This window comes from Notamacropus eugenii, chromosome 5 (assembly GCF_028372415.1).
Source record: "Notamacropus eugenii isolate mMacEug1 chromosome 5, mMacEug1.pri_v2, whole genome shotgun sequence".
NCBI classification, from domain to species: domain Eukaryota; kingdom Metazoa; phylum Chordata; class Mammalia; order Diprotodontia; family Macropodidae; genus Notamacropus; species Notamacropus eugenii.
This window is the reverse complement of record NC_092876.1, coordinates 143,354,894-143,426,982: the sequence shown is the minus strand read 5'-3', so window position 1 is coordinate 143,426,982 and position 72,089 is coordinate 143,354,894. Positions and strand designations below refer to the sequence as shown.

General features: G+C 39.0%; 1 long non-coding RNA gene across 1 annotated transcript; it reads left to right on the top strand.

Annotated features, from left to right (window-relative positions):
* Positions 1-32,713: 32,713 nt before the first annotated feature.
* Positions 32,714-49,610, top strand: LOC140508923 (uncharacterized). Its single transcript, XR_011968532.1, has 3 exons — positions 32,714-32,802; positions 42,085-42,167; positions 48,704-49,610. It is a non-coding gene; the product is annotated as an uncharacterized lncRNA (long non-coding RNA).
* Positions 49,611-72,089: the final 22,479 nt, after the last annotated feature.

Below are 72,089 nucleotides of genomic sequence, written 5' to 3'. Positions count from 1 at the left end.
GCCACTGGACTCCAATTACTCTGGTGGAGAGAGTAAGACTGATGACTCTGCACAGCCCTGCCTCACATTAATCCAGTTCACTTGTAAGTCGAGACATCAGCCTTCCTAATATCACTGGTCCTCTTCAAGGACAAAGAATGAAGAGCAACTCTTGGCTAAGTCAAACCAACAGATACATTCAAAGACCAGTAGAAACTCAACTTTTTTCCATAATCCTCCCCTAGGGATTCAGTCTCTTCACCACTGAAGTGTCACTACCTCTGACCCTGTGTAGGGACCCTCCTTTGGGGAATGAATCTCAAAAAGAATGATATGCTATTGCCAAAATTACAAACAGGAATTTGTGAGCAAGTTAGAGTAGCAATATATAATCATCAGCTCTCCAGTAAATGAGCAGGACCATTTCATCATGGTCCCTGGCCTAGCCCCAGACTCCCTTGCCCTTTTATCTGTGCATGTAGCCAATGGCCATCTCTCCTGGTATCCTACGGCCATGTTGGGTGCATGTTGCTTGAAGGATCCATGCTATCCATTCCCCATGTCTATGTGCTGCTAGAGGCAATATAACTACTGCTTAGATACGAAATGCCAGTACACAGTGTCGTTATTTGCTTTTGGGGTTTTCCATCGCTTCCATCTACTGCCAGAGTTCACAATTCTCAAATTTTAATGTGCTTATTAGTGTCCCTGACTCTTGTTCATTTGAAAACAAAGTTATTCCTCTTCTGACACTATTAGCACATCACTCTGTTTCCCCCACACTCCTTCGTTTTTAATGGGCTGCTAGTCAGAGCAGAAGGTAGGACTCAAATTCTCTCCCCAGCATTTATTGATGTTGGCTTGTTGTGGGTTCCTGTCAGCCAAATGGAAAGGCTGAAGCTAACATGCTTTTTTAATGGGACAGTTTACTGCCTACCCTAATCCTTCCAGCTCTTCTGAAAATCAGAGAAAGAAGTAACCTAGAAAGAACCACAAAAGTCCCTACTTCCCTTCAGGACATAACTCAGGTACCTTCTGTGGTGTGAAACCTTTCCTGAACTTCCAGTTTGTGCTTTCCTCCTCTTAAAATGACTTTGTATACACCTAATATTTAAGGGGCAGCTAGGTGGCACGGTGGCTAGAGTGCCAGGTCTGAAGACAGGAAGACTTATCTTCCTAAGTTCAAATCTAACTTAGTAATTATAAATACTAATTGTGTGACCCTAGCCAAGTGCTGTTTGCCTCAGTTTCCTCATCTATAAAATGAGCTGCAAAAGGAAATGGTAAGTCACTCTAGTATTTTTGTAAGGAAAACCTCAGACAGAGTCACAGAGAGTTAAACACAACTGAACAACAACAACAAATATTTGTCTATCTGTATGCAGGTTGGAACTCCGCAGAAAAATGTAGGCTTCTTGAGGGCAAGGATTATTTCAATTTTTCATTTATGTCGCCAGTGTTTAGAACAGTTCCCTGTCCATTGTAAACACTGGATAAATGTCTGTTCAGTTGAATTGGCTTGAAAAAATTCATGTATTATGTTTCTAAGAATTTTTCACTTTATAATTTCCTGATTTCTAAATTTTTCTAATATGATTTCTAATTTTTAAATTCTAACCAATTTTTAAATTTCTAATATGTTTCAAAGTCTAGTTTTTACAGTAAAAAATATTTTGACACATTACATAATTTGTGTATTGCAGTACCCTTGTGGGTTACCTGACTTATATAGTAATAAATTCTCTCTACCAGCAGCAAGGGGGTTGAAGGTGGGGGGTGGGAGAAGTGGAGAGAGTGCTGGGCCTGGACAAAGGAACATCTGAGTTCAAATCCTGCTGCAGAGACTTACTAAATGTGTGGCATTGGGTAAATAGCTTGACCTTTTTCTGCTTCAGTTCTTCAGTTGTGTAATGAGATAATAACATTTATATCAACAAGGATTTTGTAAGGATCAAATAATTTTGTAATAGATAATTTTAAAAGCCACTTAGCACAGTGCCTGGTACATAGTAGGTATTTAACAAATGTGTGTTTCCTTCCTGTCTTTGGAGTTATTCAAGAAAAGACTGGTCGCATACCCCTTTGTTGGGCATATTGTAGAGGAAATTCTTTTTGAGGTGTGGATTGGATTAGCTGATCAGCAAGGTTCATTCTAATGGTTTGAATCTATGACTGCCCAAATATTTGTCACCAGTTGCCAGAGTCTCCAGCTATGCACTTACATGGATGGATTTAGTGTAATCTTGAAGATGTCAGACAAAATCAGTCTTATTATCCTCTTGTAAAGTTGTCCCTGGGAAATTTCAGAATGTAGAGTAAATGTGCTTCATATCTAGGTCTCCACTTAAGTAGGTCAGGTCCCCAGCTACCATACAAGCAGTCAAGGCAACAATGCACAAATTTGCTACAGAACAATCTTGATTCCATCCCACAGAAAATGCATAAACAACATAAAATATTCATGGTAGCCTACAAATGGTCAATATTTCTCTTTCTTTTTTCAGTGAGTTCTATCTTCTTCCCAAAGTCTGTGTACTTTTCCAGGCTCACCCTGTCATCTGGATTTTCCTCAGAAGGAAAACAAACTTGGAATTGCTAACCCTCAATATTCAGGTCAGTACCACTTTTGCCTCAGAGATCTCCATCTAGGAACCTCGACTTATGGCACTGCCAGGAGCACTGGGACACATGACCCCCTTCCCATTAGCCTTTCATTGTCTGAATAATTCAGAATAATAGAGGAGGGAAGCATCCATGTATTCTGCTCTCTTGTTGTGGCTTTGATTTCTTGGCTATCCCTACAGCTTTGGGATGCACATGAGTAATTCTCTCTCCAAGCAAATAACACTGAGTGAGAGCTCTTCTCTATCTAGAAGAATGACTCCTGGGGTCTTCTTCTCTATTCTATGGTTTAGTAGTGCCCCCAAACTCTTGAATTTAGATTTTCTAGCAGGGCAACTCCAGGAATTCTCCTTTTCTGTCCACAAACCTGAATGTCATGTCTCATGCTACCCTTAAACCACTCCTGACCTCCTCACTGCCATTTCTCCCACAATCCAGGCTTCTCATGAGAACCTGTAGCTCTGAGCCTGACTCTCCAGGCCTGGCCTAGATGCTCAGAGAGTGGGCGCTCAAGATCCTCCATCACTGCTCTGACTGCAGACATTACTGAGGCTGAGTAGGTTGGGGTGGGAAATGGCCAACCAGTCCCTGAGGACCGTGCCAAAGTGCCTCCTTTGCAGTCCTGACTGTGGTTTAAACTAGTCTGCTCTGGTATTTGACTTGTGCTTAGAAAAAAAAGGATGCAGCCTGTAAATGATCCTCTTAAAAACAGACCAGCAGAAAGATGGCAGAGTAGAAAGATACATATACACTAGCTCTTCCCACACAGCCCATAAAATACCTGTAAAGAAAGACTCTAAACAAATTCTAGAGTGGCAGAAGCCACAGAACAATGGCGTAGAGATTTCTAGCCCAGGGTGACCTGAAAGGCCGACGGGAAAGGTCTGTCCCACCAGATGCAGAGCGGAGCCCAACCTAGCCTTGGCCGTGCACACTGCACCAGGAGGAGGACCCGAGCAGGCCTCGGGAGAAGAATCCCCAGTTGCAGTATTCATGGTTTGAAGATCCCTCAACGCATAGGCGCCAAAGGTCAGTGAGAGGGTTTTTTCAGCTGGCCAAGAAGGGAGCAGGGTCTTCCATAGCTCTGGACTCAGGTGGTGGCAGAGGCTGCATGTGGGCACAGAAGCTCCCACAGCAGCCCACGTCGATTGTTGGATCGTAAAACCTCTGGGGGAACTGAGCAGTTGATTCTTACCTCAGCCCTGTGTAGCAGCCCTGCCCCCACCTAATGCTCCTGGGAGATTTGAACAGCTGATCTTTATCTCACACTGAATGTTGGCCCTTTCCCCACCTAAAGACCCTGGGGGAATTGAGCAGCTTATCTGAATCTCAGCCCCCAGTGCTGGCTTGGTAGAACTAAAGGCCAAGTGGCTGTGGAGAGGAAACTCTACTACTCACAGATTCTGGGCACAAAAGTTTCTTGTTGCTTCCAGACCAGTGTACACACTTGACTGTGCCACCTCAGAGGAACTGAGATCTTACAGATCCCCAGAGTATACCCTACTCTTGACAAAGGACCTAAAATTCAAGTAATTGGTTGGGGAAATGTCCAAAAAAGGGGGAAAAAATAAGACTTTTTTACTTTCTTGGTGAATAGATATCTTCTCCCATCCTTTCCAATGAGGAAAAACAATGGTTACCATCAGGGAAAGACATAAAAGTCAAGGCTTCTGTATTCCAAACATCCAAAATAAATATTCAATGGTCTCAGGCCATGGTAGAGCTCAAAAAGGATTTTGAAAATCAAGTAAGAGAGGTAGAGGAAAAATTGGGAAGAGAAATGAGAGAGATGCCAGAAAATCACGAAAAGCAAGTCAACAGCTTGCTAAAGGACACCCAAAAAAATGCTGAAGAAAATAACACCTCTAAAATAGGTTAACTCAATTGGTAAAAGAGGTTCAAAAAGCAATGAGGAGAAGAATGCTTTAAAAAGCAGAATTAACCAAATGGAAAAAGAGGTTCAAAAGCTCACTGAAGAAAATAGTTCTTTAAAAATTAGAAAGGAACAGATGGAGGCTAATAACTTTATAAGAAGACAAGAAATCACAAAACAAAACCAAAAAAATGAAAGATAATGTGAAATATCTCATTGGAAAAACAACTGACCTGGAAAATACATCCAAGAGAGACAGTTTAAAAATTATGGCACTACCTGAAGGCCATGATCAAAAATTGAGCCTAGACATCATCTTGCATGAAATTATTAAGGAAAACTGCCCTGATATTCTAGAACCAGAGGGCAAAATAAATATTGAAAGAATCCACGGATCATCTCCTGAAAGACATCCAAAAAGAGAAACTCCTAGGAATATTGTAGTCAAATTCCAGAATTACTAGGTCAAGGAGAAAATATTGCAGGGAGCTAGAAAGAAACAATTTGAGTACTGTGGAAATACAATCAGAATAACACAAGATCTTGCAGCTTCTACATTAAAGGATCGAAGGGCATGGAATATGATATTCTAGAAGTCAAAGGAACTAGGACTAAAACCAAGAATCACCTACCTAGCAAAACTGAGTATAATACTTCAAGGGAAAAAATGATATTTCAATGAAATAGAGGACTTTCAACTATTCTTGATGAAAAGACCAGAGCTGAAAAGAAAATGACTTTCAAATACAAGAATCAAGAGAAGCATGAAAAGATAAACAGGAAAGAGAAATCACAAGGTACTTACTAAAGTTGAACTGTTTACATTCCTACATGGAAAGATAATATTTGTGACTCTTGAAACTTTTTTCAGTATCTGGGAGTTGGTGTAATTACACACACACACACACACACACACACACACAGAGCACAGGGTTAATTGAATAGGAAGGGATCATATCTTAAAAAATGAAATTAAGGGGTGAGAGAGGAATATATTGGGAGGAGAAAGGTAGAAATGGAATGGGGCAAATTATCTCTCATAAAGGAGACAAGAAAAAGACTTTTCAATGGAGGGAAAAAGGGAAGAGGTGAGAGGGAAAATGTGAAGCTTATTCTCATCACATTTGACTCAAGGAAGGAATAAAATGAACACTCATTTTGGTATGAAAACCTCTCTTACAGTACAGGAAAGTGGGAGAGAAGGGGATAAGCAGAGTGGGGGGGATGATGGAAGGGAGGGCAATGGGAGGAGGGAGCTAGAAGTCAACACTCTTGGAGAAGGACAAGGCCAAAAGAGAGAACAGAAGAAATGGAGGGGCAGGATAGATGGACGGAAATATGGTTAGTCTTATACAGCATGACTGTTATGGAAGTCATTTGCAAAACTACACATATGTAGCCTATATTGATTTGCTTGCCTTCTCAGTGGGGATGGGTGGGGAGGGAGGAAGGAAGAGAAGTTGGAACTCAAAGTTTTAGGAACAAATGTTGAGTATTGTTCTTGCATACAACTGGGAAACATGAAATATAGGTAATGGGGTATAGAAATTTATCTTACCGACAGGACAAAAGAGAAGATGGGCATAAGGGAAGGGAGGGGTGTTAGAAGGGAGGGCAGATTGGTGATAGGGGTAATTAGAATGCTTGGCATTTTGGGGGGGGAGGGGATAGATGGGGAGAAAATTTGAAACTCAAAATTTTGTGGAAATGAATGTTGAAAACTTAAAATAAATAAATTTTTAAAAATAATAAATAGTTGACATTTACATAGTAAACAACAACAAAAAAAATAGACCAGCAGTTTTGTTCCACAGTAGTGCAATCTAGACAATCTATCCCCAATCAATGAGACCCATCTTTGTGAGGAGTCAAGAAACATGCTTTCATACCCTTCATAGCCAATAGATATAAGCAAAGTCACAAAGGCTGAACTTCCTGTGAACTGATGCCACTGACATAAGAATTCCCCTGATCAGTCACCTATGTAATATTATCCTCATTTACAGATGAGGAAACCAAGGCTTAGAGACAGCTTGCCTGAGGTTACATAGCCAGTAAATAGAAAAAGTTGCATTTGAGGGAAGCTAGGTGGCATAGTGGATAGAGTTCCAGGCCTGAAGTCAGGAAGAGTTATCTCCATGCATGAGCTCAAATCTGAACTCAGACACTTACTAGTTGTGTGACCCTGGGCAAGTCACTTAACATTATCTGCCTTAGTTCCGCACTTGTAAAATGAGCAGGAAAAAGATATGTAAACCACTCCAATCTCTCTGCCACAAAACCCCAAATGAAGTCCTGAAGAGTTCAACACAACTGAAAAACAACTTTACAACAACAAAAGGCCTTGAATCCAGGTCTACCAAGCTCTAAGTGTCGGATCCCTTCCACCACATCATACTGCCTCCCTAAGCTCTCTCCCTTCTTTCATTTGCCCAGTTTGTTTTATACTGAGAGCACATATGCTTCAAATAACTCAATGTCTCGAGAGCAGTGCAGAGAGGCCTAAGCAAAGGGAACAGATCCTGCCAAATGCCTTTGACATCACAATGCCCTTGGAAAGTCTATTGTCTAAACCCATACATATCGTATCAACAGCTCTGTTTCATTAAGCCCTGAACATTTCCACCCAATTTAAACTGACTGCCACAGCCCACGTTGTGACAGGTTTGGGTTCTGGGTTCGTTTCCAGTTGGCTCTAAGCATGTTGCTCTGAGCCCAAACTGTGTTCAGATGCCAAATCCATAGTTAGATTCCTCCTTCCACTGGGGGCTCTTGTGTTTTCTTTATAGATCTGCAATACAGGATACAACCTCCCTTGGGAGGGGGTGGTATTTATGTGTGTACTGGTGGAGAGGCAAGAAGACAACCAAGAAGTCACCCCTTATTAAAAGGAGGGAAGATGTTACAAAGAGAGGAGGTGTGCAAAAATGAGAATCGAATCCCTTCTAAATCAGGAAGTGGTTGCTTTTTTTAACCCTAGCTACGTATTTACAGTGGATGGTTATGTGCTTACATTCAGAGCTCAGTAGAGCCTCAATTAGGCAAACGCTGGGTTTACCAAGGGTGAAAAACATTGTGACAAGGTGACAAAAATACACCAGGCATCCAGTAGTGTAGGGTAATGCTGTCTCATTAATAGGGTAATTACTGATAACCTCCCCTTGCAGGAATGAGACAGAGATAGGCAGAGAAGTGTCTTAAAGTAAGACTTAGCCTTTCCACTCAGCTGCCTTATTGTTCCCACCTCCCATGAGTGGTCTTACGTCCTTTGAGACCACCAAAGTCTCCTAGAATCTTCCCTTACCTCCTGATCCTTGCTAACTTCAGTGTGAGAAACTCCAAAGAGCTACCAATGGAGAAAAGAAGCAATGTAAATGTGGGTGTACTAATTGAGTGATGATTTCTGAACCTGAGGAAAGAACTGACAAGTAAGGGATCATATTGTAAAGAGCTTTCCAGCTCTGGCCTCCTTACTTCTGTCCTAGGATTCCTAGTTTCAAGGTATGGGCTAGATGGCCTGCCCAAGGTACTGCCTCATATTTGGAACTAAGGCAGTTCTTGACAAAATGGTGAATTAGGTCATCCTTACCCATGGCATATCCTTCTTCTACAAGTTCTTTTCTTTTCCATGGTGCTCTTTCTACTCAGGTGACTACATGCAGGTTTGAGGAAACTGTACTCCATGAGTTTCTCAAATATCATAGTAGTATTGAAAAGGTAAAAGAGGGAGTAGCCCCTCTTTCTAATCTTATTACATCTACCACCACCAGATTCAAAATATGAGAATAATATTATATCTATAATTGACTCACTGCCTCTCTTTTTAACCAAGAGACAGAACTCTCTCGAGTTTGTATTCTTGATCATATTCCCACCCCTAACCACCTCATTTCACCACCCCCATTTAATTCAACAAATAATTGGAATCACAAGAACTGAGTTCAAAACTAGACAAAACTGTCTAGCCTGGCTACTGATGTCATCAGTCAATTGAAAGTGCTCTCTCCAAAGATAATAATGATCTTTTAGGGTATATAGGGTGTTCAGGGATGGCTAGTACCTCTAGTGTGAGGGCTACCAAGTTGTTTTCAAGGCTGCTCATCCACCTTTGGTATTGGCCTTTCACCCAACTCTCTAGTCTGGCTCTAAGAAACTGTAGTATGAGTAGCAGTCACACCCTTATGAAACTGTCTTGGCAGACAGGCCAAACCAGATTGAGAGAAGTCACAGGGCTTCAAACTTGGCAATGAGTTAAGGCGGGGTGTCTGTTCCAAGCATATAAAGACTTTCCCAGCAGAACAGTGTGACTTTCACACCAGAGTAGGCACAGACTATCAGTCATGGCAGGGAATCCTTGGGAAGAATGGAGTGGAAACAGCAATCCCAACAGTCACTTACTATCTCATGACCTCATCACCAACACTGTCCTCTAGTTACCTCAACACAACAAAACTTTATGGATACACTCTCACAGCAAACATTGGCATTTAATAGATTATAGCATTGTAAAGAGGAGAGACAGGATGTGAGAGTGGTAAAGGTGATATGTGGTATAGAATACTGGACCAATAATAGACTTATCCTCTCCAAGCTAAACATTCACATTCAACAAAAGCAGCAGCCACAAGGCAAGATGATTGTCAGATGACTCAACCTCAACAGATTAGAGTATTTCTCCATGTGTAAACAGTTTATTGCTGACTTGGAGGGAAAGGCTGAGTTAACACATGGTTGGTAATAGTGAAGCAGAAAAGAAGTTGGTAATTTTCAGAAATTTGGTGTACAGCACTGTGTTTATTCATCTAAGCCGGAACACTTGCAAATATCAGGATAGGTTTGATTAAAATGATGAAGAAATTCAGAAGCTACTAAATTAAAAATGAGAACTGCATAGGGTTTACCAGCAGGATAGTTCATCTGTCTCTAAAAAGAGTTTAACTCTATCAAAAGTAAAGTTCAAGTGAAGCTTAAAGAGGTGAAGGATTCTTGGCTCAGTAAGAATGCAGATAAAATTCAGCTTTATGTTAATAGTAACAATTCAAAACACTTTTACGATGCCCTGAAAGCTATTTATGTGCCAAAGTCCTGTGGTGCATTTCAGCTACTCAGTGCTTATGGAGCCACATTGATTAGTGACAAGGATGTGACCCCAGGGAGATGGACTGAACACTTCCATAATGTTCTCAACAGACTGTCATGAACCAATGCTGAAGTCACTGACCATTTACCTCAGGTTGAAGTCAAGTACTCTCTAGCTGAACTTCCATTTGAGGAAGAGGTTCTGAATGCCATTATGCTCCTCTCATGTGACAGAGTGCCTGGTACTAATTCTATTCTAGCAGACATCTACAAGGCAAGGGGTTCACTAGTCTTACAAAAGCTGCAGAAATCTTCTGGGTTAGATGGCAAAAGGAGGCTGTTCCCCAGGAGATCAAGGATGCCTCCATTGCCTATCACTATTAAAGAAAAGGACAACCAGAGGGAGGGAGAATGGTTCTCTTTCTCAGTCATTGCTGGCAAGCTTATTATCAGAGTCCTCCTTAATAAGCTTCATTCTTAGGATGAATGATCCTTCATGAATGATCCTTCATCTGGAAGATGGTCATCTATCTGAGAGCCAGTGTGGCTTCAGAAAGGACTGAGGAATGGTCAATATGGTGTTTGCAACCTAACAACTCAAAGAGAAAGGCCAGGATCATAATAAAGGTCTATACACAGCATTCATCAATCTATCCAAAGCCTTTGACACCGTCAGTCATGAGGGCCTATGGAAGATCATGGCAAAATTTGGTTGCCTGGAGAAGTTTGTCAGTATTGTGTGCCAGTTTCATGATGACATGCTTGTCCAGGTTCTGGTTAATGGACTCTTGCACTTTCCTGGTCACCAAAGGAGGGAAGCAGGGCTGTGCATAATTGATAAGCATAAGCTTGCTCTTATGCATTTTAAAATGATGCTTTTGGCAATATTATTGGACTCCTCCAATGAGGATGAAAATGGCATCAAGATCAACTGCTGCACTGATGGTAAATTATTTAGCTTGAAAAGTCTACAAGCCAAAACAAAAGTGGAGGGAGAGTTGGTACATGACATTTTGTTTGCAGATGATTGCGCACTCAGTGCAGCCTCTGAGACTGAGATGCAACAACGAATGGATTGATTTTCTACTGCTTATGCTAATTTTGGCCTAATAATTGACACTAAGAAAACAGAGATTCTCCACCAGCCAGGACCACACCATTCATACATGGAGTCATTGATTAGAGCAAAGGGAGAAATTTTGAATGCTGTGGATAAGTTCACTTACCTTGACAGTATACTTTCCAGGGATGTACACATAGATGTTGAAGTTGACATATGCACTGCCAGACCTCGTTCAGTGTTTGGGAGGCTCCAAAAGAGGAGGAAAGAGGTGTTAGGCTGCATATCACACTGAAGGTCTACAGAGCTGTTGTGCTAACCTCATTGTTAAATGTCTGTGAAACCTGAACAGTACACCAGTGCCATGCCAGAAAATTGAACCACTTCCATTTGAATTGTCTTAGGAAGATTCTGAAAATAATTTGATAAGATAAGGTACTAGGCACTGAGGTCCTTTCTGGAGCCAAATTGCTAAGCATTCAAAGTCTACCACAGAGAGTGCAACTCAGATGGGCTGATCATGTTGTTCAAATGCCAAATATATGTTTGCCTACAAGATGATCTTATGGAAAATTCACACAAAGCAGGCTCTTACCTGGAGGTCAGAAGAAGCAATGCAAGGACACTCTCAAGGTCTCCCTGAAGAACTTGGGTATTGATTGTGAGACAAGGGAGATACCAGATCATCCAACATGACATGCCCTTATCAAAGAAGGTGCTGTGCTATACGAGCAAAGCAGAATTACAGTAGCTCAAAAGAAATGCAAGATGAACAAATGTAGAGACATTTCTATCCCAATGTTCATGCAGACTATTTTTGCCCAACCTATGGTAGAGTCTTCCAAACTCATGTTGGTATGATTGATCACAGCCAGACACACTCACTGTACATTGATCCCAACATTGTGGTGTCATTTTGGTCCTCTTTGAGCATGAAGGACAAACAAAAACAATGATTTCTTACTGCAAAATAGAATGATCTTTTTTCAATCCACATACTGATTGAAGTCTTTGCAGCCTGTGACACTATCGATTATGCCTCTTTGCTCCAGATTTTCTTAACATTGCTCTCTCTTGGTTTTTCTTCTACCTCTTTGTTCCCTCATTCTCCTTTGTTGGAGCTTCATTCAGGTAATGCCCACTAATTATGGGTGTTCCACAGGGCTTTGTCCTAAGTCGTTTTCTCTTGTCCTCTCTGTTTCACTTAGTGATCTCATTAGTTCCCATAGATTCAATTATCATCTCTACGTTAATGATTCTCGTATCCAATTACTCGGCCCTAACCTCTCTGCAGACCTCCAGCTCCCAATTAGACTTCTTGAATCGAATGTCCTGTAGACATCTTAACTTCAACATGTCTAAAATGGAACTCATTAACTTTACCCCAAAACCTTCCCTTCTTCCTAACCTCCCTATTACTGTTGGTACTACCATCCTCCCAGTTACTCAGGCTGCCATTTTGACCTCCTCACTGTCTTCCTATATAAAATCTTTTCCCAGGGTCCATCTATTTTACCTTTGTAACATCTCTTCTTATGCCCCCTGCTCTCCTCTGACACTGCCTCTACCCTGATGCAGGGTCTCATTATCTCATGCTTTGGAGTATTGCAATAGCCTGGTGGTTGGTCTGCCTATCACCATTCTAGTTCATCCTCTATCACAGTGATTTTCTCAAAGTGCAGGTCTGACCATGTCACTGCCCTACTCCATAAATTTCAATATCTCTCTATCATGTCCAGGATCAGATGTAAAATCTTCTGTTAGGTGTTCAAAACCCTTCACAATCTATACCATTCCCCCCACCATTCCAATCTTCTTACATCTTGAACCTCACTCCTTCACATATTCTGAAACACAGTTGCACAGGCCTCCTTAATGTTCCTAAAACAAGACATTCCATATTCTGATTCCAGGAATTTGCACTGGCCAGGAATTCTATGCTTAGAATGTTTTTTCTCCTCATCTTCATATCTTGTCTCCTTGTCTTCTTTGAAATCAGCTAAAATTTCACCTTCTATAAGAATCCCAATCCCCTTTAATTCTATTGTCTTCCCTGATTTTTATTCATTGTTTTATCTTTCACTTTTAAAAAATTTATTCTTCATTTTTTTTATTTTTTTTTTAACTTTTAACATTTATTTTCACAACATTTTGGGTTACAAATTTTCTCCCCTTTTATCCCCTCCCCCCCCAGACCCAAGCATTCTAATTGCCCCTGTGACCAATCTGCTCTCTCTTCTATCATCCCTCTCTGCCCTTGTCTCCGTCTTCTCTTTTGTCCTGTAGGGCCAGATAGCTTTCTTTACCCCTTAACCTGTATTTCTTATTTCCTAGTGGTAAGAACATTACAGTTGATCCTAACCCTTTGAATTCCAACTTCTTTAGCTCCCTCCCTCTCCACCCCTTCCCTTTGGAAAGCAAGCAATTCAATATAGGTCAAATCTGTGTAGTTTTGCAAATGATTTCCATAATAGTAGTGTTGTATAGGACGAACTATATTTCCCTCCATCCTATCCTGTCCCCCATTACTTCTATTCTCTTATGATACTTTCCCTCCCCATGAGTGTCGACCTCGGATTGCATTCTCCTCCCCATGCCCTCCCCTCTATCCTCCCCCCCACCCTGCTTGTGCCCTTGTCCCCCACTCTCTTGTATTGTGAGATAGGTTTTCCTATCAAAATGAGTGTGCATTTTATTCTTTCCTTTAATGGAATGTGATGAGAGTAGACCTCATGTTTTTCTCTCGCCTCCCCTCTTTATCCCTCCACTAATGAGTCTTTTGCTTGCCTCTTTTATGAGAGATAATTTGCCCCATTCAATTTCTCCCTTTCTCCTCCCAATATTTCTCTCTCACTGCTTGATTTCATTTTTTTTTAAGATATGACCCCATCCTCTTCAATTCACTCTGTGCACTCTGTCTCTATGTATGTGTGTGCGTGTACTCCCACCCAGAACCCAGATACTGAAATGTTTCAAGAGTTACAAATATTGTCTTTCCATGTAGGAATGTAAACAGTTCAACTTTAGTGAGTCCCTTATGACTTTTCTTTGCTATTCACCTTTTCATGGTTCTCTTCATTCTTGTGTTTGAAAGTCAAATTTTCTTTTCAGCTCTGGTCTTTTCATCAAGAAAATTTGAAAATCCTCTATTTCGTTGAAAGACCATTTTTTCTCCTGAAGTATTATACTCAGTTTTGCTGGGTAAGTGATTCTTGGTTTTAGTCCTAGTTCCTTTGACTTCTGGAATATCCTATTCCATTCCCTTCGATCCCTTAATGTAGAGGCTGCTAGATCTTGTGTTATCCTGATTGTATTTCCACAATACTTGAATTGTTTCTTTCTAGCTGCTTGCAATATTTTCTCCTTCACCTGGGAATTCTGAAATTTGGCCACAATGTTCCTAGGAGTTTCTCTTTTTGGATCTCTTTCATGCAGTGTTCTGCAGATTCCTTGAATATTTATTTTGCCCTCTGGTTCTAGAATCTCAGGGCAGTTTTCCTTGATAATTTCATGGAAGATGATGTCTAGGCTCTTCTTTTGATCATGGTTTTCAGGTAGTCCCAGAATTTTTACATTGTCTCTCCTGATTCTGTTTTCCAGGTCAGTTGTTTTTCCAATAAGATATTTCACATTATCTTCCGTTTTTCGAATCTGCGCGGTATGTTTTGAGATATCTGTCTTTCTCATAAAGTCCTTAGCATCCATCTGTACCATTCCAGTTTTGAAAGATCTATTTTCTTCAGTGAGCTTTTGAATCTCCTTTTCCATTTGGTTAATTCTGCTTTTGAAAGCATTCTTCTCCTCATTGGCCCCTTGCACCTCCCTTGCCAACTGAGTTAGGCTAGTTCTCAAGGTGCCAATTTCTTCAAGATTTTTTTGGTTCTCCTTTAGCAGGGAGCTGGTCTGCTTTTCATGCTTCTCCCTCATCCCTCTCATTTCCCTTCCCAGTCTTTCCTCCACCTCTCTAACTTGATTTTCAAAATTCCTCTTGAGCTCTTCCATGGCCTGAGCCCATTGGGTGGGCTGGGACACAGAAGCTTTGATTTCTGTGTCTTTGCCTGATGGTAAGCATTGTTCTTCCTCATCAGAAAGGAAGGGAGGAAATGTCTGTTCTCCAAGGAAGTAGCCTTCAATAGTCTTATTTCTTTTCCCTTTTCTGGGCATTTTCCCCAGCCAGTGACTTGACCTCTGAATATTCTCCTCACACCCACCTCGCCTCCTGGTCCTCCCAGCCAGCGTTTGGGGACTGAGATTCAAATGCTGCTTCCTGCCTTAGGGCTTTTGGCAGGGGCAGGGCTGCTATTCAGTGTGAGAATTAAGTTCAGGTGGTCAGGTCGGGGCAGGGCCACCTCTCAGGCTCCGTTCCCTCAGGGGGTTTATGTACAGACCTTCCACAATGGATCCAGGCTCCCGCCTGCTTGGGGAGCCCCTGTCTGCAGCCGCCTCTCAGCTTCTACCTCCCAGGGGGGCCCGAATCATGGGGGCACCCCACTCCCCTCTCGACCCGCCAAAGAGACTCTCTCACCGACCCCTGTCACCTGTGGGCGGAGGAGCTTGTGCGGCCGCTGGAGATCCCGTCCCTGAAGCCTGCTCGGGTCTGTTTCTCTTGGTGCCGAGGCCGCAGCAGGTCTGGGCTGGGCTGGGCTCCGCGTCTGCAGCGCAACGGACCTTTTGCGAGAGGTCTGCAGGTCCCTCTGTGGGTGGAGGGACCCGCGTGGCCGCTGGAGATCCCGTCCCCGAAGCCTGCTCAGATCTTTTCCTCTTGGTGCCCCGGCTGCTGCAGGGCTGCCCTCTGCTCCCAGACCCGGCGCCCAGTATGCAGCGCGAAGGACCCCCCGCGAGAGGTTTGCAGGTCTCTCCAGAACAGAAATCTCCCTCGCTCCAATATTCCGTGGCCTCTGGGTGCAGAATTCACCGTGAGTTGGTCCCCTCTAGCCGTTGTGTGGGTTCGGAGCTATGTGTATGTGTGTCTTTCTACTCCGCCATCTTGGCTCCGCCCCCAACATATATCTATTCTTCATTTTTTAACAATAAATTTGAGTTCCAAATGCTTTCCCTTTCTGCAGCCCTTCAATTCACTGAGAAGGGAAGTAATATGATATCAATAATACATATGAAATCATATAAAACATATTTTCATATTAGCCATATCACAAAAAAAGCAAAAAAAAAAAATAAAGTGAGAAAATGATACTTCAGTTAGCACTCAGAGTTTATTAGTTTTTTTTCTGTGTAGATGGATAGCATTTTTTATCACGAGTTCTTTGGAATTGTCTTGCATCATTGCACTGATGTCTTTCACAGTTGATCATTACTCTTTTTATTATGTTTATTACTATTTGGGGATAGCTAGGGGACACAGTGGATAGAACTCCAGGCCTGGAGTCAGGAAGACTCATCTTCATTAGTTCAAATCTGAGCAAAAATGCTTACTAGCTGTATAACCCTGGGCAAGTCACTTAACCCTGTTTGCCTCCATTTCCTCATCTATAAAATGAGCTGTAAAAGGAAATGCAAACCATTCCAGTATGTTTGCCAAGAAAACCCCAAATGGGGTCATGAACAGTGAGACACCACTGAAAAATGACTAAACAGCAACAAACTGTGTACAATGATCTCCTTATTCTGCTCATTTGATTTTTTATCAGTTCATATAGGTCTTCCCAGGTTGTTTTCTGAAACCATCCTTCTCATCATTTCTTATAGGACAATAGTATGCCATTGTAATTATATACCACAATTTGTTCAGTCAATCTCCAAATGATGGGCATCCATTCAATTTCCAATTCCTTGCTACCACAAAAGAACTACTATAAATACTTTTGTAATATAGGTCCTTTTCATTTTTCTTTGATCTCTTTGGGATACAGATCTAGTAGTGGTATTGCTGGTGTAAAGGGTACACAGACAGAGATCCTCATAAGGATGCCATTTATTATGCCACCATCATCAATGAGGGTAGAGAGACTCCCCAGATTCCTTCGATCAGATATGAGCCATGTTAACAATTTAGAGAGGCAACCTAAATAAGGGACCATAACTGACAACTTTGGTCAAAGGGTATGCAGAGTTTTACAGCCAGCTCTTTGAACCAAATTCCAAGTTGTTCTCCAGAATAGTTGGACCATTTCATAATTCTACCCACAGTTCATTAGTGTACCTCTTTTCCCACATCTCCTCCAGCATTTGTCATTTCTGATAGGTGTGAGGTGGTATGTCAGAGTTGTTTTAATTTGCATTTATCTAATCAATAGTGATTAAGATCATTTTTTCATATGACTGTAGATAACTTCGATTTCTTCTAAAAATTGCCTATTCATATCCTTTGACCATTTATCAGTCTGAGAATGATTCATATTTATATTAATTTGATTTCAATCTCTACATATTTGAAAAACAAGGTCTTTATCAGATAAATTTGTTGTAAAATTATTTTACATTGATTTATTGTCTGTGGCATCTTTTAGCAAAATGTAGTTTCCCTGGTTATCTCTTTGAATTAGGTCTATTTACATTGTTACTTTGTCTGAGATCATGATCACTATCCCTGGCTTTTTTACATCAGCTGAAGCATAAAAAATTTTTACTGTAGCCCCTTATTTTAACTCTGTGTATCTTTCTGGTTCCAGTGTGTCTCTTGTTAACAATGTATAATGAGATTCTAGTTTTGAATCCATTCTGCCGTCTACTTCTATTTTATGGGTGCACTCAGGCCATTCATATTCATAGTTATGATTACTAACTGGGTATTTCTTTCCATCTCATTTTCTTCTGTTTATCCTTCTCTCTCCCTTTTACTTTTGACTACTGCTTCCCTTAACCCACCCTACCTTTTATTACTACCACTTCCCCCCTCCATTTCTCTTATTCTTTTCCCCTCCCACTTTTTATTGAATAAGAAAAATTTCTATACTCAGCTGAGGGTGTATATATGTATATGTGTGTGTATTCTTCCTTCTTTAAATGAATTATGATGACAGTTTCCAGCATTATTCACCCTTCCATCTTCCCTTCCACTATAAAAGGTTTTCCTTGCTCATTTCTTTTACATAAGAAAATTTCCCCAATTCTTCCTCTCCTTTCCCTCTTCTCCCAGTACATTCTTCTTTCTCATCACTTTGGGCTTGGGGAGGGTGTTGGAGAACATTCCTATATAATTGACTCACATTTATACCCTTTGTCCATGTAGAACCTTTTTAACAATAATAAAATTCCTAGGAATTATGTGTATCATCTTCCCACACAGGAATGCAAACAGTTTAACCTTATTAAGCCCTTTATGAGTACTCTTTTATGTTTACTTTTTTAAGCTTCTCTTAAATCTTGTTTTTGAAGGTCAAATTGTTTATTCAGTTCTCTTCCTTTCATCAAAAATGCTTGAAAATCTTCTATTACATTAATTGGCCACTTTTCCTTCTGAAAGATAATACTCAGTTATGCTAGGTAGATTGTTCTTGGTTGTAATACTAGCTCCTTTGCCCTCTGGAATATCATATTCCAAGCCTTCTCCTTCTTTAATGTGGAAACTGCTAAATATTGTGTTATCCTGACTATGGCTACACATTATCTAAACAATTTCTTTCCAGCTCTTTGCAATATTTTCTCCTTTACATGGAAGCTCTAGAATTTGACTTTAATATTCCTAGGAGTTTTCATTTTGAGATATCTTTCAGGAGGTGATCATTGAATTCTTTCAATTTTTATTTTACCCTCTGGATCTAAGATATTGGACTCATTTTACTTTATAATTTCTTGAAATGCTTTGATCATGGCTTTCAAGTAGTCCAATAATTCTTAAATTATCTCTCCTCAATCTAGTTTCCTGATGAGGTGTTTTTCCAATGAGATATTTCACATTTTCTTCTATTTTTTTCCATTTCTGGCATTTGTTTTATTGTTTCTTCATGTCTAATGGAGTCATTGATTTCTACTTGTTCAATTCTAATTTTTAAGGAATTATTTTCTTCAGTGAGTTTTTCCCATTTGCCCAATTCTGCTTTTTAAGGAATTCTTTTCTTTAGTTAATTTTTATGCCTCTTTTATTACTTGGTTAATTCTGGTGAGGTTTTTTTAAAGTTATTTTTTTTCAGTATTTTCTGTGCCACTTTTACCAAACTACTAATTTTCTTTTCATAATTTTCTTGCATCACTCTAATTTCTTTTTTCTATTTTTTCTCTAGTATCCTAATATCTTTCTTCAGCATCTCCAGGAATTCTTGATAGGCTTGTGTCCAATTAGTATTTTTCTTCTCTTTGAGAACTTGCTTGTAGCTGTTTTCATGCTGTTGTCTTCTTCTGAGGTTGTTTCTTGGATCTTCCCTGACTCTGTAATAGCTTTTTGTGGTCAAGTTCTTTTTTTGTTGTTTGTTGTTTTTTCATTTTCCCAGCCTATTTCTTCACTTTCAACTTTTTGTTAAAGTTGGGCTTTACTCACCTGGGAATTTGGAGGAACTGTCCCAAACTTCAGACTGTGTGTGTGTGTGTTTGTGTGTGTGTGTGTGTGTGTGTGTGTGTGTTTCTGTTTTCAGAGTCTGGAGATTTTGTAAGTTTTCAGTGTTTCCAAGGTGGTGTGGTCCAGGGAGAGGTGTGTTGCTGCTCTCTTGGTCTGTCCTTTGGTCTTTGCCCAGGAATGACCCCTGCTCCCCTGCAGCCACAAGCACTAGCATGCTTCTCAAACCTGGAATTGTGATGAGGTTCCCTGCCCCCCAGTATCCACAAGTGTTAGTGCTCCTCTCCACCTTGGAAATGTGACCAGGGCCCCTGCTTCTTCCTGACCAACTACGAGTATTCCTATCTTCCCTAGAACTCTGACCAGGAATTGCCCCCCAGAAACGTATATATGCAGTAGAAGTGCCAAATAGTGCCAAGTCCTGCACCATTTGTCATCAAAGGGTCTCCATTATCTCTTTCTGATCTCCTATGTCTCTGGACTGAGAGATCCCAAAGCTGCTGCAGCCTGTTGCAGATGCCTCCAAAGCCCACCAATGGTACCGCTGCCAGTATATGTTCCAGACTTTTCCCAACCCATCATTGTAAATTTCTCCTGACACCTCCTAACTTGTTTTGGGATGGAAAAATGTCTCACCCTGGCCTTTTCTTGGCTCTGTCACTCTAGAATTTGGGTGAGTCATTATTTTAAAGTTGTTTGAAGGAGAATGTGGAGAGAATTCAGCTTGGTTGCTTCCTCTACTTCACTATCTTGGCTCCAACCTTCCCTCACACCCTCCTACTCCTCAATCATTTCCGATGTATCCAGTATATATTATCTATAAAAAGGCAGCTGATGGTAGATCTAGAGTCAGGAAGACCTTAGTTCAAATCCAGTCTCAAACACTTACTAGCTTTGTGACCACGAGCAAGTCACTTAATTGCTTTCTTCCTTCATTTCTGCAACTGTAAAATGGGGCTAATAATAGCACCTACCTCTCAGAGTTGTTGTGAGAATCAAATGAAATGTTATTTGTAATAAACAAGTGATTAACACAGTGCCTGACATTTAGTAGGCAGTATATAAATACTTATTCCCTATACAGCTTGATTATACATAGTTAATTGCATGATGTCTTTCTTATTAGACAGTGAGCTCCTTGTATCTCTAGAACTTAATACAGTTCCTGGCACATAATAGTCACTTAAATATTTATTAACTTACTACTGATTTAATTAATCAGTACATTATCATCTACATTCAAAAGTTGTTGAAATCTCTTATTATTTCATACAATATAGTATTGAGGTGTTTAAATTTATCATAGTTTTCTGGGGATGAGAGTGGGAAGATTCATTGTCTTCAAGGTCAATCATATCTCTTTGTATAACATTCATGTGCTTTTTCAAAAAAAAGCTTTTCTGGTTCTCTTCTGCCAAATCTTCTTCTACTATTGTATTTTGGGGTTCCAAAGTTGTCATTTTCTTTTTTTAGAGCCTCTATTACTTGGAAGAAATTCTCTATCACATGTCCTAATTTGACTACTCAATTTTTTGTCTTTGTCAATCCTTATTTGTGAGCCTAACTTCTGCCCTAGTGTCTTCTTTATTACTTTCCTGGCTACAGTTCTCAACCTAGAGATACACCTGACCCTGTGACCCCTTCCTCCAGTTACTACTCTGAACCATAAATCAATCAAAAATAAACATTTATTAAGTCTCTATTATGTGCCAGGCACTGTGATACAAAAAGAAACAATAGGAAGTCCCTATCCTCATAGACATTACAATCTAATGAGGGAGAAAACATGCAAATATATGCCAAGCAAGCCACATACAGGATAAATAGGAGATAATTAACAGAAGAAAGGCACTAGCACTAAGAAGCATTGGGGAAGGCTTCCTGTAGAGGGTGGCATTTTAGTTGGTTCTTAAAGGAAACAAGGCCAGAGAGAAGGAGGGAGAATATTCCAGGCATGGGGAACAGTCGAAGAAAATGTCTAGAGCAGAGAGATGGTGTGTCTTGTTCATGAAACAACCTTGAGGCCAGTGTCACTAGATCAAAGAATATATGATAGGTAGAATAGCAAAATAAGCCTGAAAAAGTAGGAAGGGACTAGGTTATAAAGGACTTTGAATGTCAAACAGAGCATTTTGCATTTGTTCCTAGAGGCAATAGGGAGCCATTGTAGTTTTTTGAGTAAGAGGGATGATATGATCAGACCTGTGCTTTAGGGAAATCACTTCAGTGACCCAATGGAAAATGGATTAGAGTGGGAAGAGACTTGAAGCAGGTAGACCCCCCCCCCCCATCAGGCTACAAGGACCTGTACAGTGGTGTCTGTGTCAGAGAAGAGAAGGAGGCACATACAAGAGATGTTGCAAAGATGAAATTGACAGGGCATAGCAATAGCTTGGATACAAGCTTGGATACAAGGGGTTGAGAGATAATGGAGAATGCAGCATAACTCCTTAGGTTGTAAGTCCAAGGGCCTGGGAGAATGGTGTTAACCTCTACAATAATAGTGAAGGTAGGAAGGGGTGAGGATTTGGGGATAAAGGTAATGTGGACCTATTTAGTTTAAGACATCTACTGGACATCCCATTTGAGACATCTGAAAGGCAGTTGGACATATGAGATTGGAGGTCAGCAGAGAGTTTGGGGCAGGATAGGTAGATATAAGAATTATCAGCATAGAAAGAGTAATTAAATCTATGGGTACTGTATAGAGGGAAAAGAAAATAAAGCCCAGGACAGAACCCTGAGGGACATCTATGTTGAGAGGGCATGATCTGGAGCAGAATCCAGCAAAGGAGACAGAGAGGGGACAGTCAGATAGGTAGGAGGAGAACCACAAGAGAATGGTGTCCTGAAAATCTAGAGAAAAGAGAGTATCAGGGAGGAGAGAGTGAGAAATCGTGTCAAAGACCAGCAGAAAGAAATGAAGATAGAGGGAAAAAAACATTGAATTTGTCAACTAAGAGATCAGTAATTTCAGAAAGAGCAATTTCACTGGAATGATTAAGTCGGAAGCCAGATTGTAAGGGATTAAGGAGAGATTGAAAGTAAGTAGAGTATTTATTGTACTCTATTTGTAGTAAGTAAGTACTTATTGTAGACAGCCTTTTTGAGGAATTTAGATACTTCTAAGTAGAGGCGGTTAGCACTTAGTGAGTCCAGCACGATTATGTGAGACAGGGGTGAAGGAGTAGGTGGAGGCAGAAAGGATTTTAGTAATCAGAAATGAGGAAGAAGGGAGAAGAGAGAGGTCGTAGTAAATGTCTTTGATTTTTTTTTGTTAAATATGAGGCAAGATTCTCAGCTAAGAGAGTGGAGAAAGGAGATATGGGAGGATTGAGGAGGACTGAAAAGGTTTGGAAGAGCCACTGTGGAAAGTGGGACAGTGAATGGAATAGAATTGCCTAGCATCTGTGAGGACCCAGCTGAGATTGTATAACATAAATATGTAGTGAACTCTGTCAGAATGGCTATATGATTCTCTCCATTTTCATTCAGTAGCACCTTGTAGGGGCTAAAGTGGTGAGTGGGGATAAAGAACCCAGACTAAGGTTTGGTACAGAATAACTAGTGATATGATAAGACGGGCCAAGCACAAGAAGAAGTGTAAAGGTGAACTGGTTCACTAAGGGGTTAATATGGGGAAAAGAGAAGGAAAGGGCTAATGCAGGGGAGACAGCCTAGGAGAGAACTGAAAGATCCAGAGATTGGAGGTCATGATATGAATGAACAAAGACTCGGGTTTGTTAGAGGAAGGCAGAGGGAGATGCGAAAAGCCAATAGAGTACGTTTAGATAGGGTGATTTCAGAATTCTTGAACATGCAGCCAATTTAGTTTCTATTACTGTCAGACCTGGAAGTTTTATTTTTGTCTTTGTTTTTTTTTCTTTTCAAAGAGCCCTCATCCTACTCTTCTTAGGTGCAGTGTCTCTGGTTTGTGGGTTGTTCCACAGGGCTCCCAGAATCTGCTACCCTCTAAAACCTGGCTCTTCTCTGTTTTGAGGGGTTCATACTCTTTAATGCTGCTTCCTCCCTTGGGTAACTGTCTTTCTTTTTCTGTGTCTGTTTGAAGTATATGTCCCTGCTCTCTATTAGATGCAACGTTTCCCATTGATTAAATAGCTCCCCTTCAATACTGCATAGCCAAAGTGGGAGGCAGAGAGAAGGAGGAAGATATAACTTCTTTGTCTCTCCTCCCCCATAGATCTCCTCCGTAAAGTGCTCTGAAGCTTGTATTCTCTCAAACTGACCCCTGTTCCTAGGGTTTAGCTCTTTAAATCCCTGCTTGTCCAATGAGTTTATTCCCTTTAATTACATCAGAGAAGAGTGTTTCCTTATCCTGAAGAAATCACAGAGTGTTAGACCATTAACACATGAAAACATCATCATATTTGATAACATTCTCTGACTGTATCAACTCCACTGGGATGGGATGGTCTTCCTCTTCCTTTTATTATTATTACTTCCCTGGAAAGTCAGCGTGATGTGGTGGACAGAGATCCAGCCTTGAAGACAGGACAGCAAGGTTCAACTTTCATCTCTGATACATATTGACGGTGTGTCCCCAGGCAAGTCACTTGCTCAATACTCTAACCATCTCTCTAAGCCTAGAAATTGCAGAAAAGGGGCTGAGAATTCCTAATACCGGTGAAATCACAGGTTCCATCCTGTCCCTTTACTGCTCAGCTACAAGCCCATATTACTATCTCCTGAAAATCTTCATCAAGAAGTCTCATAGGTGCCTGAAACTCAAAACAATATCTATTATCTGGGTTCCTACCAAACTCTTCTTCCTAATTTCGCTGTTTCTGTTGAGAACACCATCATCCTTCTAGTCAGCCAGGTTAGAAATCTCAGAGTCCTCATCCTGGTCACTGTCTTTCCCTTACCCCTCATATCCAGCCAGTCTCCAAGTCTTGTCAATTCTACCTCCACAACATCGCTTCCATCCATCCCATTCTCTGCATTCGCATAGCCACTGTGCTCATTAAGGTCCTCATCACCACTCACCTGCATTATTACAAAAGCCTCTTCATTGGTCTCCCTGCCATTAGTCTCTTCCCCCTCTAATTCATCATCCATGGAGCTGCCAAATTCTTATTGCTAAAGCATGGATCTGTGCCTGTCACTTTCCCTATTGCCTCTAGGATAAAAACAAACACCTCTGTTTGGCATTTAATAACTCCCTTTATAATTTGCCTTCAGTTTCTCCTTCCAGGCTGATGTAGTCTAATTCCAGCTAAGCCACTCAATTTGTCCTCACAGAGGGCATTCAATCTCCCATTTCCATGCCTTTGTACGGTTTCCAACCCTTGCCTTGTGGAAGCTCTTCCACTTTGCCTCCTCCTACCCCTTGGAAACTCTAGCTTCCTTCAAGGCCAATTCAAGTGCCACCTTCTAAATTGGGTCAAATCCCCCTAACTGTTGGCACTCTTTCCCACCAAAATTATTGTGCATCTGTTTGGTGAATGATTAGTATTTATTTATCTGTACATAAATTGTTCCCCCTTTCCTTCTCCCTCCCCTAAAATGTAGGTTCCTTGAAGTCTGGGACTATTTGGCTTTTAATTTCTAACCCTCTTTCCTAGTAACTGGCATATAGTAGGCACTTAATAAGCACTTGTTGAGTAGAAATTAAATTGACCTCCAAGGAGTTTGTGTGCCATCTGTGTAGCATGGAGGTGGAAGGGTGGAGCAGGTAAAGAGACTTTAAATTTGGCTGGTTAAATAAAACAGATAAAAATGAGAAAGGTTTGGCAGGTTTGTCCATTTGTGTCATAACTTTAAATTCTATGACTCAGAAATATCCTAAATTCAGAAATGGGGTCATATCAGAGCCTCCATCATGTTGAACACTAAAACAGTCATTTTAAAACCATCTCCAGGGATGAGGCAGTACATTTTTCACACCTCTGTCACTTTGGGTTTGTGGATTCCAACCACATGGCTCAAAAATAGATCATAGCCACTCCTCAAAGCCTATTGGGATGTGTGTGTGTGTGTGTCTGTGTGTGTGTGTGTCTGTGTGTGTGTGTGTGCGCACGCATGCACATCAGAGCATTCATGGGAAACACAGAGAGTCCACAGCACATACCACTGCAAGCAGAGCAAGTTCAGGATTTTGAGAGTTAACATTCTTTCTGCCTGCAGTTCCAATGGCGGCCCAACCTTAATCTCCACATTCCTGGTCTGTCATCAGCTTGCCTCACCACTCCAGCATGCCTCAGTGTCTGTTTTGTATTTAACCTTGCCCAGCATATAAACTCCATATGAGATCTATCTGTGGTTTTACTATTAGACAATAGGTAATATCTGAAGGGGTGGATGCCCTCACCAATCCTTCCCTGGGGAGATACTGGGCTGGAAAGACAACAATGGACTTCATGTATAAAAACCACACATTCATAGAACCCAGTAATTTGTTTTTAAACCCCTAGCCCATGAGGGACCCCAAATTTTCACAGTAGAGGGCCTCTTCTGTTTTCCCTAATCAGTAAACATATGTTCTTCATGGAATCAGCCCAGCACTTTTTGAGGCCGTTACTATTTCTGTAAGAGAGGGGGATGGGAGTTGCAGAGGTCAGGAATAAGTGCTAAATTGCTGTCTGAATGCAGCACTATAAATATTTACCCAGAAAACCCTATCATCTCTCATCGTCATGGCCCATACCAGAAAGACAAAGTAGGACTCTTTGAACTGATGCATCTCTGTCTCTGCCCATGTCTGAATTTGGGCAAAGAAAAAGCACGAACCATTTTTGAGATGGAATGCCGGCTTGTAAAGCTTATGCAACTCAGTAAGCAGTTCCAAAGGGATGGGCTTAATAATGTCCTAAGTAACTGTATATTGGCCTTGGGTTAATGTCTCTTCTGATTATTGTAAAGGCAAAAAGAAAATCCATTCATTTTTTACAAGCATTCCAAAAGAAGGATATTTAAGCTGTTTGTGTGATTTTCTGGGGCTTCCTTTGAGTGTGTGCAAGATTTCTGGCACTTGGATAGAAAAGATGTCAGCACATGGAGGTTTTTGATTAGATGGATCCCAGAATAGAAGGTGTAATCTTATAGAAAAATGTTAATCCCTGGCAAAAGAGAGAGGAACATGAAAGAGAGATAGCCAAGGAGTGTGTGCTGTACCTATTTGTTTGGAGGCACAGGCAGGGCAAGGTGGCTGGGCCCTTTTTTTCAAAAGATAGCCAGGAGCCACAAATTCCAAGAGATGTCATATAGGGTCTAGGGTTGATTTTACAGCTCCCCTGGCAACTATGGCGAAGCATTTACAGGATTGTTTTGTTTGCATCCAACTTCTTATCGTGGCCTGGGAAGAACGAATACGAATATCATAGAATATCATAGATGTTGGGAGGATGGCAAGAGGTAAGGAAGTTAAGGATATAATTTTTTTGCCCTGAAGGAGTATAGCATTTAGTTGGGGAGACAATGTTAAACTAACATGTTATATGTTGTGGTTACAAGGCTGTTACCCCCAAAATATCTTCACTATTGGCCCTGTTGGACTGTCTCCAAATTCCTTCTTTATCCACTCCCTTTGGTTAAAATATGAATGTCACCTGGAAGAGATTACACTTACTCTGTGTGCAGCTACACGTAAGGGAATTAACATCCAAGGAAAGTAAAAGTGGACAGATATCAACTAATGAGTAGTGTTTTGCAACAATGGAACAAATCAGTTGCCTTCAGAAACAGGGGTTTTCCTGTATACACTGTTTTTAAGCAGAGGCTTAATGGCTATTTATTAAGGATACATCATGAGGCAGAGGATTTGATTAAATAAATGCTCAAACCCCTTCCAACTAGATTCTATAATTCTACAAACATTCTAAATGTATTAAGTTTATTAGGCAAGCTAGCCAGTCACCCAGAAAACTCTAAGGGATAGGACATAAGACAAATGCATTTTAATTGGGTGGAAGTAAAGGGAAAGGTCCAAGGTGTCACGCCACCTTTCCAACTGTGGGAAGCAGTATGAAATATTGGAATACCTGTAAGAAAGTGAAATTAACAATAACAATTGCATTTATACAACACTTTAAGGTTTGCAAAGCACTTTTACAAATATGATCTTATTTGATCCTACTTAGTATTATTCTGATTTTATAGATTAAGAAACTGAGGCAGCAGAGATTAAGTGACTTTTCCAGGGACTCAAAAAATCTTGTTGAAGGAGAGCCCTTACAGCCATTTTTTATACTACTAAATAAATGCTTTTTATAGTTAAAAAAACAATGCTAAATTTGAATTCAGGTCTTCCTGCCTTCAAAGTCCAACACTTTATCCACTGTACCTCCAACTGCTTCTGAGTAAGGCTGAAAAAGAAGACATAGTCACAGACATAAGGAATGGAAAAGCACTGAAGGCAAACCACTAACATCATAATCTTCTAAGATTTGTCCCCAAAGAGTTCAAATATGTGAAATAATTAGAAGACAAAGCAAGACATCAATCACCAAGTGATGGAATGTGTTGTACAGGCTATAAATGCTGGAAGAATTCAGAAAATGAAAGGATTTGGTAGTGACGTCTAGATGAAAGTTTTTCTCTGATAGAATATAAGCTCCATGAATATTAGACTCTATTTTTGTCTTTGTGCTTCTGATACTTAACATATAGTGGACAGTTAATAAATGTTTATTGATTAACCAATAGCAGGAGAATCATTGCACTAGAATTTAGGAGATCTGGGTTTTAGTTCCAGCTCTGCTATTAATTAGCCCTGTGACCTTGGCCAAGTCACTTGTCCTCTCTTGTCTTCAATTTCTTTGCCAAGAAAATGAGGGTAGAGGAGTAAGTGACTTCTGAGGTTCCCTCAAGCTCTGAGCCTCTGATACTAAGATCTCACCCAGTATTCAATAATTCCCTTCTTTAGAACTAGGATATAATCAGTGAAAACTCTGTAAGGCACTTGAGTAGGATTTTTAAAAGAAGTATAGAATTTGAATTATTTAAAAAAACAGAAGGGGTAGGCATTCTAGAAGAACACACATAAAAGAGAGATTATGTAACATTTAGAGAATTTGCTTGTCTTCCTTTGCAAAGGAAATAGCTGTTGAGGATCTGAAAGGGAGATGAATGCAAAGTCTTCTTAAGTGGAGCCAGCCACTCTCTCTAAGCAGCCAATGAAGATGCAATTATTTGGCATACTTCAGGGATCCCATTCTGGGGCCATTAGCCAGGGTAAAAAGTCAGGTGTCAAATTTAAACCCATGTTTAAACTCTACAATACACTCAACACATTACACTTTCTCCTGGTTCAAATGTGAAAATGTCAGCACTAGCCATTCCAATATGGGTAGGGGGAGGGGACAATCTTAGACATTTGTTGACTTAGACTTAAAGTTGCTACAAATGGAGAAGATAATCTTTGTTTATGCCTCTATATGGCCACCTTCCCCCCCCAACCCCTCCAGAATAAAGTTTTGGTGGAGGAACAGTCATGTCTTAACATAATAGCAACCAAAGCCCTCCGGGAGAGTGCAGAAGATGATGTCAGAGGGATTTGTTCTTCTGAAACCATGACTTTTGATACAGAAATGATGGTGCCTTGAGTACTTAATAAAGATCAGGAAAAATATGTTTGCCTGGAGACTTATGGGTCTTATGAAAAAAGCTTTAACCTGAATGGAAATGAGGAGGAAGAAGAGAAGTTCTCTCCATACAAATGCTAAGCCAAATAACACATACAACAATACAAGGTCATCTAAGTGTGAAACAGATAGAGAATTAGACTGGAAGCAGAAAGATCTGACTTCAAATCCTGCCTTAGACATTTCCTTGGTATATGACCTTGGCAAGTCAAATGACTTCCCACAACTTATTCATCTATAAAATGTGTATAATAATAACTATCTCCAAGTGAGAATCAAATGTAATAATGTATGTAGGGCACTTTATAAACTTTAAATGTTGTTATTGTTGTCAGGGGTAGCTAGGTCAAACAATGGGTAGAGACCAGGGCCTGGAGTCAGAAAAATTCATCCTTTTGAGTTCAAATCTGGCCTCAGACACTTACTAATTGTGTCACCCTGGGCAAGTCACTTAACCCTGTTTGCCACACTTTCCTTGTCTATAAAATGAGCTGGAGAAGAAAATGGCAAACCACTCCAATATCTTTGCCAAGAAAACCTCAAATGGAGTCAGAAAAAGTCAGCTATGACTGAAACAACCTAACAACAAAAAGAAGTATTATTATCACATAAGAAGTATAGCAGTGCAGATGTTGCATAATTTACCCAAGATAAAACAGAAAAAGGACCAGTAACAATGATATCCATGGCTTTAGATGATTCTACACAAATATTCAGTATACAGTGGAGTGATATGTAGAATGTGCTTAATACACAGTAGAGTGGAGCAGAACCACACTGAACTAGAATTTTACCACAATATGCTTGAGGAGTGATCCAGTAGCTTCTGATTGAAAATCTCCAATGAGGCACTTCTTTCCACTTTTAGATAGTTACAATTGTTAGAAGGTTTTACTTATATCAAATTTAAATTTCCCTTCAACAATTTCCACCCATTATTCTTGGTTCTGTCATTTGGGGCTGTTCCTTTTCCACATGGTAATCTTTCAAAAACTTGAAGACAGTGATCTTTCAACCTTTTCCTCCTCTCCAACCCTCCCAGTCTTTCTCTTCTCCAGGCTAAATATCCCTCATTCCTTCCAATGAGCTTCATGTGGTATGGACTCAAGGCCATTTGCTGTCCTGGCTGCCCTCCTCTGGACACTCTTCAACTTATCCATGTTCTTCCTAAAGTGTTGCACCCAGAACTGAACACAACATATTCTAGATGTGGTTGGCCCACGGTACCATTGCGAGGAGCTATCACGTCCTTATTCCTGGAAGCTCAACTTTTTTCTTTTTTTTAATTTTCTTTATGTTACAGACTTAGAAATCATCAACAAAACATATTTCAACATATAAGAAAACAAAAAGATTATACAAGAATCAAAGAACGTGTTGTGTACAGTTTATTTTTTTTAACATATATACATTAAATGTAACTTACTGCCAGCAGGCACTTTTTTAAAATAGAAAAAAAAGATGATTATATATGAAACTGCAAATCTATTGTGTACAACTTACTATTCCTTTTAAATATATAATAAAGTTATCATATAACTTTCTTTTTTTCCCCTCCTCACCCCAGAGATGGCTACCATTATAAACAAATATGTATGTGTATATATATATGTGTGTGTGTGTATGTATATATATGTATATATACATACACGCATACATATATGTAAAATCATTGTATACATACTTCTATTTATCAGTTCTTTCTCTGGAAAGTATTTTCCTTCATATATCCTTGGCAGTTAATGTGGGTATTTACAATAGTCAAAATGACTTAGTTGCTCAAAGTTGTTCTTAAAACAATATTGTTATTACTATATATAACATTCTCTTGGTTAAGGTTGTTTTAAATCACATTTCTCTAATCGGTAGTGATTTAGACCATTTTTTATGACTATAAATTGCTTTGATTTCTTCATTGGAAAACTGCATCAAGTGCTTATGTATCTACTATGTGCCAAACACTGATCTAGGTGCTTGAGATACAAAGAAAAAACTCGAGTCTCTGAATAGCAATGGAAGAATACATTTTATTCCATTTAGGGAAAGCCAAGAATTCCTAGGCTGTTCTGCCTTTAGAAACTCTTGCAAATAATCGGTCCTTTATCAGTGCTACATCTGGTCTTCATACCATGCTTAGGAGCTGCTTCTAGAACTCTTCATGAATTTCCTTCTGTCCAGGATGTCTATGTTCAGTTGTTTTTCAGTAGTGAAAAACATGACTTTTCATGGCCTTTTGGGGGGTTTTCTTGGAAAAGATACTAGAGGGATTAGCCATTGCCTTTTCCAGATGAGGAAACTGAGGCAAACAGGGTTAAGTGACTTGCCCAGGGTCACACAGCTAGTAAGTGTCTGAGGCTAGATTTGAACTCAGGTCTTTCTGACTCCGGCACCTGCACTCTATCTACTGCACCTCCTAACTGCCCTCACATGTCCATAACATGTTCTTATAACAATGTTGCTTCTGTTTCTCCCTCCATTGGTTCTTACTCAAATTCTCTCCACTATGGATCTATAGGTTTCTACACAGGAATATATGTTTTTGATATCTAAAACACTACACTAACACTTTTAAAATATCCAATCTTTTCCTTTTGAATAAGATGTATTCTTCCAGTGCCATTCAAGAACAGTACACCAAACACATGTTCTCCTGGGGCTGAGCCTCCCTTGAGCAATCTTGTGTTACATCATGTGTAGGTGAAGGAAGTATTGAGAGGGATTATAGTGTCCAACTTGATTCTAACTGCTGAGGGGGAATGGAACACTGGAATAGAACATGAATCTTGGGAGGTAACAACGTCGCCAGCTTAGACTATTTCACAAATAAGAAATGAAAAGCCAAGCAAATGTGACACATATTCTATATTATAAGGAGAACAGATTTCAGTGAATTAAGACAAATGACAGTGAAGGTAATGTGGTCTAGAATCGAACAAGGCTAGGCTGCCCAAGAGAGAAAGGAAATTCTCAAAAATGAAATTCCAAGGCTAAAACAGAAATGAACTCATCGAGGAAGAAAGGGGGGAAATGGTCTAAAGAGACCTGTGTGGCCACACAGGGAACTTGTTGACCAATTCAGGTTTTATTTTTAAGCACACATACATATAGTGTGTATGCATGCATATGTATATATGTATGTATATGTATATGTATGTATATATACATACAATTTTCCTTTCACGTTGTGACTTTCTCCATTGTGCTTTCAATATATCATGGGTTAGCATAAGAAATCAAATGGTAATTTTTGGGAAGTTTTGCAGAGTCCACAGATGACATGTGAAGACCAGCAGATGACACAGAAAATGTTTAGAAACTTAGAAATGCATAAAATATATGTATAGTGTTATAGAATATAAATCCAAATTTTACAATAAGGTACTGTAAACACCCCATAAAAGAAAAAGAAAAAATCAAACTTCTTCTCTGACACAAAAGAAGGGCCAAAAAATGTTTTGTAGATTTTCCAGATTGCTTGGGCACTATGCCCCTAACCTCCACAATGTGAAAGGAATAGCTCTGTGTGTGTGAGTGCACACACATATATGTGTATATACATGTATGTGTATATATCATACACACATACATTATATACACACATACATGTGTATGGGGGAGGGGAGAGGGAAAGAGAAGACCTTAAAATCAGAAAGGCCAAGATTCAAGATTTTTCTCTAACATATATTGACTATGTGACCCTAAACAAATAAATTAAGCACTTAGTGTGCTATTCAACTCTCTCAGACCCTCAGTTGCAGAAGAAGTGCCAATCTGCATTTGTAGAGGGAATTTCCTCACCTAGAAGTTGCCCATATTAATGAAACTATCACAAGTTCAGTCCTTATCTAAGTATATGCAAATACAAAAGACATACGTAACACACGTATACACACACTATGTATGTGTGTGTATCTGTATCTACCTATATTGTTGTTCATCTTTCATAAAGAGGACCAATGACATCACATTGGTGTGATGTCTTGACTTACTTGTGAATCGGATACAAGTGAAGCAGAGCGGTGCAAAGTCATCAGTCTCATTCTCCCATACAGAGATGTCAACGTCCAGCGGCAAGACAAAGGTCAGAACAACTGGTGATGACCCCATGGCTGTGCATAGAAGATATAAAGAAAGACAGGTAACTGAGAAAGAATATTAAAAAGTATTATGATCATCTATTAATAATGCCAGGAATTTGAAAACCCAGAATTACCTGAGCTTACTTACAACAAATGTAAAGAATAAACAAAAAGAATCTTAATTTTAAAAAAATCTCTATGAGAATGATCAAAAAGAGGATGAGACTGCCCTTCATGGAAGATGGAATAACAATTAAAAGTGACCAGGAGAATACAGAACTATTCAACTCCTACTTTATTTCTATTGTCTCCATCAAGGAGAATAATCTTTAGATTGAAAAGGACAGAACAGAAATGATTAATAGGGAATTGAAACTCAAGAAAAGTGAGTCATTACTGAGAGTGAGCCTGCTTTTCTTAATGAATTTACGTCACCAGACCTGGAAGGATTATACCAGTATATTTTCAAAAAATGTATGTAGTTTCCCTCTCTGGGAAAATACCTCAATTCCTATTTCCATGGTTGGGCATGGTCTCCAGAGAGCATATAACTGCACGTTCTCTGAGTTCTCAGGCTAACCCTGAGGGATTGTGGTTTCTTGTACTGTCACTCATAAGCCCCCACCTACAGATTTTGAAATTTCAGCCAGTAGCCTCAATTAACTCTTAGGAAAGATTATTACTACGTAGGTAGAGCAAGTTTAGTTGTTAGAAAAACAATGCCCCCAAATCAAGGACCCATTCTTCACTTGCTCACTCAAGATCACTGTGGAAAATGGCTCAACCTTTAAGTACAATGGAAGTAGAGCACATATGTAGAGAACACATGTGACCAAGGAGTCTTTTTTTTCCATGTTAAGTCCTCATAAAATTCTCCATAGGTGTAGCTCTTTGCTAGGTTTTGAGGATTGGTGTCTTTCTAGAGTTCATATTCTGTACTTCTTTCAACATGAAGGCTCTCACTCTCAGAAGTTGTCACCATCTTTGAGTGACTGCCTTTTGATACTTGTCAACAGGCACTTTCTTTATCACTCCTTGGCCATTAAAACTCTGGCAGCTACTCTCTGGTGGCTGGTGGAGAACTCAACTCAGATGGATCTTTTGAACTGGATAATCTCAGGTTTCAGGAAGGGGAAAAAAAAACACTGAGAGAAAACTCTTTTTATTTCCCCAAAGGCAATTCTCTCTCAAAAGCCCCTTACCAACAGATTCAACCTCCTCACAATTATCTAAAACAGTCAAACTCCCAGACTATTTTGACGTGGTACCTGTAGACCCATAGGATGTGACTTTTTTTCTCTGCAGCTAAGCATGATCTGTATCCTGTATGTCATCAACTACTTTATGCAATGACCTAGTTCCCATATGATCCTTTCAGATCGATTATGGGTTTTTCACACCTAGGTTACTTTTTAAATTTTTATTCATTTTATTTTTAATTTATGAAATAAAACAAACATTTCTACAACATAGCATAATAAATACCTAATTTACTTTTTTTTTTAATTGATTGATTCAATCAAGATGCCTGGGAGATTTGTCATTAAATTCAGTAGAAGGGGACCTACTCCCTCACCTTTAGGGAATAGGAGAGATGCTGTAGAACAGGAGGAGAGCTTATCTTTTCTGCATTGTCCAAAAGGGGAGGAAGGTTTATTCTTTAAACTGAAACTATAGATCAATGAACTTGATTGTGGTTCTTGGAGAAATTTTAAAAACTCATTTTCACATAATCCTCAAGTTGTTGAATTTCATTTATGGAAGTCTCAGGCAACTCCCTAGCACTTTAAACTGTAGAGAAGTTCTAATCTGCTTCAGTGATGAGAGTTACCACATGGTAAAAATCATAATCTTTGAATTGTTGACATTCTTGACCCATTTTGTCTGGAACCTGAGCATTTGGAGGTTGAAAGGCCTAGTATGTACAGCAGAGATGGAAAGGGACTGAATAGCCTCCTGGTCTGATCCATAGGAGAATCCCTTCCACACTGCCAAACGATCCTTTGAGACTTTGCTCAAAGACATCCACTAAAAAGGAACCCATTGCCTCCTGGGACTGTTCGTTTCACCTTTGAATAGCTCTACCTATTAAGAAAATTACCTATTAAATTTTTTTTTGTAACTTCTTCTTGTTGCTAATAATTCTGCCTTGTAGGGCTAAAGACAATATCTAACCCCACTTTCATATCACTGTCTTTCAAGCCTTTGAAGATAGCTATTGAAGATACCTCTGAGTCTTTTCTTTAGATTAAATAGCCCCAGTTCCTTGAAAAGTTATTCATATGACATGATCTTATAACTTGTCACCATTCTGCTTACACTTCTTGGGATATTCTCCAGCTTATAAATATTCTTCCTAAAATAGTGGGGTTAGAATGGAGGATAATATTCCAGATAGAGTCTGAATACACCAGGACAGAATCCAACAGAAATATAACATCAACAGCATTTAAGGATGCAAAGTACTTTGCCCATTATCTTATTTGATCCTCACAACAATCCTGTGAAATGGGTTCTATTATAGCTAAGGAAACTGAGACACAGGGAGATTAAGTGACTTGCCCAGGGTCTCACAGCAAGTAAGTGTCTAAAGGTCAAATTCAGTTCCATTATTCCTGGAAACTCTACCTCTGTTAATAGAATGTGATCACTGAGTCAACAGAGGTTCAGCTAGAACAGGTTATGTCTGACTAAGTTTCCAGACTGGGTAAGTAGATTATCAGATCAAGGAAAGCCATAGTTGTTGTTTACCTGGATTTCAGTAAGGCATTTGTCAAAGCCACATGACATCCTTTTGGACTAGAAGGAGAGACCTATGAGCTCAATGAGAAGAAATTTGAGTAGGGAATAAACCACAGGGAAGTGGTTGAATAACAATGCCAAAACAACAATGAATCATAGAGAGATGTAAATCTGGAGGGAGGCCTCTACTAGGGTGAAGTAAGGCTCTGTTCTTGGCCATGATCTGTTCAAATTTTTATCAATGACTTGGATGAGGTTTGTAGATTTTGCAAAACTAGAAGGAAAAACTAATATATTATATGACAAAATTAGCACATAAAAAGTCCATTGCAGGCTAGAACAGAGGGGTACATTTAAAGAGATTAACTATAATAGGTATAAATGTAAAGAACATGAGTTATTTTTTTTTAAATTACCTACTTAATAAAGTATGGAGGAGGTATAGCTAGAAAACAATTAGGATAAGAAAGGGATCTAGGAGCATTAGTGCTTGGCAAGCTTGATATGGGTCAATAGTGTGACATGTCATCAAAAAAGCTAACGTAATCTTAGGATGGAAAAAAACAAGTATTCATCAAGGATCTACTGGGGTGGGGAAGGCTACAGGTGGTCCTCTAGGTCCTCAAGTGAAACCCTTTTTACTGAATCCAAACTTTGTGAAGTTTCCAGAAAAATCTGGAAAGACTTACATGAAATGATGCTGAATGAAGTGAGCAGAACCAGGAGAATATTATACATAATAATAGTAACATTGTGTGATGACTAACTTTGATAGAGTTAACTCTAGGCAATGCAAGGATATGATGGAAAATGCAATCCACATTCAGAAAAGAACCATGGAGTCTAAATGCAGATCGAAGCATACTATTTGCTCTCCCTCTCTTTATTTTTGTTTCTTATTTCTTGTGATTTTTCCCTTTAGTTGTAATTCTTCTTTACAATATAACTAATGTGGATATATGTGCAATATGAATGTATATGTAGAGCCTACATCAGAATGCACACCGTCTTGGGGAGGGCAAAGGAAGAGAGGGGGAGAAAATTTAGAACTCAAAATCTTATGGAAGTGAATGTTTTAAGTTAAAAATAATTACTCTTTTTAAAAAAATCAGTCAAAGGGCCACACTTGAGGACCTAGAGGGTCCTATGTGGCCTCGACACTGGAGGTTCCCCACCCATGGATATACCAGATACTGTGTTAAGTGCTTTACAATTACTATCTCATTTAATCCTCACAACTCCAGCCCAGCACTTTATCCACTTTATCCACTGTGCCATCTAGCTGCTTTTAACTAAACTAACCCTCAGAAAATGGACAAGAAGTTTAGAAAGATGCCTGGAAAAAATACTCCTTCTCTGAACAGGATTCTGACAATGCAAGCACAAGTAAATGAGAAAATGCAGTTAACACTTTTCCTACTTCTAGTATGAGCTCTTTGTCAGCCATATTATAAGATAAAACAATGATACTCATTCAATCTGACAAAAAGTTCAGCCTCGAAAATAAAGATTATTGAGGAAATTGAAATATAGATTTGCATCCACTACTGTAAACTATGAACCTTACCCTAAACATATGTTATGACTTGAAATGTTAGCTAATGAAGTGATTGCTACTGTAAAACATTTAAAAATTAAACTTTTGTCACTGAAAATGATGGATGTAGTCCCCTATAAAAACCTGTATCTACATAATTGAAAGCTTTGAAAAAGAATTGTTGAACCTTTCCAAAAAAGGTTTTAGTATTTTAGTAGGGTTTGAGCCTACTTATTAAAAATATAAAAATGCAACACCAAATTAGTTTGCAAGAACAACTGACATCAGGAAAGATGGGGATTTACTAGCTGAATTTCAACAAGAGCCTTGTATAATGGTTGGATGGGATTGAAAAGTTGAGTACTCTGATTTAGCTGGCATAGTCAGTGATAAACCTCCACTTAATTACATGTGTCTTCATGAAGATTCTTTCTCAGCTATGATAATCATTAAAAGTGAGTAGTGAAAAACACCAAATTTAGAAGCAAGTGTTCAAATCACATTATCACACCAAGATATAGATAGATAAGTAGATAGATAGATAGATAGATAGATAGATAGATAGATAGATAGAAAGATAGATAGATAGATAGATAGACAGATAGATACTCAATTACATTGTTCTCACAAAAAGCTATTAGTCATTGATATTTAGAGCAGTTTCTTGTGCTATTAAATAAAAAAGTTTTAAATCTTTATTTTATCTTTGAAATTTTGTGTAATGTATTAATACAGACATATGTAAAATTAATTGATAAATCTATATATATTGAGGATGCTGACTGAAAGAAAATATTTGTAGTGTATGTAGTCAAGGGAATTGGAGACCATTGCTACAAATCACTTTATGCCTTTTTAGGTAGAAATATTTTGTTTTAATGTTGCTATCATTTTAATATCTATCTCTTCCTCTATTCTATATAGTTTTGATTTTTATGTTTTTGCTGTTCAGTAATTCAGTTGAGTCCAACACTTCATGATGTCATGGACCATGCTGTCTGTGGTGTTTCATTGGCGAGGATACTGGAATGAGTTTCATTTTCTTCTCCAGGGGACTAAGGCAAATAGAAACCAAGGGACTTGCCCAGAGTCCAACAACTAGTCAGTATCTTAGGCTAAATTTGAACTTAGATCTTCCTGACTCCAGGCCCAGTACTCTGTCTACTGAACCACCTAGATGTCTCAACCAAATCATGCTATTTTATCATAAAAAACAGAGAGAGGAAAAAAATAAAATTCAACAAAGGCAATCAATATATCCACTGCATATGGCATTACATTATGTTACACATTCATAGTCTCCCATCCCTGAAAAGAAGAAAAGGAGGAACATTTTCTTAAGTCTTCTCCCTGGAGGACAAAGTCTTCTCCAAGCTAGGTCACAAAAAGTCTTCCTTTCTTTCTTCTTTCCCTCTCTCCCTCCCTCCTTTCCTTCCTTCTTTATGTCCTTCCTTCCTTCTCCTCTCCTTCTACTACGTATATATTGATCTGCATATTGTTCCCCTAACTCTGCTTACTTTAATCCTCAAATGTTCATATAAGTCTTCCAATGCTTTTCTTAATTTTTCCATATTCATTTTTATGGGGCAGTAATATTCCAATATATTAGTGTAAAACAATTTGTTTAGCCATTTCCCAAGTATAGTATCATAGATTTGGAGCTAGAAGGGGCTTTAGAGTTTGTCATGGCCACCCCACCACCACCACAATTTTACAGATGAGGAAACAGAAACTAAGAAAGGCAGTAAGTGACAGAGACAGTATTTGAACCTATATTCTTTTATTCTAAAGCATATACATTTTCCATGATACTATACTGGAGTTAGTGTGTGGTTTATGAAAGGGCATCTACTTTGTTTGGAGGTGTTTGCTACTCCAAAGATTCCTGCAATGATTGCTTTAGTGTGTATGGGACTTAATTTCCATCTTTGAACTCTTCAGAGTATATGTCTAGTAATGGAATCTCTAGATCAAAGAGTGTGGACATTTTAGCCACTTTTTTAAAAGGCATAAATTCAAATTGCTTTTCAGAATGGGTAGACCCATTCATAGCTATACCAATGGTGTATAAGTATTTACCTGTCTTTCTGTATCACTATACTACCTGTTTTTTAAATGAATTATAATTATAATTCTATAATATGTCTATAATTCTTCTCTTCGCATAAGACACATCTGGAGAGCATTGACCCATAAGCTAATACTGATACTACTTGTATCAGTATTAACTACTCCGACATCATCCTTACAACATAACTTCTCAAGCAAGGTGGAAAATAAAAAAATTAATAACGGGTGACTACAGATTAGGGAATGGTGAAACTGCTTGTGCTTTATGAATATAGCAAGATATTATTATAATGAAAAATGAGAGGAATTCAGACATAGGAAGAATTGTATGAACTGATGCAGGATGAAGAAGGTACCTCCTAGGCTAATGTTATGCACAGTGACTAGTATAATGTAAATAAGAATCACATGAAAAGGAGGCTCTACTCATTTTAAAAGCAATGGTCAATCTTGGCTCCAGAGAACAGATGATGAAACTTTCCTTTCCTTAGTAGCTAAATGGAAAACTACAAATGGGGACTATTGCACATGCTGTCATATAAAGCCATTTTGTTGGTTGGTTTGCTAAACTGCTTGTATTTAACAGGATACAGAGGTGGGGAACCTGAAACCTCAAGGCTACATGTGGGTTTCTTGGTCCTCAAGTGCAGTCCTCTGACAGAATCCAGATTTCACAGAACAAATCCCCTTAATAACAGGAGTTGTTCTGTAAAACTTGGACTCAGTCAAAAGGCTGCTCCTGAGGACCTAGAAGACCACTTGTGGTCTCCAAGCTGCAGGTTCCCCACTCCTGGTAGAAGAAAGAGTTCAGTGGTGGGAGGGGGACAATGTAGATTAGGATTAGGAAATTATTCAAGAATGATGCTATGATCTTGGTCTCATTTGTGTTATTTATCTACATTAGCATAGTTCTGCACATGCTTAGTACAGACTCCAGCTAGGGTGGCAGTGTGGAGGGAGAGGGTTCCTACCTTATTCTGGCAACAATCATGCCATACCAGGGTATCAATGAAGAGAATAAGCCTCTATAAGTACCTACTAAATTCTGGGAATTGTATTAAGCACTTTTTAAATATCTCATTGGTTCCTCACAAGAGCTCTGCAATGTAAGTGCTGTTATTTTATTATTACCATTTTACAGAAGAAGAAAATGAGACAAACAGAAATTAAGTGAATTTCCCAGGATCACACGGTGAGTGTCTAGGTCTAGATTTGAACTCAGGTCATCTTGATTCTAGACCCTGCTTGCCGTCCTCTGTACAGCCCAGCTGTCTCGCAATAATCAGTGACTCAAGCTAGCTTCTGGCCACCTTGGACTCTATTAATTCTGTATTGGTGTAGTCTCCTTGTAAATATATTCCTCCTGTTGGAATCTCAATGTGAAGAGTTCAAGAGCATCATTCCTCCTGTCCTGTCTACCCTGGCCTCCTTAATATAACATGCTTTGAATTGTATATTCTTTAAGCAGAGTTAGTAATAATAAAGCCCAACAATCATATGTGCATGAAGATTTGCCATATACTTTGCATGCATTTGCCCATTGTATCCTCACACTACCCTGAGAGGTAGGTACTACCGGTTTAATTACACATTCCTCATCTGACAGATGAGGAAACAAGGTTAAGTGACTTGCCCAGAGTCATAAAGCTAGTTACTCTCAAAGGTAAGATTTAAGCCCATGTTTTCTGACACCATGCTTAGCATGATATCCATTATGCCACAAGGCTCCTCATCATCAGTACCCATGCCACTGAAGGTCCCACTTTGTTATATACCATCTTGGTTTTCTAAACCAGTCAGTCTATCATCAGGCTTTCCTCATTCCATTGCTTAATTGGCTAAACCCTTGACTGTCATTATATTATCCATATATTTTTGGAGAGCAAGGGTCTCTTATCTAAACTTTGCTTCTCTTTCAGTTAATAAGTTCTTATTTAGGTTCTATGATGTGCCAGGCATTGGACCAAGCCTGGAGATACAAAATAAAGGCAAAAGAGAAGCCCTGCCCTCAAGGGGCTCACAATTTAATGTGGGGGTTTTCCTTGATGTGTATTGAGGTATTTTGCATGTAATTCTCTAGAGGTTTAATAAATATGTCTTGAATCAATGAATGAGAGAATCATTCAAGACCTACCTAACTTAAATGTCACCTCCTCCACAAAGCCTTTGATACTTCAAGTTGCAAATCATCTTTCCTCAATAGAAGTGTTTATGTAAGATCTTGCACTTAATTTTCTTAAACATTATTCCAATACTGTCTGGTATTACTTATTTGTGCATGCTGCATTCCTCTCCTAGATTGTAAACTCCATTAGGGCAGGGTCTATGCCTTATTTCTGTTCATATATCCCCTAGAAAACAATACAATAAAATCCACCATCAAAAGCATCTAGAGGATTTTACCACCTATAAGGATTCCCTGTTCACCTTGGAATTTATGATCTGTACTGAATCTTTTTTTATGATAATGATGTACTTTCAGACTGAGACAATTGCAGAGCCTTCTGGATAAGATCTGTAATCATTTAAAAAAATTTTTCTCTAACCACTCAGCCAAGAAGAACCAAGTGGGTGAAGAATGCTTGTCTAAATTATGATATAAAGTTGGATATACAATCTATAGAGCTCATCCATCAGTATGGATATGCACATATATATTTATTCATACATGTAGCTGAGTGTCTATCAAAGAGATATAGATATCTATAGAGAGATGCACATATGTACTTACATATCTATTTGAGTGACTTGTCCAAATTATATGTATATGTATATAATGTATATGTATGTATACGTATGCATATGATAGATAGATAGATAATAGACAAGCATCTCTTGAACAGACACTTAAATGGACAATGAGTTGGGTCCAGAATTGAGCAGGAGGAGGAAAGAAGGTTAAATAACCTTTGAGAAATTAAAAAAAATGTTTAATGACTACAAGTTTCTCCTTAAATCCAAAGTACTGAAATAAATACCAATATTCTTTCAGTGTTATCATGTGAGCCATGGATCATTACAGTCACCGAGGAATTGAAAATTAATATCACTCAGAAAAAACCCCAAAGATGTTTGGTAGGTACCAGAAAGCCATAATGCTTTCCAATTAATGGATAAACAAGTACATATTAAAAACCTGCTACATACCAGGAGCTCTGCTAGGTTCTGGGATATACATGTAAAAAATGCAAGATCTTCCCCCTATTTCTTACTTACTTGCCTATTTATATTCTGAGAGTGATGACCACAAACTCATATATGAGAATATACAGAATAAATATGAAGAGAATCAGCACAAAATAAATATAAAGTCATTAAATATAAGGTAGTGTGGGAAGGGAGGCATTACAGGTGTTACCATGAAGGGGAGTAAAGGATGTCATCAAAGAAATATATGAGTAAAAAAGAATTACTTATAGACATCCAATGCTCTCTAATGGTATAGTTATCTCCTCTATATCATGGGGGTTAGGGGTGCAGTAGCCCCAGGATCTGGAAACCCACATAAAATGTTTTGGCCCTCCCTTCTTACCAGAAAAAAAGTCTGAATCTTTTTCTTTTTCTGTTATTGAGTGTTTACAGTACCTTATTGTAAAATTTGCATTTGAGTATTTGGGCATGGGTTCTATGTTGTCTGTTGGCCTTAGCATGTCATCTGTTGGCCTTCATATGATGTCTGTGGCTTCCACAAAACTCCCCCCAAAATTCCCATTTGATGTCTTATGCCATCCCATGATATATCAAAACTACAATGAAGTAAGTTGAGATGTGGAAGGGATAACTGTACTCCCATTATCAAGAGAAAGTAAGGAAGGCACCTGTCCAGTCAGGTGGGTCTTTTTTTGTTGAACTTACGGAAGGGTATTGACTAGCGTTGTACAGGATAGACAGGCACAAGTGAGGAATGCCACTTCTATTTGAGTGAGTCTTCTAGCACTTAGCACCGTGCTGTACCCAAACTAGAATTCTGATGCCAAGTTGGCATTTACAGAACCTAGAAATGCTTGAAATTTGCCATCCCATCCTCATCTAATTAAAAAAATGTTTACTGTCCACAACAGGAAGGCTCAAATGCAGAAGACTTGATATGCCATGGAGAGCAGAATTTTCTGGCATTAAAATATATGTCTTAAAAATTGGTATTAAAAATATCCTTAGACACACACATATGGCTGTATATAGGTTATACATAGATACACATACAAACATATGCATATATATGTATGTATAAATACAAGTATTTTTCTCTGCATGTTAAGCTCTAAGTAATTTCTTCTCTTTCCTAATCTTGGCTCTTATTGACCTTAAGAAAGATTTGTTTGAATTGAACTGATTTGAATTGAATCCTTAAGATTCACTTTCTAAAGGCAGAATCTGAGATTCGTCATGGAAGAATCACCTTCCAGAGTACAAATCCCTTCCAGGAAGTGGAAGAGTTTCCTTCACACCATTAAATCAAGTTCCTTAGAGAAAATTCTAATGGTATTAGCTCCCTGGAACACAGGGTCCTTGGGTTTTTTTGTTTTATACAACCCAGTAGAATGGGGGAATTCTAATTGACTACAGCATTGATCTCCAAACTTTTTTCTGTCATACCCCTAATAGAAAAAGAATTGAGCACGCACTCTAAGTACAAGTATATTTATTTACTTACAAATTACATACATGTACTAACTATATTAATAAACTATATATTATAAAATATACACAAAAAATTAAAATGGATGCAATAAAATGAAATAAACTATATTTCAATGCTTTAGTTTTATTTACTAACAGTACAGAAATATTTTTGTTTTCACTAAATGTTAATAAGTTGCTTTTCTTAGTATAGCAATGTGATTAAATATATTTCATTATTTTTTAACAACTCCTCTGTGTGTGTGTGTGTATGTGTGTGTCCTAGGATGAGACAGACTTGCAAATAATAATTGTTTAACAGTTATTTAGGTAATTTGATCAATGTAGTTAGCCAAGGTGGTGAATTTTATGTGATTCTGCTTAATTAATTCTCTTTTTTTGTCACTCTACTTAATAGATGGCATCTTGTCTTAATTTTCTATTAACATTTGAATATTTTAGTTGGATTTTTCTGGGTGTGTGAGAAATAGCAAGGTCAGTTTGGCTGAACTACAGAATATGTAAAGGGACATTAAATATTATAAGGCTGGAAAGGGAGGAATCAAGCTATGAAGGGTTTAAAATGTCAAACAGAGCAGTTTATATTTTGTCCTATAGTCAGTAGGGAGTGATTAGAGTTTATTTAATAGGGGACTGATGAGGTCAGAACTGTGCTTTAGGAAAATAATGTTGGCGGTTGTGTGAAGGATGAATATTGCAATACGGAGAGACTGGAGTCAAGGAGTTCAATTTGGAGACTATTGTAATTGTCATGGCAAGAGGTGATGAGGGCATATGACCCAGAGTGTGTGAGTGAGGGAAAAGGGACAGAATGGAGAGTTGCTGAGGAGGTAGAAAGAGATGGCAATTGACTGGAGATGTGGACTAACTAAGAGGGAGATTGAAGCCAAACTTATGAACTTGGGCGTCTGGGAGTATAGAGGTGTCCTTGACAGAAATTGGGAACTTTGGAGGAGAGATAGGTTTGAGGGGGAAGATAATGGAATGAGATCTCTGGTGTAAATTTCATCTCACTTTGGATTTTGAACTCAACTGTTTGTCCCATGCAACTTACTTTGTGAGCGAGGAAGTCACTGGTCTAGAGCATCCAGGGGCAATTTTCTACCCCACAGTTCTCAAGTCAAGGAATCACCCTTCTTCTATGGATGACCTTGTCCTCATAAATATCCAAATGTGAATAGAAAACTAAGATAGAATACCATCTATTAAGTAGAATGACCTCCCCAAAAAAGAATTCATTAAAAAAAAGAATTCACACAACTTACTTAGACCTTAATAACCTTATTCATATGTAGAATAGGTAATTGCCTAGGGGAATAAAATTTAAAGGATATGAAGGCTTCTTGCTCCACTACCACCACCACCCTCCAACACTACCACCCCCAAAACCCTACTCTAACATTTACTGGTAAGAAATTCTTTATCTTGACTCACTAGTTGAAATTCTACCAATTAGAGATTCCTTTGGCTTAACAAATTTTATTCTAAAATACCCAAAGATTTCATACTTCAATGTAAATCTGATGTCTTTTGAGGCATTTGCAAGTGTTAATCACATTGCTTTCCTCCCAACACCTCAGAGAGATTATTCTCATTGAGGAAATGGGAACTTTTTGCTGGGCAGGGAATTGATTATGGTTGAAGAAAGGGCACTTTAGACTAAGAAAAATAGGGACAGACATGGGTGGGGCACTAAAACAGATGATTTTGGTCAGTCAAAAGACAAAATTATGACAAAAGGAACCATGAGGAAGATGGGAAAAAGGTCACATGTGGTAAGAGAGTGATTTCATATCCTTGCTGTCCCCAGTTTTGATGTTGTCCACCCAAAATGTAGCCAGTTTAACATAATCAAATCTGTTGATAACGACATACTATTTTGCCAAAGATCTTCAAATTCATTTTGCAATTTTCATTTGCTTCTTCATTCCTTAAGTTTCAAATGCCACTACCCAGGGCTTCATTTGGTTTGCTTGTTTTTAATGTGTTTGGTTTTTTTTTTTGTTTTTTTTTTACTAATTTCAGAATCATGAGTACATACCTAGAGGGCATCAGAAATGTCCATATATTTATGCTGCAAATGACCAGTTGAGCTGATATAACTTGACAAATAAGGCTTGAAGATGTATGTCCCTAAGAATCATTTTGAGCACTTACTGTAACTGAGGACTAAGAAATATGATTCTGTTAATGTACAAACACTAATGATACTAATTACTCATATGAGTTTTAAGGGACTTTTTGTTCCCTTGCAGGAAGTAACTCTTTTGAAAATGAAGACAATGGTAGTGAGTATTTCTTAAGAGAAGTTTTTGCTTTGTTTGGGGGTTTGTTTGGGGTTTTTTGGTTAGGTAAGGTGGCTTTTTTAAAAAATTCCCTGTTCTGCATAAAGAGCAGCAAAAACCATTATAGGAGAAAAGGAACTATGGGCAATGCCTACATACAGTGCCTACCAACAGAGTACAGCTGTACACCAGGAAGTCTGATTGGGAGCTGCCCAAGACAGATTGATTAAAGTGAGAAACAAGCAGAATTTGCCATCTGCAATCATCCTGCAAGTTATTTCACTTTCTCCTTCCTTTAGGCTTCCCTAAAAATAAAAAACTAAAATTGAAAAAGTCGCATGTCAGGCAGCTAGTGGGGGTAGAGTAGAGGAGGAGGAGGCCATCAGATTTACATATGTGGCAGCTCCAGCCAAGAATGTTGACACAACAAACTGGTAACTAAGAATTCCAGAGGTTACCTTTTCCCCAGTGTGGATTGCCAGTAACATTACCCGTAATTCTAGAATACTGATGAGCCTATAATGTGTTAGTCATCTCAAGGAGTCCTCTGCTGCCAAGAGCACAAGGCTTAAACTTGAAAATGAAAAATAAAGTCAAACAAAGGGAGCTCAGGAATGGACTTCTCTAGAAGGGTGTGATCTCCTTGGAAAGGCCTCTGGCAAGATCCCCAAGCCCTAAGTAAGAAGTAGGTGCTTATAGAAAATCATGGAAAGATTTACTGCTATTAGGAAAACATCTTTCTTTTTACTAGCATTTTAAAGTCAGTTGAGCAATCGAGACAACCTTTTCTCTTCCCAGCAATCATTTTTGTCCCACCTCTAGAAGTTAGGGAGTTATGGAACACAAGACTGAAGAGACTTGGTCCCTGCCTTCAAAGATCCTTTAACTCATACATTTATGGACCAACTCTGAAAGTCATCTGATCAAATGTAAGGTATATGGTGAGAGACATGTAGGATCTGCGGTGAGGAAGATTTTGTTCCCACTGTTTCTTTCTCAGGTCAGACCACATATGGCATATTTGTGTTCTGTTTAAGTACTGCCCTTTGTGAAAGATATCAATAAAGTAAAAAAAATTTCCAAATGAATGGAGGGCAAAAGGCTCAATATATAGGCAATAAGATTGACTTAGGAAATTTAGAATGTAAAGCCCAGAGCAGACCTAGTGGGACACAGGCTAGATGTCTTCAAACATTCAGGGCTCTATAATCACGTGGTGAGGGATTAGATTGGGTCTTTTTTTCCATAGGGCAGGATGAGGTAGCAGTTGGTAAGGAAAAGCTTCCTAAAAATTCCACTGTTGAAAAGTAGAATGTGCTGTCACAGGAAGTTGTGGGGTCCCCTTTACTAGAGAAAAGTCTGGATGACCATTTGTTGACAAAGTTTTAGAGTGTATTCTTCTTGGGTGTGAACTGAACTAGATGATTTCTTAGGTTCCTTCCAAATATGAGATTCTAAGGAGTTTGCTGCAATCTGTCTTTTATTAGCTGAATTGAGAAGTCATAAGAGATGAGAGTGAATGAGTAGAGTGGCAGATTATGTAGATACTTAGAAGTTAGGTAGACGTTGGACTGTATGTTAGAACCATACTAAGGTAGCAGAATTGTGGGGGTGGTAAGCAGTAGCTATGACATTATCACCAAGGATTGGACCAGCCTCTTTCTTACTCTGAAGCTACCTATAGGCAAGAGATAAAAGTAGAAAGAAGCAAAACTTCTCACTGGTATCTCTTAGACTGGTTCATTTTACTGGCTGTTGTAAAGCTGTTTTTTGAGAAGAAAAGATAAGCCAGGATAAGACTTTTTTTTTTAAGTGGAGAAGCATAGCTTTGGGAGTTTAGTGTTCCTAACTGCCTTTGTCTGAAGTTTTGAGGCATAGAGAATACAAAAGGTTTTACTAGTGATAAATTTGTATCATGAAGTCAATGGTAAGCTAAATCCTTTTTGAACCACTAGTAATTTCTATTCTGTGTCAAATATGGAATTCTTTCAGTAAGAGGTGGTTGGACCTTGACATCTTGGAAGTTTCAGTGCCAAGTATAAAACACCAAACAAAATATAAGATATTGTGAGGATCCTTCATTTCTCACCATTAATGGTAGCTTCTTCTCAACTGTCCAGGTCGAGTCAGATTCCTAGTCTCCTCTTACTGACCACAGATAGAGACAGACAAACCTGTTGCCTTTTAAGGGATTATCTCTAGAACAAACAAGAGTGCCTGAATCCAAGTTCAGATGGGCAGACTTGAAATGTACAAGCCAGCCCTCTTGATTAGACAGAAGGCAATGATATTCTAACACTGGGACAGGAATTCCCTTGGCCAAACAATAATGTAAAAAAAGCAACTATGGATCACGACAGTATTTTACTTAGTAATCACCTGTTCCAATAAAACAAAAGTAAGTGAACAGAGCAGGTCACTAGCATCAGGATGGATCTCTTGTACCTATTTAGAGGCTACTTCCTTTATGTGAACAAGAAAGTATCAGCTGATATGAACTCATCCTTTATGGTTGAAAAACTATTTTATTTTGAGTTTTCTTTTCTTCCTAAGACTCAAGAACTAGAGAGACTTCCTGTATTCTTTATATTTGCCATTTCTTATTTTGAAATAATAATTCACTATACTTATATGATATAATTTGATTAGTTATTTCCCAGATGAAGGACATTTATCTTGTTTCAGGTTTCTCCACTTCCTTCTAAACCTTCTTCTTTGAGATCAACAGCCTCTGTTTGTCTTTCTGAACAACCCACTCACAGAAGAGCTAAAACTAGAAATTCTAAAGCCTGAAGCAAGCAGTACAACACCAATCTGGAACAAATAGATTAGAGAGAGGAAGATAGTACAAGAAAAGAAGAAACCTGAGTGAAAGACTTAGGAGCCCAGGACATTCATGCGAAGGAGAGAAAAAGAAAAAGCACTAACTGGTAGCTCCCAAATTTTTTTGCTAGCTAATTGTTAACTTCAGGTATTTCTGCCAGCTGAAGAAATTCGAATACTGCCAGTATCCTTTTAATTTCAGTTCTTGACAGAAAGTACTGGTTACTTTGACCTAGTTTCATCTCTAACTGAAAACTGCTCCATATCTTATGTAGGACCAGAAGTTACAGTGACTACCTTCTAATGAATGCCATGTAACTTGGACATCTGAATAGATGTTTTCCTTAAAATCTTCACCTGGGTCAGGCAACATTTTCCAGTGCTCCTGCCTTTGCCCAGTATACGTGTCTTTGGGAATTGCCTTTGGAACCAATTTATAAGCTGCACAAGATGACTAGTCTCATTTTACAGTCACATCTCATGTTTTTTACCCAAAATGGTATTATCACCTTATTCACAAGACTTGGCTTCAACAGACTCTTTGCCATTTCCAAAAATCATATCCATTCTCAAAGGACAAAGATTTGTCACCATGGAGGAGAATCAAAAGAATGTGCTTCAGGCTCTGGGAAAAGCCCCAAAGAGAAGGAGGAGTACACATTTTTTAAGTGACTGAAGCACCGCCCCTGGAGTCGTTGTGCAGAGTCCCAAGGTGACAGTTTGGAAGGACTCAAATTATCAACTTGTAAAACTTAGACTATGTATAAATAATCACATTACTCTATAGTCACTCCTTCTATAGCACTAAGAACAGAGTAGTGGTCATGGGCTGAATAGCAGAGGATACTTGTGCTTCTGGGTAACAGTATCCTTGCCACACGTGGCACGCAGACTTGAGAAGATTCAAAGGGTCTCCTCCCACTGCCATTGCCCTCCTACTCCATCATGTCTGTACACAGTTGTTTGTGTGCTATCTCCCCCATTAGAATGTGAGATCCTTGTAGACAAGGATCATACTTTCCCTTTCCTCTGGATCCCCAGTGCTTTCACGATACTCGGCTCATAGGAAGTGCATCCTCACAGCAAACCTGGAAGGTAGGTGCTATTATTGTCCCCCATTTTACAGATGAGGAAATGGAGGCAAACAGAGGCTAAGTGACTAGTCCAGGGTCACACAGATAGTAAGCAGCTGAGGTGGGATTTGAACTGAGGTCTGTACTGACTCCAGACCCCAGGGTCTATTCCCTGAGCCGCCTAGCTGCCCTAATATTGATTGACTGATTCCCAAGATTTCTTTGGGGCTCAAGTCAAGGGATGCTCATTCTATGTCAAAGTGAGGAGTGGTTTTTGTTTGTTTTCTTTCTGTTTATTTTTTTATTTTTTGGTGCCTGCCTATCCTGGACGATTGATGGTAATGTGAAACAGATTCCTTCCTCCACTACAACATAATAAGCATTTCCCGAGTGCCTATTATGATTTAGGTACCGTACTAGGTACTAGAAAATGTCCATCAGTCAATAAGCATTTATTAACCACTTTTTTGTGTGCTAGACACTATATTAAATGCTGGAGATACAAAGACAACAAAACCAGAAGCAATCCTCACCCTCTGGGAGCACAGAGCATATATAGGATAGATCGGACAGAATCTCAAAGGGAAGGCAATAGCAGGTGGGGGAGGGGTGGTGAGAGAGATAAGGGCAGAAGATTTGAGCTGAGTCTTGAAGTAAGATAAAAATGAAAGTCTATGTTCTCAAAGAGCTAACATTCTATCAAGGCAAATGGCACACAAGCATAAAAGTATATGCAAAATGTGTCCAAAGATATCATAAGATAATTCTTGACTGGGAAGGCAACTGCAAGGGATCAGGTAAGGCTACCTGAGGTCAGACTTAAAGGGCAGTTTAGGGTTCTATGAAGTAGAGCAGGAGAGAGAATCTCATGTGCTTCTAATACCAAGTATGCTAGTTTGACTTGAATGTAGCATGTATAGGGAGAGTGATAGCTTTAGTATGAAAAGACAGGTTGGAGCCAGATGCAAAGATGTATAATTAATTGCCAATAGATGGAGCAGCTAGGTGGCTTATGGGATAGAACACTGGGCTGGGAGTCAGGAAGACCTGAATTCAAATCCAACCTCAGATACTTCTCTGTGTGACTCTGGACAAGTCACCTAACCTCTACTTGCTTTGGTTTTCTCATCTGTAAAATGGGGATGATATTAATAGCACCCACCTTTTAGGGTCATTGTGAGGATCAAATGAAGTAATAATTGTAAAGTTCTTAGCACAGCACCAGGCACATAGTAAGTACTATATAAATATTAGTTATTTTTATTATTTTATTCTATCAGCAAGAGGGAGTCACTGAAACTTCTTGAGCAGCACAATGACAGTCAACCTTGTGCTTTGCAAATATCACAGGTAATAATATGTCAGCTCTTGCAATTGTCCAGGCAAGAGGTTCAAAGGGCCTCCAGTAGAAAGGTGGTCATGAATGTAGAAAGAATGGAAAGGATAAGAGAAATGATATAAGGTAGAATTTACTGGATTTGGACACGGATTAGATATGTAGGATGAGGAAGAGTGAAGAGTCAAGGTTGACTCCAATGTTGTGGGCCTCAATGTCTGGAAGAATACTTGAAAGAATAAGGGAAGTTATAGGGTAAGGATAAGGGGTACATTTTATGGAGATAATGAGTTCCTTTTTGGATACACTGAGTTTGATGCAGCTGATGATAGGGGATCTGGAGCTCAGGAGAAAAATTAGGGCGAGATATATAGACTTGGAAGTCATATGCATGGAGGTGATAAATTGAATTAATGGGAGACAATGAGATAATAAAGAAAGAATGAAGAGAAGTTAAGAGGTCCCAGGATAGAGTCCTAGACTATACCCTTTCAAAGAGGTTGATACATGAATGATAGAACCTGAGAATTAAGTCAGGTCAGGGGGGAAAAAAGCCAGGAGTTTATTATGTCACAAAAACTCAGGGAGGAGAAAGTATCTAGGAAGGAGAGGTGGTCAACCATGTAATCATGACTGAATCATATAAGAGAAAGACAGGACAGAGACGTAGAGAATTTAACACAGGGCAATGAATGTGATGAACCTCATGGGGAATCTCAGAATAGCATTCTGAGTCGTCACAGAAGTGCAAATGCCAGATGAAAGGGTGTTGGGTAGGGTGGTCCAGTCTGGCACCCACTGAGATTGGATAGTGAGGTGGACAGGGTCTGGAAGAACTGAGCTTGAATTTTACCTCAAAGACTCATTAGCCTGGTGACCTTCGGTAAGTCACTTAATCTCAGTCAAGCACAGTGTTCTCATTTGTAAAATAGGTATAGCAATAGTACAGAGTTAATTACTCTGAAGGGTTGTTGTGAGGATCAAATGAGATAAGCTATATAAAGCTTCCCGCAAATCTTCATGTGCTATATAAAGCTTCCCGCAAATCTTCATGTGCTATATAAATGCTAGCTGCTGTTATAATTATTGTTGTTGTTTTCAAGTAATTGACCAGCTCTGAGTAATTCTGGGCCAGAAAAGCACCTCATCAGCTGAAGTATGCTTCCATGTATGCCTCTGCAATGGTGCAGGACCCTGGACCACTAAGGGATCCCTTAGACAAAGGATTTCCTGAGCACTGACTCATCCCCTTTGTATCCCCAAGGAGTACTGCCACTATGATAGATAGTAATGTGGTCATCCCAGCTCTTTCTTACCGTATCTGCAGTAAGTAAGAAACCAAAGCAGCAAGAGATGAGAGGAATTATTATTACGCTATTATGTAAATTACCAATTATTACATTGGGATGTAGGCTTTTCTCCTATTTCCTCATCAAGTCCCAAATTTTCTTAGAGTCAGTCTCTGAAGGACCTGGTTGATTGATAACATTGCTCCTAGCCCTCAAGGAATCTTGGGTAGGACTCCACCCAACTAGGAGATGTCACTTAGAATCCAATCTGGGAGAGTCCTTACCCTGGGGATGAGTCCCCATCCTTTTACCCCTTCAATAGAGTTAAGGATGATGCAGCTCATGAAGGAGAAGGGCAACCAGAGAGCTCTGGATGGAGATGGATTTCTCTGTCCAGATTGTTGGAGGCTGTTGAGTCTTGGGATCAAGCTATGTTCTCAGCAGGAGGAGTTGAAGACTTCTAGCCCACCTCCTCATTAAATATCCCCAATCAGGATATTTGACTTTCACTTTTCATAGACATTCCCTTTCAGAAAGCTATTTAAAGCTCTCAGGGTCTCTACTGCAGGTTCTTTGGTTACTAAGAGAAAACACTGACCATCAATTTATTGATTGCCAGCTAGTCTAATTAATAAATTGATTACCAATTACCCAGAAATTCTGTCTTTTAGGGTTTTTCATTCATTATAGGGAGAAACAGGTGGAGGCATGTGTTAAGCAAGTAAAATCATTACTACCATTTCCAATTCCAATGGAGATAGCTTAGGATCTTGAACCAAAGAGCCCAAGAGATAGCAGTGCCTCCCAGACTGATAGGGTATGGGTTCTGGGAACCTCTTTGAATTCTTCTTGAATCTTCCACTTGATCTGGCATTCCCCCAAGGTCATAAGCCTTCCATTTTCACTGGCACAAATTTTTGTTATCCTTATCCTAGCCTCACCCTCCATGGTCTGTTAGCTCCAGATTATCTCTGGCTACTTCCCACCCTTGATCCTATCAAAATCCCATTCTCTTGTTTCTGACCTCTAGTCACCCCAGTCCTTAGACTCTTCCTAGTCACTTCCTCCTTAGACTCCTCCTCAAGATCCTCCCTAGACCCCTCCTCTCAGATTACTAGACCACCTCTAGACATCTCCTACAATCTTTCTGTATATAAGATCCATCCTGTTTCCACAAAGATGCTCAGATTCAGTCTAGCTCGAATTCAGTCTAACTCAGTTTCAATCAGGCTGGTTTGTCAATACAAGTGTCACAGATGGTGAGGCTTCTTAAGAGTCAACCCAATATGGTGGATATTTAATAAACTTTGTTTTTCTCTTTGGCTAAACGAAGGCTTGAGTCGAATTCATTCAAACAGGACCTGGGGGGGTCAGTATTTTGGGGTCTCATGCACCCCCAATCTCAACAAGACCATTAACCCTACTTCCAGTCCAGCCACCAAAGTTCTCTCCATCAAAATCCTTAGCACTATCAAAGGACAGCATCAGAAATAGATAGAATTTTCATCAAAGTGACATTAAAGAAGATTTATTATTATCTTCTGTGCCACTAAACCCCGAGAATCATGAGATCTTTATATCTGGCTTGCAGCTAAAACTAATCCCTATTAGAATGTGATCTTCTTGAGAGCAAGGACTGTCTTGATTTTTTATTTATTGTTTCCAAGACCTTAGCATAATGTTTTATACACATTTATTGGGTCAGATAGGTAGCACAGTGTATAGAGTGCTGGGTCTAGACTCAGGAAGATCTGAGTTCAAATTCAGTTTCAGACACTTACTAGCTGTGTGACCCTAAGCAAGTCACTTAACCCTATTTGCCCCAGTTTCCTCATCTGTAAAATGAGCTAGAATAGGAAATGACAAAGCATTCCAATATCTTTGCCAATAAAATCCAAAATGGGGTCATGAAGAATCAGATACAACTGAAATGACTGAACAAGACAAGATTCCACACAATAAGCATGTAATAAACGTGTTTTCATTCATTCAAAGTCCAGAACTTTCTAGAGAAGCTGGTTTGAAAAGCTTTAGTGAAAATAAAAAGTTTAGATTATGGTTCACAAGGTGAATGTTTATCTTCCTTTGACTAATGAGAAGACTCTTTTCCTATAATATATCATTTCTTCCCACATTTGAATAAACAAGTAAAGAAATAACATTTTATTAGGTGCAATAAATTCTTTTCCTCTTTGTCCAGGGCTCTTAACCTTTTATTATGTCATTGACCCCTTTGGCAGTCTGATGAACCCTACAGAATTTTCTCAGAATCATGTGTTTAAATAATTGAAAGGAATGCCAATTTTCAATTAGAGATTAGTAGAAATAAACATGCAATTTTTCCCCCTTCCAGGTTCATGGAATCACTGAAATTTACCCATGGGCACTTGGAAGTTTGTGAATGCCAAGAGAAGACTCTGTCATATGCTAACCAATACAGAGCCTACCTAAGTCTCTTTGAGGGAAGACACAGACAGTTGAATGAATGACTGGCCACTGATTTTTGCAGCTCTCAATTGTACCACATGTCAGGGTCCTTTGACCTCTAACTGGAAGAGTTTTCAAACTTCTGACATAGACACCCTAAGGGAAAGGGAACAATTCCAAAGGTAAAGTCAAAGACACAGCCTTTGAAATTGTGTGATACTGATATATCACTGTCAATCCCTCAGGCATTCTTTGTACCTCAGACCCTGGGCAGCTGGACAGCATGGCCTGGCATGTAAGACATATCCATTCTGCCCCCACATAAAACATTTCCAACCTACTCCAAGGAATTCCCACAGTACAAGAGAAATACGGCTATCGACAGCAAGGAATATTTCAACCACAACCTAGACTGTTCAGGTACAAAGACCTAGTTGTCTCCTTTGTTCTGCCATTTTATAGTTCTTTACATGTACAACTCTCACTCATGAAGGCTAATCTGAAACATCAACAACAATTTCCTATTGCTTCCTGTATTTATATGTTGGCTTCAGGTAGCTCCAGTATGACAGAGGTTGAAATATCTTCCAGGGTTACTTGCTGTCTTTCCAACTCCACACTTAAGTGGCCTGCTGATTTTGCTCTGCCAACACTATGATATTGAAACATTCTGCATATTGAATTGAGGTAATTAAGACAGCTAGACTTTGTCTTAGATTTTAAATAATAATAATATGACACTTCATATTTACATCTAACTTTTCAAACTGTCTTCAAATATCTACTCTCTTATATGATTCTCCAAATAACATAGGCCAATTGAGAAAAAGCTATCATTCTCATCTGATAGATTGTAAACAGGCATTAAAAGAGATTCAGTGACCTACTTCCTAAGCCAATACTCTTCCAAAGTCTTCCAAACGAGTATGTACACTAATCAGGTACACCAATACTTCTCCACAAGCCATTGAAATGTATCAGTGTACTTGAGAATCCTTGGGGGATCTATGTTCAAATTGGCAGAATCCTGTTGGGCAGACAGTGTTTTCCCCTTATTTTCCTTTGGCATTGACATCTGACAGTATAAACCAAATGAATCTAAGATTGAAACCCAGTCGTTGCTGCCTAACAAACAATTCTGGGCATCTTGTACTCAGGACCTGATATATCGGTCCATTTTCATTCTCTTGTTCCAAGTTCAGAAGCGTACATACATTTGGATCTTCCCAGTAACTTTCTGTGCCACCACTATGAGCACTACATACAGATTACAAAATTACATGATAAGGACATTGACTAACAGTTCCTTCAAAAAGTCTCTTTCATCTCTTATAGGACAATATCCATAGAACACAGGTCTCCTCACTTTCAATTCTATGAATTTTTTTCCAATAAATTTCATTAGAGTAGACACACATTGCAAATTTGGAGCTAAAAAACTTTACTGAGTTTACCATAAACAAATTAAGCAACTTACCCAGGGGCATATAACTAGTAATAGTCTGAGTGGGTTCAAGCCCAGGTGCTTTTAATTCTGAATTCAGTGCTCTACTCACTGTAGCATGCTATTTCTCTGGACATGACTACGCTGAACTATTTTCTCCAAGGACAGAGAGATATACAAACTGATATTTTATAGTTTTCCAAAACATTTAAGAGCTGAGGCAATAAAAAATTGGAATCAGTGAATTTTCCTTTAAAATATATCCCAAAACAAAATTAAAAATAAACACTACTCCCCTTCTAAAATGTAGCCTGTACTAAATTGTCCATCAACTCTTCCCCTGTGCATTGTGGAAAGAATATCATAAAGTTCCCAGTGGTAGGAGTCTGTCTTTTCTTCTAAAGTCTTGGTGTCTTGATTGAACCACCAGATTATTTTCCAAAGGTTATTTTGCGGCACAAATTTCATGAGTCATTTTCATCAGTTTGACCCATCTAATTGCCTGGAATATTGCTCCATAAAGCTGCATGGTGCATTCGGGCTCTCCATACATTTTATTACTCACCTTCTGGCCCTCTCAGCAGACATCCAGCTCCCTGGAAATGCTGTCATCCCTTACGTCCTGACTCAGACACTTTTATTCTTATGAGTATAATCATGGAGAGAAGACAATTGAGCTATGGGATCAAAAAGATCGCAACAGCTTCCCCCATCCCTCACAGGAGCACCTATTTCTCTCCTGCTTTAAGGCATAGATAAAAGCAATTACCACAGGGAGCTTCTGAATCTTTGGACTGTTACTGGTAATCTGTGCCTTATACTTTCTCCTGCCTGTTCAGTTGATTGTTTTTGACAAGAGGGAGCATAAGGTAGCCAAGTGACACCTCTTATGGCTGAGCAGTGTACCTCCAGTGTCATCTGGTACTTCCCAGGTGATCTGCTGCATTCCTCGATGTCATATATTTTGGTAGAGAAGCTGAAGTTGAGCTGTATTGCAGGACGCTGGGGGTTTTAGGAACAAAGAACACCAAAGGGCTAAGCTGTAATGACCCTTTGTCACTACAACGTTGACACTGCCTGCTGGACAGCACCTTCAGAGCCTTCTTCTGTTCTCTTGAACAGGGTGTATTAACAGTTTCAGAACCCTGGAATTCAGAAGTCCAGAGACCCTTTCAATTTCATTCCCTCTCTCCCCGCTGAAGTTTGCCCTGCATCTGCAAAGAATGACAGAGTCAGACCATCCTAGGGCAGTCTGACTGAGCATGTTCTTAGGTAGGTTCTAGAGAGCCACCTGCTGCTCAGCGTGGAGTCTGGAATCCATCAGAGGACTCACTTCATAACCTCCTCCATCCCCCTCCCCATACCCACTTTCCAGTGACTTATGAAACACAGTTACAAAAACACTTGGTTTATGTTCACAACAGCTGCCAAGGATAGAAGAAAATGGAAAAAAGGAAAGTTTACTCTGCACAGAAGCATCGGCATCAGTATGTTTTTTTCAAATTTAAATATAGGAGCCACTTGGTTTGATGTCCCTTTAGGAGTTATGCAAACAGGACTTATCAGATCTCATTTTGATATAACAGAGATTAAAAACTCCTGCTAGGTGCCTTGGAAGGCCTAGTTTGCATTGAATCACGCTAATGTGTTTTGCTGCCATTTTCTCATCCTAGGCAGTCAAATGTAGCACTCCTACCAACCAGCACACCTGCTGTCCTGACCACTTCCTACTTTGGATAGGCAGGCCCAATTCTCAGTTGCTCAGGAGGTGGTTATCCAATAGGTGGGTTGTCCCAGCCTTTTGTTTCTCTCCCTTTTCCCTCTGCTGGCCAACTTTTGCCCTCATTATTGCTCAACAGCACCATGCTGGGGAAAGAAGGAAAGCTTTGTGCATCGATGTTGTGCCTCCCATTAGAGAATTTTGTGGATTCAAGCCATGTGTACACACTTTCTTAGGGTCTCTGCCAAGACCATACATTAAAATTTCATACTATTAGGACTTTGTTATGGGGCAAATAAAAAATATACATACAGAGTATGTGTGCTAATCTATAGGGGAAGGAGACTGTTCCCTCTACAGCTCTCTGCCAATTCATTACTGGCAGAGACTGGGGTGCAATTTTAAGTCCCTGCTCCTCCATCTTTTTATTTATGAGTTGGTGAAGGAAACACTGGGTAGCACTCTGAGGATTCAACAGTTCGTCATTGTTGTAGATCTTAGGAACCAGCAGCAGATACTTTGCATCTTCAGAATCCTGTCTGAGACCTTCTTCTTGTATTAAATTAGTAGGTAATAGCCTACTCTGCTGCCAATTGATAACTTAGTCAGTCAAAGACAGAAGATAGGATCTACCCTCCCATTTCCCTTATTGCTATCCTGATTCCCTCCTCCCTTGTTGACTCTGCACCATTGCTAATAATGTTCTCAATGCCTGGAATTCACTCCCTCTACCTCTAATGAAATTCTACCAGTTCTTCTTTTTAGATCCTTCTCTATGACACCTTCCTTGATCCCCTCTGTCAGAACAGATCTACAGATATGCCAGCCTCTGAGCTATTATAAGGTAGAGGTGAAGTAACAAGGTCTCTGTTCTGAGGGCACTGATAGCATTGGCAGTCCTATAAAATAGAACAGAAGAGCTTCTCATTGAGTTAGGAAGAACAATTCGTTCAAAGTTAAAATAGGAAATTACTAGATGGTCAGCAGAGGTGGGCCTCCTCCCCTTTATGCCTTGCTCTCCTATGTCCATTTTAGCAATCTTTCCTGATTTCCTGGAAGAGTCTTGTTCATCTTTTGTTCTTGAAGAAGACAACTGACATCCAAGAGTGATGTCTTAACTTGTGCATATATTGTACAGAGCTAGACAAAATCATCAATTTCACTCTTTCCTCCAGTCATCGATGTCCAGTGGCAAAACAAAAGTCATGATGACTGGCGATGGCCCCCATGCAAGAGCCTCGGGTTGCTTTCTTAGGCTTTCTGTCTTCCTGCTACTAACTAAACACCCTCAGAATGCTTTGTGGTACTTACTCTGTAATCAAAAATTACCAGCTCCTAGTTGTGGCTCTGTCTAACCACACTGTAAGCTCTTTGAGGAGAGGGACTGTCTTTTAACTCTTTTTGTATCTCTAGGACTTAGTATAGTGCTAGCACATAGTAGGTGCTTAATAAATGTTTATTGATTGATTGACTTTTTATCTTATTTATTCACATACTGTGTTCTATATACAGTGATTTATGAACATAATATATTCCCCTCCAAGATGACAAAATCCTTGTGCAATTATATTGAAAATCATGTCTCATTTTCCTTTGCTTCTTTTTCAGTGCCCAATATAACAGTTTGTAGGTAGTAGATGTTCAATAGATATGCTGTCATGGAAAGAGCACTGGATTTTGAGTCAGAACAATTGGCTTTTCTGTTTTGCAGTGTGATCTTAGAAAAGTCACTTCCCTCTCTGGAACTTAGTTTCTTCATCTGGAAAATGAGAGGGTTGGGGTAGATTACTTCCAAGATCCCTTCAGCTCTAAATCTATAACCATCAAGGTCTCTTCCTTGAGGTGTAGCCTGGCCCAGTGAATTGAATGAAGGATTTGGAGTTTGGAAGCCCTGGGGTCAAATCCTTCTACTGACACCAACTACCAGGCCAGCAGCAAGTCACATAAACTCTCTGAGTCAAAGTCTTATCATGGATAAAATAGGAATAATGCCAGTAGTAATGCCTCACAAAATTATCAAGCAATAGTTACTTAGTCCTTCCTATGTTCCAAACACAGTGATAAGTGCTCAGGATTTGAAAAGAGGCAAAAGATGTTCCCTACCTCAAGGAGACTGCAATCTAATGGGGGAGATAACGAGAACAAATATATAGAAAGCAAGCTATATACAGGATAAATGGTTGTTGTCCATTCGTCTTCGAAGAGAACCAAAATGACATCACCATGATAAAGTGAAATTTCAGTGTGTCCCACTGTGGCTGATCAGACCAATAGGAGCTCAGAATGCTCTACCGCAGGTTAGACACAGATAGTCCATGTGAATATTTGGGGTGGATATCCCAATAAAGAGACACTAGAGTTTATTTGGGGTATTGGGGAGGTTTACATGATCAGATTTATATTTTAGGCAAGTCCCTTTAGTGGCCAAGTGGAAGATGGAAGGAGAAAAACGAGGTAGGCAGACCCACTAGCAAGCTATTAATTTTTCCCCTTCTTGTAATTGAGGTGAGAGGAATTTTCATCTGGGGACCCATAATATTCAACTCTCCCCATAGAGAAGTGGATCTAACCTTTGCTTGGGCCTTCCGTGGTTCTTTATACAATAAGAGTTGCCAATACCTGGTTTATAGAAATTTACTATAGATAAATATATATGGATCTTTTGGTTTAATTTTTTTAAATGATAATAACAGCAAGCATTTATAGAGAACTTTATATATATTTTCCCATTTAATCTTCACAACAACACTGGGAGATAGGTGCTATCATTCCCATTTTGCAGATAAGGAAACTGAGGTAGAGACACATTAAGTGACTCCAAGTTCAGGGCTCTATTCACTGAGCCACCCAGCTGCCTAAATGTTTTGTTGGGGGCAAAATGGACAAAGTCCCTGCTATAAGTCAAGAAGATGTGAGTTTAAATCCTGCCTCTGACACTTAATAACTGTGTGAATGTGAACAAGTCACTTACCTTCTTAGCCTCAGTTTCCTCACCTGTAAAATAAAGAAATCAGATGGTTGTGAAACTCAAGTGACACATAGCTTTTACACAAGCCTATGTAAAAGGCTTCCTCAATGGTAAAGTACCGTGTTAATGCTAGCTTTTATTACAGATGATCTAAGCAGAGACTTCTCTTTCTTCTTACCACCACTATTCAAAGCCCAGAACTCCCTGGCAGTGACCCACTTCAGTTAGTTTGGTGGGGTCCCCCAAGTAGCCATGAAAACAACCTGGCTGTTTCACTAGTATCTCAGATGCAACATATCCAAAACAGAAATCATCATCTTCCTTCGTTCTAGCATCTCTATTTTTGTTTATGGTACTATCATCCTTCCAGTTACCCTCTCTAGCCATAACCAACCAGTGCCAAGTCTTATCAGTTATTTCTTTACAATATCTCTTATACGTGTCCCCTACTTTCCATTCCTGCAGCAACCAACCTAATTCTGCTCCTTCTTGTCTCTTACCATTCTATAATAGTAGCCCCTTAACTGGCTTTTTTTCTCCCATCTCCAATAATCCCTCGTATAGCTGCCCAAAATCTTCTCAGTGTACAAGTCTGGCTTCATCATTCTTCTATTTAAAGACATTCCTTGGTTCCCCATTGCCTATTGGGTAGACACAAACTCTTATCCTCCAATTTTAAAATATGCATAATCCTGGGAGGTGTGTTAAGTCATGAACTGTAGAGAATGAGAAGTGAGGTTTGGAGCAGCAGGTGGGAGCGCTGGAAACCTTTACCATCATGTTAAATTTGTAACAATAAATTTGTAACAACAAAACCCATTTGGCTCTGGTTCTAACATAGTCACCTGGAAAAAATCTTTTCTGATTCCAATAGATACTAGTGCCAAAGTCACCTTATACTCATTGTGTATATATTACACACACACACACACACACACACACACACACATGTATATGTATATATGCATGTTTATTTATGTACATATATACACACATAGACAGGATGTCCCAAAAGCCTTAGTGCAGCCTAAAGCTTTAATGGTGTATGTAGTATATGTATGTGGCAGCTAGATGGTTCAGTGAATAGACTACCAGGCCTAGCGTCAGGAAGACTCGTTTTCGTGAGTTCAAATCTATCCTCAGACATTTACTGTTATGCGACTGTGGGCAAGTCATTTAACCTTGTTTGCCTCAGTTTCCTCATCTGTAAAGTGAGCTAGAGAAGGAAATGGCAAATCATTCCAATATATTTGCCAAGAAAAACCCAAATGGGGTCACAAAGAGTTGGCTATGACTGAAAATGACTGGATGATATGTATATGCATGTACATATGCATTGTGTATTTCTGTAATTGAATTTGTTTATGTACATATATCATACATATATATATAGAGAGAGAGAGAGTATCTCAAAAGTCTTAGTGAAATTTTAAACTATTAAAGTTTTTGGGATACCTTGTGTATATATATACATATATATGTATATATGTATGTATATATATATATATGAGCTTATATGTGTATACATATACACACATGTATGTAGAGACAGAAGTACAAGGTAGTTTTAGAGGAAAGAACACCAAAATATGGGAGGATCAGAAAAAAATTTTTTAGTTGACAATTTTTTTGGCACTAGGCCCTCCTGGATCTTGTTGTCTCACTTAATGGAATATAAGCTCTTTGAGGGTAGAGACTACTTCGTTTACTCTATAGCCAGCACAGGGCTTTATAATCAGTAGGCATTTCATAAATGCCTATTCATTGGTTGACTTAGGATAAGACAAAGATTAGGAAATAAGCCATGAGAAGTGGAGGGAGGTGAATGAGGAGAGGTAGGAAATGCAGAGAGGCTGATGACTTCCATTCCAGGTTGGGATTTAATTCAGTAAGGATATTCTAAAATAACATATATTTTAAAGAGAACTATATTACTAACATCCAAATATTTCCTGTACATCCTTTTTCCACAGACCCTAATTTAGAAATACTGAGGTAGAAGAGCTGTAAGGTTCATTTCAATTCTAAAGGGATATAAATCTGGGTTTGATTGGATTTATCCCAACCCAAACTCATTCAGGTTAGTTGGAATGAGACCAGTCGGATTTGGTTTCTCTTCTTTCAAAAAACATACAGCAGAATCAATAACTTCCCATATTCCAGACCTTAGACTTGAAAGAACATCAGTTCTTGCTGGGAACATTTCTGAAACTGACCAAGTCTTACATACTCAAAATGTATGAACTGGTCCAGGTAACTCTCTTTATTGCTGGGATCTGAGTGAACAGCTTGATCTTGGGAGGTCAACCACATTTAATTATAGTTTCCACTGTTACTTCATTGCATCATTTATTTATTGTTCTTCATTTATGAGCCTCAATTGTTCTCTCTGACTAAGCTGCTTTTCACATTAAATTGGGATCTGAGTTCAAAATGTTTCCCCAGATGGTTTGTTGACCATAAAACTAATGATAAGGGTAAGACCAAAATAAAAGAAATCAAAAATAACCATCTTTCTATTTTAAACCCGCAAAACCTTTGGATGCTCCCAATCCAAAGCACTTTATACAGCTTTTAATGGCAGAGACAAACAAAAGTGACCTGCTTTCATCAGTTATTTTCACTTCAGGCCTTATAAAAGTCTGTTGTATAGTATTATGGAAAGAGTGTTGGATTGTAGACTCAGAGGCTCTCTCTGCTACAGAGGTCACTATTTTTGTGACCTTGGAAAAGTTCTCTGGCCTCAGTTTTTTTCCCTGTAAAATGAGAGGATTAGAGATGTGAACTTCATGGTCCTTTCCAGCTCTAAATCTATGATCCTATAACCTGGAATTTCTATTTTTCATCCTTTCTAATATATTACTTTCTATTCATTCTCTCCCCATCTCAGAGATCAAAGCTACAGAGAGCAGAGAGCTGCTATAACTCACTCCTCTAACGTATTGAACCTCTTCTAACATGATGGACAGAAGGGATGGGAAGGGGAGGGTAGGGGAGGGGAGGGAAAGGGAGGGGAGGGAAGGGGAGGGGAGGGGAGGGAAGGGAAAGGGAGGGAAAGAATTATTCATTAAATTCCCATTTTGTTATTCTTGTTCAGTCATATTCAATTCCTCATGACCCCATCTGGGGTTTTCTTAGCAAAGATGCTGGAGTGGTTTTACCATTTACTTCTCCAGCTCATTTATAGATGAGAAAACTGAGGCTAACAAGAGTTAAGTGACTTGCCCAGGGTCACATAGCAAGTAAGTATCTGAGGCCAGATTTGAACTCAGGAAGACTTTCAGGCCCAGCACACTACTCACTGTGCTGTTTGCTGCCTTCTAGATATTTCAAAATGGGAATATGGAAAGAATCATAGTAAATGCACACCTTTCCCACACAGACTCAACTGAAAGAATGGATCTCAGAAAAGGGGGCAACAATGAGTCATGAGAATGGAATGAGGAGGTAGCTTTCTACTCTTATCAGCTTTGGACTTGTGATTCAAAACTGGCCTATTCACTTAGACCCCGGAAGCATCCTCTGTGGTCCTAAGCTTACACCAAGAATTTCAAAGTTTTAATTCTAATTATGCCCTTATCTCTCTGGGGATGAGGAGGAGCAAACAATGAACACTACTAAAAAGGCACGTAATTATTTGTGGTCTAAGAAGAAGACAAAGAGATGCCTAGCATCTCCACTCTTCCCTTTAGCTCTTGGCTCTCTTCTGTGGCATCTGGATGAGGAATTAGTAACTTGTTTCTACTTGTTTTCTTATTTCTTTTGGTAAGCAGAGGATCAGCAAGAGTTGATGCAGCAGTATTCTTCTCCTCCATTCAGCCTTTCTCAAAAAATGAATGAGTGAAAAAAAAATGCAAGTGCTTGCTATTTGCTAAATCCTTTGTTGGATGCTGGGGATACAAACAGAAAAGTCAGACAGTCCTGGCTCTCAAGGAACTCACATCCTAATTGGAAGAGGCAAAATGTGTAAGAAAATTTATCCTAGATGGATTGACTTTATCATCCAAACTTTATTTAAACTGGCTTTATCCTATGTTGCTTCTCCTTGTATTATGAAGTGATACTGAATATCATCTTCTTCTTATCCTTCTCCTGAAGCTATTGCAAGCAAATTTCTTTCTAAATTCATGCTGTCCTTGGATATCATATCCTTCTGCTAGGCAAGTGAGTCATGTTTGCTGACTAAGGCACATTTTAGGCTCTTTCATAATGATTTATATCAGTTAAATTTAAATTTGTCAATCTGGGGTTGTATTCATTGTCTCTCTTTGTTTCAAATCATATCCCATTTTTTGTCATTACTTGTTTAAAAATAGGTAGCATGTAATTATAATAATTCCAAGCTACATTTTCTCTTTTTTATTCTAACTTCCAATTTTGATTTTTGCTCTCTTTAGCAAGTGGATAATGTATACAGGGAGCTGATTAAGAGCTTCATTTCAGTAATGTCATTTCTTGTCATTTAAAATATAATTAATTTTTTTTGTGTGATAATGATGATGATGATGATGATGATGATGATGATGATGATGTAGGGCTGGCCTAGTACTAGCATCCTGCTAGTTCACTTGAAAGTCATCAATAGTTAACAAAAGGGAGATTACTCTTTCCTAACACATCAAAGATATGTTAAGGATAGAATGTGCTTAGGTTGTTTTTTGGGCCCTCCCTTTCTCGATATTGAAACTCCTAAGGTGAGCACAGCAATGTATGATTCAACATGGTCTTCGGAAATCCAGCAAATCAGAGGGCCCCTATTTCACATGAATGGGACTTTTTTATGCCTTCGGGTGGTAGGAAGCTGCTCAGGGGAGGCAGGGACCAATCAAATCCCAGAGATAATTTTGTTGCCTTTTAGAGAAAACTAAAATTTATTGCCAAGGGAATCCCAGACCTGTCACAGTGATGTTATCCCATTTTCACCACATCCAGCACTTAACAATACTTTCCTTGAACTATTCCTGTTTTATAGGTGTGAAGTTTCTGTACACATTATAGCAGTGGCATCCAAACAGAGAGTACGTAAGGATCCCTATGGGCTGCTATTGACTTAAAAATCCATATATTAACATTTATTATGGCCTATTGTGTTTTTTTAGTTTTGTAAAATATTTCCCAACTACATTTTAATCTGGCTCAGGCTACCTTGGAAGCAGTGCCCCATGTGGGCTTCCAGTGCTTGATACCTCTGTTGTATAGGTCTTTGCCCTCTCCTTCCTATTCCTGATCCATATTTTCCAACATATTAAGGTTATCCTCTGTAAGAAACAGCAAACAAAAAACCAAAAAATCAAACCCAGAGTGGTCTAGACCAAAGTGTATGGAGAGAAGTAATGGTTTAAGAATGAAAGTGCATCAGTCAGTAAGCATTTATTAAACATCCCCTATGTGCAAGGTAATGTGCTTAGCACTTGGAATGCAAAGAAAGGAAAAAACAAAATCTTTGCCCATGAGGAGAGCATAATCCAATGGGGGAGACAGCAAGTAAACAAGTTAGATGAATGATAAATAGGAAACAATCAATAGGGGGAAGACACTAGAATTAAGAGACATTGAAAAAAGCTTCCTGTAAAAGGTAGGATTTTAGCTGGGACTTGAGGGAAGCCAGGGAAGCTGGGAGACAGTGATGAGAAAAGAAAACATTCCAACTGTGGAGGACAGCAAGTGAAAATGTCCAGGGTCAAGAGATAGAGTGTCTCGTTTTGGGGATAGCAAGGAGGCTCATATCACTGGATTGTTGATTGGTCGGTTGCTGACCTTCATGAAAAGGACCAAAATGACATCGCTATGTTGGAATCAAGGGATAGTATGCTTGGCTATGGCTCATCAGACCAATACAAGCTTAGAACTCTCTACCATTAACCCTCTTGAGAGCCACCTCACCTCTGCATGTAGCAATTAGCTTTCGTAATAGGAGTCCATTGAAAACAAATGACTGTTAAGGACATGGCTTTTAATGAAGTTAATGATTTTGATAGTATGTAGAAGCACAACATCTAACTTTGGCGATATTTTTTTGGCTACAAATGCCTTTCAATGGATCATGCAGTAAGTAAAAGTGATATGTTCATTGACACTAGCTTTTAACTTTTGCTACAAATCCAACATTCTTGCCCATCATTGCTTCAGCACTGTCTGTACAGACTCCAATGCAATTTTTCCACTGTAAACCTTCATTTATGAAAAATTCATCAACTGTAAAATATATATCTCCACCACTTGTGTACCCTTACAAAGAGCAACAAAACAATAATTCCTCATGCTTCCTTCATAAACATCTTATATAAAGTAACATCTGTGCCATGTTAGAAATATCAGTTGTTTTATCTAACTGAATTGATAACTTTGAACTGCCCTTAAGCTTGATAATAAGCTTCTGAAACTTGTCATTTCTAATTTCAGAAATTTTTTTGGAAACAGTATCATTTGATAAAAGAATGTTACGAATTTCATCCCCATACATTTTCCCATGAACTGTTTCTGACATTTTAATAGCGACAGGTAATATAAGATCTCTTATTGCACAGGGCTTTTCAGTTTTTGCAGTTAAATAAGAAGTCTCATTAAGATCCAAGTAAATACTTTTCATTGACAATAACAAATTTCTCAAAACATTGTTTTTCTTTATTTGAGTTTTTAAAAGTCGTTCAAAATATTCCTTTGGTTTACTTCAGCACACTGCATGCTTAGTACTAAGATGTCATTTTAGTTTGGCTGATTTCATGCTCTCCATAGCCAAAACTTCATTATAAATTAATCAAAGAGGTTTTTTTTACATCATCATCATTATTAGAAGTAAATCCATATTGCAAAAATAATTCAACGTATTTTCTTTTTCTTATCAATTTAGGTGTGCTGCAATCTGATAGCCAATACTCTGTCACATTGTCATCAGCATTTTTACCTCTTCTATTTAAATTTAGTCATTTATCCATAACCAGAAAATATTTTTGTCCTAAAATATAAATAAATATTGCTAAATAATTTCTCAAATAAATACTGATTTTAGTGTATGAAATTAATTTGCTTGTGCTTAATTTTATTTAAAAATTGATGTTCATACTTACACATATAGCAGAGATGACAGAGAAATATTTTTGCTGCAATTAAACACAGGTTTGTGTAAAAGAAGGAGATAACAGCAATTTTAAAAATCAAATATTCTAACACAATACAATAAGGAATGATGGTAAGAAAATATTTAAAGTCTTTATTTTCTGTGATTAAACCATTATATTCTTGTAACAGCAGAAAACTTTGCATGTACAGTAAAAACATCACAATTCATAACATACAATCGTCTCAAATCTGAGCCAAGGTATATCTCACAGCATTCGTTGGTATCACTTGGCACGACGCCATGGGTAGTGCAAAGTGCACATGTTGTGTATTCAGAACCAAGGCTGCAGTGAAGTTGCATGAGGTAATATGGGCAAGCACTGCCAGAAACACTTCAGATTCATTATATGTTTGATTTTGAATTAAGTTTTGATTGTTGTGCATTCAGAAATCTTTTACTATTGCCAAATTTTTCATTACCCCCACATTCAGTTACATGACCCCATATGGAGTCCAGCTTGAGATGTCTAATTGGCAGGTGGAGGTCAGCAGAGAGGTTAGGATTGGATAAGTAGACTTGAGAATCATCAGCATAGAGATGATAACTGAATCCATGACTACTAATGAGACCATCAAGTGAAACGGTATAGAGGGAGAAGAGACTCAGGATAGAGCCCTGTGGGACTCTCACAATTGGTAGCTATTACCTGTATGAAGTTCCAACAAGGAGACTGAGAAGGAGTAGTCAGAAAGGTAGAAGGAGAATTAGGAGAGTAGTTTCATGAAAACCTAGAGAGAAGAGAGTATCAAAGAGGATGGCTGACAGTGTCAAAGGCTGCAGAGAAGTCAAGAAGGATGATGATTGAGAAAAGGCCATTGGTTTTGGCATTTGAGAGACCACTGGTAACTTTGGAAAGAGTAGTTTTGTTAAATAATGAGGTTGGAAGTCAGAATGTAGAGAGTTTAGAGAGAGGAAAGTAAAAAGGCACCTGTCATGGATGGCCTTCTCAAGGAAGATAGAATAAGAAATGTGTTCCATTCTTCTACCTCAATTATTGCAGAAGTTGTGGACTTCTGGATGGCACCAGTTAAGCAGGCTTAAGAGCTAAGTGGAAAGAAGACATAGACATCTCCACTGAATCAATCAATTGATCAGAGAGGTCAAAATCATTTCACTTATGTGCAATAGGAAGCGTATTAGGATTGATGGAGAAGACTTCAGCCATTCCCTATGGGGCTTTTCGTAAAATTGCAAGCTAGTTCAGAACTCTTGGCATCTGAGTTGGAAGGGACCTGAAACAAACATCCAGTCCACCACCCTTATTTTACAGAAAAAGAAACTGCAACCTAGAAAGGGGATGTGAGGTTGAACCAGAATCACACAGGTGCTAAAATTTTAACCTAGCTCCCTGGCCCCCTAATCTAAGGGATCTTTAAGAAATTTGTCAAGTAATCACCATATTTTGTTACCTTTGGAGACACAATCATAGATAATGGCATGTTTCATTTTGGTGACATTTCATCTCTCTCAGTGATGAGTATGAAAATTTCTTATATATTTAGAGGGAAGACTGGGACTCATAGTTTGTCTGGGTGATCATCCAAACACAGGGATATTTATCTTAACTTTCAAAGCCTCAGTGTTTTATAATTTTTCTTGGATTTGAGAGTAAGTGCAATGAAAACTTTTTATATATGCATGAAGAAGTGACCTATTTTACACACTAAGGTCACTGGCTTCTACTGGTAGCTTGAGTGTTTGATTTTTAATCCACTGGTCACCCAAGGCATGACATTGTATTATGAAGCTGGGAAGTAGTGAACTTGAGCCAGAGATGAAGTGCACCCAAAATCAATATACCTAAGTGAAAGAAAATCTTTTACAGACTCCTGTTCTCATAGATCATGTTTTCCCAATTACTGAGAGAGTGGTTGTGACCTTAAAAATAACTAAAAAACAAGACTGGCTTCTGCCCTAGGGAAAAGGCTAATGTTTCCCAAGAAAAATAGGAGTACTGTCCTTTTCTTACTTCACAGCTGCTCCAGAATTGGAAATTTGCCCACCATCAATTGATGATATAGTTCCCTAATGTTGGTCCTCTGATTTTCATCCTTGTCTGTAAGACAGGGAATACTTTCTCGCTGATCTCCAGTACCCCATGGCAATAATAATAATGATAAGAGCTTTCTATTTTTATATATTACTTTTCACTTATTAAGTGCTTTCTTTGCGCTGCATATTGAAGAAAGTTCAAGCTCAACCATACTTGACTCTATGGACTTTGCCTCCATGTTTCAGCTGCTTTCTTCATCCACTTTGGTATCTCCCTTTTTCTATTAGTAAATTCCTCCCAAAACCTCCATTTTGAGAAAGGGTACAGAAAGTCATCTTTCATTTTCTGGATTTCATCACTGTTGGGGATGGAAGCTCAATTCCAGGTGGACAGTCTCGGGCAGGTAAAGGTGGGAACTTCTAAATCTTAGAGTTCTCACGAGACCCCCCAGGAAACGACTGGGAATCGAGGTGAACCGAGCTATCTCGTGTATTTCCGCCTCTTCCCGTGAGAAACATGATGGGAGAGAGCTCTCCCCGCCCTCAAGATTGTCCCGGATCTGGGCACACTATTGTTATCTAACAGCACGGTATTCAGATGCAAACTATGCTGCTAGAGGGTTTAAGTAGGATCAGGAAAGCCTGAAAGTGCTCTTGGGCGGAGGGACGCAGAGCGGACAGGACAACAAGGCTCCGCTTTTCCTCTCTCTTCTCTCCCCTCCCCCTCTCTCCCCACTTATACTTCTACTTCCAATCTCTTATTGTAAGATCTTTGCCTCCTTGGGAGATTCTTCGCTCCCTCCTAAGGAAGAATTCCCCTGCACTTGTAACTAGACCTTGAAATAAAGCTCAACCCTTGCTCGACTCTGGAACATCCTTTCTCTCATACGAGCATCCAGTTTGGCCAACTGAAGACCTCGGGATAGAGGTAAGAAGACTTGGGTAGCCCTCAGGCCTCTAGGCCTGGCACATCACTACTCTCTATATCAGGAAATGGAAGGTATGGGGGAGGGTAAGTTCTCCATCTGTTTCCCAGCTTTTCAGCTTTTTTTTTAAATATATGATCTTCCTCCTATTAGAATATAAGCTCCTTGAGGGAAGGGGCTGTTTTTCTCTTTGCTTGTTTCTCCAAAACTTAGCACAGTGCCTGGCACATTATAAGCACTTAATAAATCCTTTCTGACTTCACATTGCTTCATTGGATCCTTTATAACAACAGGATCTCCCTCGTGTCATGAATTCCAGGGCAGTTTTGACTAACGTACATTTCCTTAGTAGTAACAGTACCTCCCTTCCTTGCCTTTCCTTTTCCCCACCACATTTGAAGATCATCCCACTGTCAAGCTAAGCCTTCTACCCAGTTCCCCCAAATCCAGATTCGTAGGCCATTGCACACATATCCAGTCCTTGAACTTGCTCTTTTAATATTCTCATCCACCCACCCCCATACACAGATACTTTGGTTGTGTCCTCAGAGTTTCACTGCTACATTTCCCCTTCAGGATTCTAAAGGTAACTCTGCTGTACAGTAGGGTTCTTCTAATGGTCCAAATCTGGAGTATTCTCCCTAATGTCAATCACCAGTGATTAGTGTCCCAATATCACCAAACCAGTTGTCATCAATTACTTTTTAGAAAGAAATATTTACTGAAAAGATATGGCAAGAACCATTAAAAAATATTTCCCCAACTGAAAAACAATCTTACTTAGTGATCTCATCAGATGTCATAATTTTGATTATCATCTCTATGTTAACAGTTCTCAGATCTACTTGTCTAGCCCCACCCTCTCCTAACATCCAGCCTTCTCAAATTGGGATGTCCCATAAATATCTCAAAGTCAATATGTCAAAAATTGAATTCTTTATCTTTCTCCCCAA